General features: G+C 44.6%; 1 protein-coding gene across 2 annotated transcripts; it reads left to right on the top strand.

Moving 5' to 3' along the window:
- Nucleotides 1-26,353: 26,353 nt before the first annotated feature.
- SHOX (SHOX homeobox) lies at nucleotides 26,354-48,216 on the top strand. Of its 2 annotated transcripts, none has more exons than XM_083438067.1 (5): nucleotides 26,354-27,258; nucleotides 31,404-31,612; nucleotides 39,896-39,953; nucleotides 40,078-40,169; nucleotides 46,107-48,216. In XM_083438067.1, exons 1-5 carry the CDS (start codon nucleotides 26,913-26,915, stop codon nucleotides 46,350-46,352), a joined length of 951 nt encoding a protein of 316 aa, XP_083294193.1. In that variant the 5' UTR covers nucleotides 26,354-26,912; the 3' UTR covers nucleotides 46,353-48,216. The 2 variants fall into 2 exon arrangements, with proteins under 2 accessions (XP_083294193.1, XP_083294194.1); XM_083438068.1 differs by having other exon boundaries at nucleotides 26,355-27,258; nucleotides 40,078-40,166.
- Nucleotides 48,217-72,089: the final 23,873 nt, after the last annotated feature.

The raw sequence follows: 72,089 nt of genomic DNA, 5'->3' as shown, positions 1-72,089 counted from the left end.
TCTTTTTATACTTTTATAGAAGACTGTGTCATGTCTTATCTTTTATGAGGGAATAAGGGGGAAATACCAGGACAGTTATTATAGAGGCTTTAGCGAGCCTGAGCAAACGCATCCACTGTTTAAAAAGGGGAATGTTACTCTGCTAAATTGTGGAACTTGTTAACACAAGTTGGAAAGGATATAATCAAACAACACATCCTCTCCTGCATCCCTGAACATTCCCACAATTGAACTAACAGAACTGGACAACAGGGGCAAAGCAACTGCTTATATACATTTCTGAAGGCCTGGGCCACTCCCACTCCCAATGTGATTGGCTGTCTAAACTTCCAAGCTGCGAATCATAACTCAGAGTTTAAGGGCCAATGGCAGAGGCTCAAATCCTGAAATATTCTGAGATTGGATATCTTGTATCAAATCAGAACACAGGAGTTCAGAATCCTTAGTCCAGTTTCAAGCTCAGTTTGAGTTCCTCACCTAAAGCTTTATAAATCTATATATTGTAATATCACAAATGGAAATCAATAATTATGCCGCTCTTGATTAAGGGATTATTATTGTAACTAAATGTAACTGATATTAATTAAGATTGTGGAACACAGAGGATTGGCAATGCACCCAAACCACCATGCGGGGAGCCACTTTAACTAAAATCTATTAATTGGAAGTTGATTGGCATTTTGATAATTGTATAATTTGGGAAATAATTGTTATTGTTATAGTTAGGTTATTATTGGGGGTATATGGGAAAACTAATTACACACACACACACACACACATAACCTTGTTAGGCCCTAGAGGTTAGGATGAGAGAACAAAAGCATGCACAAAGGATGGTTAAGTGATAACAAATACAACATGGACTCCTCTTGCTTGGAGGCTCTGTGGAATTCAGGGCTTCCTGTCTGAGAGGTAACATGGTTGACTGGAGTTCCAGCAAGGTTTATGTTTCTGGTCTTTGGTCTTGGTTCCTGGCTCGTTCGCCAGTCCTGCCTTCTGGTCATTCTCCAGTTTGGATTCCCAGTTTGTAGCACCTGACACACTCCAGACCACCACACAGCGCTGGCAGATACTCTGCAAATGAGACAGACTTTATTTGCAGCTTTTGTGTGAACACTATGAACAGCCAGACATCGTCTTTGGATCCTAAGCACAGTAGCATTAACTTCCTCAGAATTGCCCTGCTGATCAAATGCCATGCTGTGTGTTCTCTGGTATATTGCATGCCTTCTAGAGGTGTCAAGGCCTGTGGGTGGGTGGGGAACCAGAAAAATTTGGGATGGGGGAACCATGTCCTCCGAAAGCCCTTTTTTTGTTTCTTTGTTTTCTGAAATATGGAAACATTTTAGTTTGTGACATGTGAAAGGGCAGAGAAGTTTGTTTCCATCCAGGCAAAACCTTCCATTTTTAGAAATCACAATAAATATAATGACAAAGAAGCAGAAGAAGCAGAAAGTGATAGTGATTGCTCAGAAAATAAGACTGATTAAATTTCATGTAGTGTTCATTGAATCTTTTTCCACCCTCTCTTTTTCCAGTTCTTTTTATGGAAATGAATGCGGCTTGACACTGTGGAGGACCGGAGGAGACATAATAATCTTCGGAATACATAATAATTCTCTTTGTTTTACTATAATCTTGATGGTTTCTCCTGTTTTTATTGTTTTGGACATGCTCATCGTAAACTGGCAAAACGAGAAAGGTGCTAGATTCCTTACAGTTCAGCAGCTTGTAGCTCTGAGGCAAATATATATATATATATAAATTTTTAAAAATTCAGTTTGCAATGATTGTCTGAGCAAACTGTGCTTTTAATAGACCCAGCATGATTTTGTGATATTTATTATCACAAACCAAGTTATACATAATACATTTTAGGTTCCCAAAGTAACAAAGTGGCTTTTGATCTGTAAAGGGCACTAAAAATCCAGCTGGAAAAAACAGCTCTTTTTTTATTATGAATGTCTGCTTTATATGCTTTTAATTTTGTTTTAAATGTATTTAAACTGGGTTTTTTTGCATACAAATGTGTGTTTTTAACTGTTTTTAACTATCTTTCCTGTACATCGTCTTGAGACAGTTATTTAGAAAGTGGTTAATAAATCAGTGATGATGATGATAAAATAAGTATTGTGTATTTTTCCACCCCCCCAATTTCTATTTTTTCCGGGGGGGGGGGGCAGGGGAAAATGGGTTTTCTCACATGATTTTACATCTCTAGTACACACACAGAAATCCTGCCCAGATAAACTTTCCCATTCAGTTCAATGGAGGGGCAATAGCATGTCTTTGCATGCAGGAAGCTACTGTCCCCAATAAACTGAATAGGTGATCCTTGTGTGTGCATCAGAGCTCTGTTCCAACCAAACCATACAGGATCAGGGTGATGTGTTTTTGGAACTGGGCATCAGTTTGGTCTTAATCACCTATCAGAGAGTGTTATCAATTATCACTTTAAAACAAATAAAACTACTTATTCTTCATAAACTTGCAAAACATATTGGCTGAATGAAAGATACAGACTCTTAAAAAATAAATTTAAAAAATGATAGCGTCATCAGCACTGAAACCCACAGTGGACCACTTAAATTATCATTTTGAATCCAAATCTGAAAGTGCTGATTTATTAATTAAACATGCCAATTAATCAATTAGTGTTTGCAGCCCACTGGAAGCACTTCTTTCTGAAAGGAAATTATATGAGCCTCATTCAGGTTTTATGTATTTTCAGTGTGTGTGTGTGTGTGTGTGTGTGTGTGTGTGTTTTAATTGTACTCTCCCAGTTCTGGACATCACTAAAGATATTAGTATCTGAAGCATTAATCACATTCTGCTGTATATTTAGAGGAATTCAGAGCTTGGCAAAGGCAAATTGCACATTTGGGTTAATACTCTCTGGGAATGAAGTACATTCCTGAAATCATTACTAGTCATAGCTTGTTAGGCTACGGAGTTCCCTGCCAGGGGAGAGCCCTCCTCTCTTGCAGGCGCCTGCTGTTTGGCAAGGAAGCGCTGTTGTTCCCAAGCTTTGATTAAGTTATATATTTGAAATCATTTGTTGCATATAGTTATCGTGCAGCAACCCACCCTGTGACCTTTGGGTGAAGGGTGGGGTATATATACTCCAAATAAATAAGGAAATGTGATTTTTGTTCCAGCAACTGCTGGACCTATTGGACTAAGGAGCAGTAGCGGATGGCACATTGCTTGTCACCTGACCTCTGGTTCATCATGTTACTGCTGCTTACCAGAAGATAGAGGGGGAGGGTTGACATGGTGCTGAAGTCAGTATGGTGCAAACACACCAGCGGGAGCACTAGATTGGCTCTGCTGGTGCATTTGCACTGCACTGACCTTGCCATTGTCTTGCCTGCCTACTTTACCTCCCAGTAAGGAGCAGCAAAAGGACAGACCAGAGGTCACAAGAGTGGTGGTGCTTCACCACATTGTTCAGTGCCGCCAAGGTTTTAAACATATTTTTTAGTGAATTAATTCCTTTATGCTTTTTTTAAAGCTGCTTTTATCTGTTGCAAATATGGCTCGTTTTAATGTATTTGCATATTTCTTTTATCATACATACATCTGTTGTCATTTTTGACTGTTGTAAGACACCTTGAGCACACTCCAAGACTGGGGTAGAAATCTTCATAATCTATGATATATTTGGAAAATGGTTTGTCCATTTTTCTCTCTAAAGGTGTAGCCACCTCTTGAGATACCGTCACCAAAATTGGCATGAGGGGGTGCCACTCTCCGTGGACCATTGTATGCCAGCCACCATTTTGAATAAAGATGGCAGACTGAAAGTAAGATGCCCACAAGATCCTCCCACACATTGTTTACATCAGTGTATATGCTGTGCCCCCCTGTACATCCATGGAGGGGGGGAGTGATCATGCGTAAAGCATATTCCTTTCCTATGTCTTCAGACATGGATGCTAAAAATCAGCCAACTTTCTACTCATCTAATGCTTAATCACTGGTCTAAATGGTGGTCCGATCCATAGTGCACCTATTGACTGTTGTGATTTAGCCACCCTGAGCTCCTTGGGTAGATAATAGGACAGAGATGCAAGGAACATGGTTCAATGTTAAAGCATCAGCTCTGCATGCAAAAGGTCCCAGACTCATCCTCTGGCATCTCCAGGTAGGATAGACTTCCTGTCTGAAATCCTCAAGGGTCACTGCCAGTTAATGTAGGCAATACTAAACTAGATAAACCAATCAACTGGCAGCGTCCTCTGCTCCCACTCCTATGTGTTGGGCCAAAAATATACAGAGCTGTTAGAGAACTGAATAGATCCTGACCGCCCATGTTATTTTGATTAGTTTCTAGAAGTTCTTTCCTAGGACGCATAAAAAAACTGGCTCAGGATCTCATTGGATGGTGAAGTAGGCCCCTGCCTATGAAAGCTTACATCTGATTGAATCTGGTAGCTTTTAAGATGTCATATGTTGTTTTTGGGGAGGAGAGAGGATACCAGACAGAGACTCAGTTGGCTGCCATTTTGGAACTTTGCCCACCATCCAATGGAGTGCTTGATGGAAGACTGCAATGTAAGCCATCACCCGACGCCATGTTTCAAGTATCATCCCCACACTCCACTGACCTTGTACCTATTTTATTTACCTAGTACTGAAAACAAAAATACGAGACTTCATTGAAATAATCATAAAACTATTTTTCCTATACTAACGACAGCTTTGGGGCACGTTTCTATGGAAACCGTTTTCCTTATGTGCTTCTCTATAGCTAAAGGTCTCAAATGGACCTTCTGTCTACTTATTGCCTGTATAAACTGCAGATTCTGTACAGTGATCTCTAACACAGATCAGCTGAGTCTCCTGAAATGTGTCAGAAAACATTATCAGGAGGCAAACAGCAGTTATTGCAGATTCCCATAAATTTATAGCTAATCAGGTCCTTAGTGGCAAGTTGGCAACTGAAATCTAAGCACTGTATGAGGAGGTTTATTATTATTATTATTAGAGGTCATTTTCCAATCCTAAGCTGCAAAGCAACGGTAACGATGAATTCACCTATTATACTAGATTTAAATGTATTTGTGCTGAATAATTTAAATAGGGCACATGGTCTTTCACCTGCAGTTTAACTGAAAATTAACTCAATCTTTGTGAATATAAGCCAAGTATAAATAAAGTCCAGTTCTGATCTTGAATTAAAAACACAGCCCATTATAGTTAATATTTGTTTATTGAAATGTGCAAATTAGGGCATTCAGAAAAAAGGATATGGAGGAATAAGGGCTCTAAATGTTAGCTATCTAGTTAGTGAAACATATTTATATATTTTTAAATAAGCAATTTCAATTTTCCCATATGTTTTGAATTGGGGTGGGGGTGGGGATGTGTCTCGCACATATTTTTAACCTGTTCAGATTATGCTCATTTGGTGTTAAGCAGTATAGGTGTTGTACTATACTTAATAATCTGGACTCCATCCAAAAAGGAAGAATGGTAGATTGATAACACATTTCCAAAATGTGGTTTTACTCATTATGGCTATTATGGTGTGTAACACAGGTCACCATCAGGCCATGTGTATATCTTGGGTGTCAACCAATGAAATATATTTCAGTTGATTCATTATCTCTCTTTTAACCAAATTAAAATTTAACCAATTAAATTTGCATGAATTTGCAAATGAGCAAAACCTGAACATGGATGTCTTTTGAAATAATGAAGGAAGCATAAGTTAATGTACATTTAAAACAAAGTTTATTTTCAATATTTCCTTGTCCATTCTATATTCCAGAGTAGCAGGGGAAACCCAACCAGATGGGTGGGGTATAAATAAGAATACATCATCATCATCATCATCATCATCATCATCATCATTATTGCACTAAACCACCAGAACCAAAATAGCCCTCAAGAATAAAGAAATGTAGCTTTAACCTGCAGACCCACCAGAGTTTTCCTCAGCTTAAGAAATTTTTATTGCTTAAGCCACTGGTTAAGATGCACACCTACTGGGAAATAACACATTTTGAACAGAGTTAATATTATTTCCAACTAGACATGATTATTATCATATATCAAATTTGTTGGGTACTTGCATAAGCAGACCCTCCAAGTGTCCTTATTTTTCAGGAACAGTCCCTTTAGAAGACATCTGAAAGCAGCCCTCTGTAGAGAAGCTTTTCAATGTTTCATGTTTTATTATATTTCTATATATGTTGGAAGCCGCCCTGAGTGACTGGGGCAACCCAGTCAGATGGATGGGGCATTATTATTATTATTATTATTATTATTATTATTATTAACATTCCTATGCTGGGGGGTATGAAATCTCCAGGGTTCTTCCTCTGAAGGGGAAAGGAGCCTGTAAGGTAGGGATGAGGAGCATGTGACCTTCTGGATGCTGATTGGCTCCAGCTCCCATCATCCCTAGCAGCCAGGGTTGAGGGGAGTACAACAGCTGGAGGCCCACAACCTCCCTATTCCAGCTGCAAATATACTTCCTATTGCACTTGAGGAAAAGGAGCATGAAACCATATGAAGGAACAGAGAAACCAGGGGTGGAATGCCCTACTCTACAGGACCCCACAGCCTGTTTCAAAGAAAAGAGGTGATAAGAAGCAGTTGACTTAACTGCTCCAGCTCACCTTGCACTCTTTTCACACCTAGCTTCTTAGCTTTCATGAGCTGCCTGAAAGGTCTAAGCTGGGTTTTTTTTCTGCTCCCTCTCTTTTTCGTACAGCAGGAGACCTTTAGCCTGTGTCCCTGGGGCTTTGCTCTCCAGCAGCTGCTGTCGCCCTAGCACAGCTGCCTGCGATGAATGTTTTTGGTTGGGTTCCCTTCTCAGCCTGGAAAGGATCTCAGGTTCTCAGGATTCCCGTCCTATTCCTCCAGTTGAGCGTTAATGGGGAAAGCAGGCCCTGAGCATCAGAAGAGGAGCTGGCACACTCCGTAGTCATGCTCCAGACCTGCTTAAAAGAGTCTCTCTCTCTCTCTTTCTCTCTCTCTGCGGCCGACAAGTCCACCCCTGACAGCTGCTAATCTTCTAATTAATAACACGGAGTGAGTGAATTACTCATTCTCCACAAGGAAGTCAGCACACTTGAGATCTCCAGGCAGCCGCCAGTGTTGCCAAGACATGGGGGGGGGGGATGAATTGACATCTGTGGGCCATTTGGCTAACCTTACAGCTTTTCACAGCTGCCTGCTTACAACAGTCCTGGGATCTCAGCTAGCCAATAGTTAAAGAAGTGTAGGAATCGCCAAAGCCTATAAGGAGGCCTTCCTTTCACCTGTATGGCACAGGTGGGGTGCACACTCAAACTGTCCTTTACCTGTGCAAGGTTTCTGCACTCCCACAAAGGTAAACTAGATTTGATCTTCTAACTAGCTAACTAGCAGGATTTATGTCATGCTTGTTCATCAAAACCTTTACGCAGTTTACATGAAATAGGAAATTAGCATTCCTGATAAAATAAGATATTAAAAAGTTTGCTTAACGTTTTTCAAAATAACCAGCAGTAGTTGTTTTTTAAGTATGCCTTATGAAATAAAATTATATATTAAAATGCACATCTTGTCTGGATGGGCTTTCTTGAACATAAAAGTTTTAAGCATACATTGAGAACCATACAGTGAAGGTGTCAGCCTGAAATCAGTGGGCAGGAAATTCCTATGTATAGGAGGGGAGTCAGCCAATTCACTATTTTTCCACATTCTGCAATGACTTTTGCTGTCACTCTTTGGAAGACAACTCATGGTGCTAGGTTGTCTGAGGAAGCTAATAAGTAAAACATTATATAACCATCTGCACCCTTTGGACGAACTACAAAAAGCTGTGGCGTTGCTGTGCACAAGAGACTATCATGATAAGTTTCTATTTTACTTTATCCCTACCATGGTCCCATTGAGTCCTTGTAGAATAGTACAGAATGCTATAGTTATGACTTAACTGTTACTGAGCTGATCCTTTATTAAAGACCAAAATGTTCCTACATCTATTTAATGGGAAATAGATAACCATTGCATGTGGAACTCCAGACAACCTAGTTCCAATAGCTTTCCACTCCCAAACCGGAAATCTGGGCTCCATACACTAGGGCAGGGGTAGGCAACCTAAGGCCCGTGGGCCGGATGTGGCCCAATCACCTTCTCATTCCGGCCCACGGACAGTCTGGGACTCCAAGTTGTATCTTGTGGGACTAGGATTTGCCCCATATCTACAAAATGGCTATCAGCCCTGAAAAGTATGTTGCAGATTCGGTTTGTTGTTGTTTAGTCGTTTAGTCGTGTCCGACTCTTTGTGACCCCATGGACCAGAGCACGCCAGGCACTTCTGTCTTCCACTGTTTCCCACAGTTTGGTCAGAACCCCTGCACTAGGGCATAATTCTTCTAATAGAAATATGGATAGTGTCATGATACACTAGGGCATAATTCTTCTAATGGAAATATGGATAGTGTCATGATACAGTTTAGTCACTAGGTGGCACTGCACTTAGTTGATTTGTTTAGAATCAGAAACTTCCTGTTGCTTGTTCTTGTTGGAGAAAGACAATAAAGTTCTTCTCTAGTGTCCTTGTGATTGGTGCACTTTCCAAGCCTTTCCTGACGTGGGGCTCCTCCTTAAGTGAATTTGAACCCAGATCTGGCCTCTCCGGTGCCTAGCACTGTCCACGCACACCTGCCCAGGATTCCATAGCAGGGCCGCCTGGAGGCCAGTTGATATTGAACCGTCTGGCGCGGGCACAACTGGCTTTAAAAGCTGTAGCTGCGTGAGAAGCAGCTGAAGCAAGACAACCAAGAGAAGTCTGCAATCCTAGACTCCATCAGTCCTGTGAAAGTGAAGGCTGTTCAGGATCGGGCTAGGAACATATTTAGAATGGGAGTGGGAATTTCGCTTGGTGCGGGGACGGGTGGGTTGAGCTCTCCAAAACAAAAAGTCCCCCCCCTCTCCAAAACAAAAAGTTTCTAGATCATCTGGAAGACTAATGAAGAGGCGTCAATCCTCAGTTTCACTGAACTTGGGTATTCCGAATCGATGTTAAGCCTCGAGAAGACCGTGGAAGCGATGAAGAATCCGGCGTGGGGGATTTTTTCCTTGCAGGAAGAGCGCAGCTCAAGGAGGTTTCAGACCCATTTGCAGTCGGCTTCATTCAGAGATGCTCCAACCCAGATGTAGCACCTGTCCATTTGAAACTAACGGGGCGAGTTGGGGCGCCTTTGTCTGAGGTCTCCTCGCTTTTAAGTTTTCTCAGAGCTTCGCATCTGACCAGGATCGGGGCCTCCAAGGACTTTGTATGGAGAACTATATCCCACACACTGTAGAAAGAAAAGATGAAGTGAAGAGAAGGCAGCGTGCAATTCTGTTCTAGGAGGACACTCTTATTTTCTTTCCTGAAGGAAAAAATGAAAACTAAAAGTCTCAACCCCTAGTGACACATTAGTCTAATATTTACACGATCCAGCCCCTCTGGAAGAAAGTCCGTTTTCTTTCAGCTTAGGAGCAAAGGGCAACATTCACTAAGATGCATCACTTCGGAAGGTTTTGCTTTTTGAAAAATAAGATCACTGAGGGCAGAACCTCTCACATGAGCGAAAACTTCAGCCCTAAATGCCACATAAATTCAATAAATAATAATAACACATTGCAGGGAACGTGTTTTGAGCTACGAAGTCCTGAAAGCTGCAACCCAATCCTCACTTACTTGCGAGTAAGTCCCCTTGAACTCATCGGGGCTTATTTACGAGTAGACAGATATAGGTTTGTACTGCCAGGACGAGATCCTATTAACTGAGTCTCAATGGGTTCAGAAAGGGACCTGAGGAGACAGATGGTGGCTCTTCCCTAACAGCAACACTTACTAGGGAGCAAGGCTCCTTGAGCATAGTGGGTGTCCATCTTACTTTAGAGCAAGCATTTATAGGATTGTGCCATAAGGGCCTGGTGGTCGGCGCTCTTAACTCTGCAGAGGATCGAGCTGCGGTTGTGTATCAGACCCAAGGTTCCTCTGATCCAGTAGCCTGTTCTCGCAGTGGCGCAAAAGATGCTTATGGGAAGTCCACAAGCTTGTGATTCCCTGCAGCAAAATGCCTCCAACAGCGGAGGAAGAACGCAGCCACCGCGGCCAATAGACGCCTCCCTTATGTCAACAGCTACCTTGGCATGATGGAAGCATTTCGTTGACAAACTCTGCCTATCCCTCTCCTCTCATTGTCAAAGAAACGTGGGCAGCGGAAGGAACCCAGGACGGCTTTTTGCGTTGCTGTTCCTCCTCCGTTTGCATTTGTTGCTGCTGCCCCCCATCCAACGTTGGAGACCTTTCCCTGACTCCTACCAAGTTGTGCTGATTTACTCCAAGGTGGGCTGGTCTACGGAGAAGGCAGAATTCTTCTCCAGGGTTCAAGATTCGGAAATCTAATTCCAGCGACACGGAGCTCTTCGTCAAGCAGAGGAGAAGGAGAAGAGGACGTCTCAGGTTCTATGTAGAATCATATCATTGTAGAGTGGGAAGGGACCACGAGGGTCCAACCCCTGCAATCTTTTGCTCCACGAGGGGATCTAACCCAGGACCCCGAGATTGAGAGCTTCGTGCTCTGCCGACTGAGCGGTTTAAAGCGAACCTGGCTACGAAGAGAATACTGTACTGTAATAACGGGATAATTCCCACGCGTACTTCTCAGGGCCAAGGGTCTCGGGACAACCTGCCCCTTGGGAGGTGGTCCTGAGACTGGGGACACTAAAGCCCCCCTTTACTCGCTATGTCCACAAGACTGAGCTCCTCTGTTTGAACTAGGGCTGGCTAACCTGCGCCTCTCCAGATGTTGTTGGACTGCAACTCCCATCATCCTTGGCCATTGGAGCTGATGGGAGTTGGGAGCTCTCCAACATCTGGAGAGGATTACAGCGAAATCCTACAGCGAAGTCCCCGCTGGCTTCACTAAATTGTATAGAACTGCAACTAGGCAAACCTACTATCACCCTTGCACCCTCACCCTCGCAATGGGGGTTAAGAATACTTGCCTATGCTGTAAGGTTTGTTGTAAGGTTTCCTTGAGATCTTATCTCTGGCCACTTCCCGGTTGAGAATTCCTTTTTCCTATCTATCCATACCCATTATGAGATCTTCCCCTTGACCAGTCCTTTTTCAAACCGTTCTGAGTGCCCAACCTTTGGGTCCTACCTTTTAAACGCGCTTGCCCAGACCTACGGCCCTCTGTGATCAATGAGACTTACCCACATGTAAATCTATGCAGGTTCGCAGCTCTACAGCGCAATAAAGGTAAAGGGACCCCTGACTGTTAGGTCCAGTCGTGGACGACTCTGGGGTTGCGGCGCTCATCTCGCTTTATTGGCCCAGGGAGCCAGTGTACAGCTTCAGGGTCATGTGGCCAGCAGGACTAAGCCGCTTCTGGCGAACCAGAGCAGTTACGGAAGCGCCGTTTACCTTCTCACCGGAGAGATACCTATTTATCTACTTGCACTTTGACGTGCTTTCGAACTGCTAGGTTGGCAGGAGCAGGGACAGAGCAACGGAAGCTCACCCCATCGCGGGGATTCGAACTGCCGACCTTCTGATCGGCAAGTCCTAGGCTCTGTGGTTTAACCCACAGCACCACCCACTCGGTACCAAATGTCCCTGTGCCCAGTGAAGCTTTGTCCCCCACCAGGGATTCAGCCTTGGGTGTGCTGTTGGAGAACTGACCGTGAGAATGCCTAGTTGTTTAAACATTCAATTCTGGGGAACTGGTGCCCCCAGAAACCACTAGGATTGCTGCTTCCAAGGAAGGCAGTCTAGCGGTTTTCTGGGACCCCGTTTCCCCCCTTCCAACTCAGAGATTCTTTGTTGTACTCCTGTTAGCCTGGCTCTTGGCGCTCGGGGTTTCCTTCCTTTGCTATAATCTCAGATCTAATAACCCACCTCCTATAATCCCTGACATAACCACCTCTCTGCCTCTCCAGAACAACGGAAATCCTTGTTTTAAAGCGAGAAAGAAAAGTGTGTGTGTGGAGGGGGGAGATCCTCAGCTCGCCTCCCAGTTCAAAACAGATTCGGGTAGAGTTTCCATTCCAGAACTGGGTTTGGTGACTTCTTCACCCCTCTCCCAATATTAAAAAAAGAGGACCACACTCTCTTCTGGTTCAAGTGGACTCCAAGTCATTAAAAGCTCTTTATTGCTTCGAATTAATTGCCGTTTAATTTCAAGGCCTTTTACAAGTGCTTTTTTTAAAAAGGCATTTTCCTGTTCTCTGATACTTTGCTGACGATGGGCCCCCGCTCGGCGAGGTTGCGGCTCATTCCAAGGGAAAGGGCCCGATCGCGAGAACGATCCTGAGGCCACAGTCGATAGGGAAGTCCCGCGTATAACGCGCTCCCGAGGGCATTCCCTTTGGTGTAAAGGCCTCCACATCGCAGCCCTATCAAATGTGCAACCCGTCTTCAGCGCCGCTCCTGACTGCGCCTTTGCGGACGCTAATGCGCACAGACCACGCATAAGAATGAGAGGCAACCGTCCACTCTTCCACCTCCTCGACTACCGCACAAAAAAAGCTCTCTCAGAGGGGTTACTAGTCCGTTGGAAACACGATGGTGGGTCTACATTTGTGGCTGTTGATCGGGGGGAGGGGGGCTTATTTGATCCTAGATTATGGAAAGGACCGACCGGGAGCTCGAGGGTTCCAGCTCGGTTTGCACCCTAGAAAACTGGAAATTTTCTCCCCGGGAAACCTAATGATTGGAGGTCAGCTGAAGTTTTTCATCTCTGCGCAAGTGTCTCTTCTCCAATCTGACTTCTCATGGTCTTGAGTTGAAAACAGGTGCTGTTTAACCCTCGGCTTGATTTTAAACTGGGTGGGTGACGTCAAGTAGTCTGGGTCTTCTGTTGTCGCCCCACGCTCCCTCAGCCCTCCCAACAAACCCATTTTACACGCCAAACCAACGAATCCCACTATACGAGCCTTAGCGTACGTCCCCTTTCCGAATTGGATCGGATTGGATCTGTGCGACAGTCTGGCTTCGCCCCAAAGAATTCTGGGAAATGTAGTTATATAGGATATACCCTAATTGCGCCCTGACTGGTAGGATTTCCTCCCTAGAATGCCGTCAGGGGTCAAAATTCCATAGAAATATCAACGTTCTAAAGGACTCCCGCCTCGTCCAATAAGGACTTCTGGAACCCGGCAGCGCCTACAGTTTTCTGCTTCTTCAGGGTAGAAGAGGCAACAAACACCCAGCGCTCAGGGAGGAAGATCTGGCCCTTAGCCTCGGGGTAGAGAATGTTCTCTTCAAATCGAGGGGCGGCGGGGCCTCGTGGCGAATGAACCAATGGATTCAAGTGGCAAGAAATGAGATTCCAGCTAAACATCAGGAAGAACTTGCTGGCAGCAAGAGCTGTTTAACCGTGGAACGACCTGCCTCAGAAGGTTGTGGGTTCCTCCTTGGAAGTTTTTAAGCAGAGGTTGGCTGGCCATCTTCCATGGATGCTTTAGTTGAGATTCCTGTATTGCAGGGGAATTGCACTAAATGACCCCTGGGGATACCTTTCAGCTCTACATTTCTTTCTAACTGGGAATTTTGGCCACCCACCTGCAATTCAAGAGGAGTTTTTCTTTCTCCACTTTCGGCTTGGCGTCCCTCACCCTTGCTACTTCTTGCTACTTGATCACTCAGGTCGCCTGGTGGAGTCGTCTGAGAGGCTCCCACAGAAAATCAGGGGCCTTCTTTCTCTGTGTGTAAGGAGTTGGGGGAGACCTCTCTTCTTGGTGGTTATTACGTTTTGGAAACACGCGTAAGAACCAGCTCATTTATTTGCTCATTTATTTGACTCATGTGGATCCCGTGGGTCCTTTAACCGTGAAACTCGGGGAGCTTTTCTTTGTGTGCGCCCGTTCTCATAATACATGTAGGGTCGCATCCAGGCCCTCATCAGATCCAGCTCTGCCTTGCTTCAGCACGGCGGGTTCTCCACAGGCCCTGCTGCTTTTTTCTCCGTGCCATCGATGAAGATTGCGCTGAAAAAGAATAAGAATAAATCTGCTGCCAACTTTCCTTTCAGAATACAAAACTGTGGCTGTGCCCGGAAGCAACGCGGTCAGTGGCTGTGTAAACCTTGGGTACCAGGACAAACAGCAAGGACAGGGCCTTTAGCTCCAACCACTTATTCCGTAACACGCGTTAATCACTCTGCTTAATTTTTGCGGGACGGGAATTGAAGAGGGGTTTAAAGGGTGTTCTCGTTTTTAAACAGGCGGCATGAAGATTTGTGTGTGAGCGGTGATTATTCCGGGTACATCAACTGTTTAGGAAGCTGGCTGTGATCTTGTATATAAGAACATATTATCAGACAAAATGATTCGCAGACTGGAATCCTGTCCGTATCAACTCAGAAGTAAGCCCCGCTTACGACCTCCCTCCCAGGTAAGTGTGTATAGGATCGCAGCCCTCTTTGTGACCTATCAGAAGTATAGAATGACAATGGATCATGTCTGAACTCCACTGGTTCATACATGATCCCCTTAGTGTAGTCCACCAAAGTGCGACTTGCTGGCTGCCAGTCTAGCCCCGAGGAAGGAAGTCCCACTGAATTCAATGTAACTCTTAGGCCCCATCTGCACTATATCTTTAAAACGCTTTGATACCACTTTAAAGCGCCATGGCTTCCTCCATGGAGACTTGAGGACTGTGGTTTGTTAAGGGCGCCGAGAGTAGTGTTAGGAGGCCACTATCCCCACAGAGCTACAGTTCCCAGAGAAAGAGGGATTGATTGTTGAACCACTCTGTGAGGGCTCTCTTAACAACCCTTAATAAACTATCGTTCCAAGGAATGAGACGGGAATGAGTGTTTAAAGTGGCATGAAACGGCTTTAGTACAGATGCAGCCTTACTCTCTGGCAAGTGTGCATAGGGTCACGACTTGAATGGGCAGTGGTGGAACTTGAACCCAAGACTCGCAACTGGGACTCCCATTTTTTTTCTTTCTGTTGAAAGGACCACTTTGGAGAAAGTGAGCATCTCTCCATGTGCTGTGTGCCAAAGGTGTGGGGGGGGGGGAGGGAGAGAAGCCAGCCTTCTTCATTCTCCATCCAGCCTCTTCTCTATTAGCATAGGCTCTCCTTCTCTCCGGCAAAGGCAGCTTAAGGACCGCTGCGCCAAGCCAGGCGGGCGTCTGGCTGGCGTCCAGCAGCCAGGTCGAGCTGTTCTTTTCGCCCTGGGCTTAGCCTGGGGCTAGAAGCCCCTGCCGAGGGTGGGAGGTGGAGGAGGGTTGGCGGGGAGAAGGAGCCGTCCCTAAGCCCTGGCTAGGAAGCCCGTGTTAGGGAGCCCGGGGCTGCAGCTGGGCTCCGGCTCCTCAATTAGATGGCCCAGGGGCCAGGCGAGCTCCCGGGCCTCCCTCCTGCATTGTCTGCCGTGGCCTAGGGAGATTGAAAGCAGATGGGCCGAGTGAGGGCAACTCACGGCCCCCTCCGCTCCTCACGTCCAGCTCGAATGGAAGACCACTCCGTCCCTGGGTGGGCAATTGAACTCATAGAATCATAGTGTTGGAAGGGACCTTAGGGGCCATCGAGTCCAACCCTCTGCAATGACCTATTGCGCCACTGGCTGGCGCAAGTCGCGTGTTGTTGAGAAATGGAGCAGGGTGGGGGGGAGGCATTTGTGCAGGATTCTTACCCAGGTGGGAAACAAGCTCCATGGAAATCCACGGGACTCAGGGACTGGTGGGGACGCGTGCACGCGCGCCCCTGGGTCATCTGCGCCACGCTCGCACGTGGGAGTGGTGGCAGAGTCGCGGTTCCGTGGCTTCCGTGACTCTTCCCACGCGGCCCTTACCGCAGTTCACACCTCTTCCCATCCGGCAGAGAGTCATGCCACGCCTCAGCAAATCGCGGGATACTTGTGCACGTGTGAACCTTTCGAACCCGTGTATTCGGGACAAAGCGCGCGAGTGAGAGCGAGGAGTACGGTGGCGATGGGCTTGGCGTCGTTACCGAAGCTAAGCACGTGGCTGCTGCAACCCTAAACAGATAACTGACCCGGGAAAGTGCCTTTGGTTTCCTAGTAAAACTGAGTTCAGTCTTTTGAGGAATCCAGTGTGCACTTGCAGTCCCACAGTTTCCAGTGCGCCGCTGACTTTCCCTGCGGTGATTTGAACTGGCCTCATTCAGGGTGAGTAAAATAGATTTATAAACTGGGGTTGAATTTCCGAATAAATGTAGTTGGTTGGGGCAGGACTACGCAAAGTTCGAGCAATGACACCGAAATCCTGAGGGGGGTCGGAGGAGTTCCTTTGAAACCAGTAGGGCCCGATCCAGACAGTACTAAGCACTTTTAGGCTGCAGTCCTACTACTCCCCCTCACCCAGGAGTAAGTCCCGGGGAACTCAACAGGGTTTCCTTCTGAATACAGTAGATTGGTATAGGGATTTCTCTGTCAATTCCTGAGAGTTGAAATGGAAAGCACGCCTTTCTCCCTCTCCCATTTAAAAACAAGTGCTTGTTTTTGGCTGGATCTTGTTCGAAATGACCCGAGGCGGTGCAGTATATTAGTCTTAAAGTAGATCTCATCCAAGAAGGGATTTTCGACTTGCCATTTTAAGCATAATTAGTTGCGAGTTAAAATTCCGCTGACATCACCCAGGCCTGTTTCTCCTGTCCGGACATAATTCCAAATGGGTGCTTTAGGATTGGATTCGAAGGGGTTTCCAGAGACACAAATGGGATTTACCTCCAAACAGAGGCAAAAAGGGCTGAAAAGGTGCTTTTCATCTTCCCAGTTATTAGAGGAGGCCGGCTCGGGGTGGGGTAGGGAGGGAGCCACCGGCACGGCGGAATTTAATCGCTTTCCTTGCAAGCAGCGGCGGTGTCTGGGTCTAATGGGAGGGTGTGTGTGTGTGTGTGTGTGTGCAAATACTCTCTATGCCCGCAGAAATCGCTTAGGCATACAAGCGTAGCTGGGCACCCCTGGGTGAATCGGGCCCTTTTAGCCGTGCCAGTTTCATACTGCCACTTTCTTTCCAGCTCCAAGGGGATCGTGTCTGCAAAGATTACTAAAGTGTGTGTATATAATTATTTTGTGTGTGTGTGTGCATTTTCTCGGATCCGGTATGTATTCTGTGTGTGCGCGCGCGGGTGCGTGTATATGTGTGCCCCCCTAGGACCGTCTCCTCGGCCTCATCTAATTCAGTAAGGAAATGACTTCCTTTCTAATACACTAATTTGTGTGTGCGCACGCAAAAGATATTAACATCTGGAAATGGCTATCAAATGGTGTGCAATCCCAGAGAGACGGCAAACTTCCACTGTATAATATTTCCACTAGCCGCCTTCGTGATCCCATAAATCGTCCTTGAGAATTGGTGGAAAGTAACAGTTCCTTGGAATGGAATGCTAGTTGGGGAAATAACTGAAAAAAAATGTTAACAATTTACAAGACTTTCTCTCTTCTCTTCTCTTCTCTTCTCTTCTCTTCTCTTCTCTTCTCTTCTCTTCTCCTTGCAAAATATTCCATTGAGCGCCGAAAAGCCATCGAAAGACAAATATGCCGAGTTCACTCAGTTATGAATCGTTATTGCGAGTTTGGAAAAAAGAAGAAGAAAGAAAGAGTCGCCCTTAACGATTTCTTCAAACACACGTTCCTCTCCTTCTGGACAGGCGCAGGAGTCTGCAGGCCACATCCGAGCCTCTCCAGTGCCCTCTCAGTCTCAGAGGCCAAAGATTTCCTCTCAGACTTCCTCGTATATAAAAGATGGGCTGGCTACTCTGGCCATTCTCTGTCATAGAAGCACTGAGTGAGGAGACCCGGAGTCTCCTCCATCCATCCCCCTATTGGTAGGAATCTCTCCAACAAAGGGTGGTTAGATCAGCTGAACCTCTTGAATCCTTAGTTAAGAAGGCTCCGGGCCTCCAAAAGGCATAGGCGACTGCCACCAAGTTTCCATGGTTTAAATATTACATCGAACCGCCTTGCTGTCAGGGTGGCAGGGATAATATGAAACAGCTTCCGGCTGCAGTAGAGCTGTTCCTGGCTTAGGTAGGTCAGTTTTCCCCCGTGTAATTTCTAAAATGAAGGTCCGGGGGGGGGGGTTTACATTTATCCGGGTGTCTTACTCTCCGTCCTGGAAATTCTCACCTCGAATCTCAGATCTGTGCGAGTGTCTTTGGGGATCAGAGAAAGGCACTCTACGTATGCCTCCAGACTGAGGCGCAAGGCATATAAAACAGGCTTTGGAGCTGAGCTCTGAGAAACTCCGTTCAAAAATTGGGATCAAATGGGCCGACTTCACAGGGTTGTTGTGAATGTGATGAATGCCTTACGGACACGCCCACACCCAAAGGGCTCGGGGGGGGGGTGTAGTATGATTGCTTTGCTTTCTTAACTGGAAATACGAAGCCGCCACTTCCCAGCACTGAATGAATCAAGAGATATTTACAGGCTAATTGTAACGAGATAAACAAACGAGCGGGTTCCTAGAAAGATAAGCTGCGTTTTAAAAACCACCCTAGATTAATAAATCGACCGAGTGCTCATTGTGATGAATGGATTACTCCCCCGGGTATTGGTTAAAACTAACTTCGATGGACTAGGAAGAAGTTGATCTTTCTGTCTTTCTTTCTCTTGGGTTCATTTCTCCCTTTTCTGTAAGCTGGAAGGGGAATGCACAACTCCAGATCACCATGCAGGCAAGTCCAGGATCCCGCCCAGCAGAAGGAGCAGAATGGCCCCCAAACAGATCTGGGCTGTCTATACACATTTTAGATAGGAAGCAAGAACGCGCGTTATCATCTACAGATGGGCCCCTTTCCCAAGACCAGGATGCCCAGAGCCTAAAACCGTCGTAACTCCGCTCCTTATTGCGCTCCGGCCTTTAACGTATAAGAATACGAGTACACCACACGTTCTGTTAATTACCGTAGAAATTAACCCTGAAGCTTCTGAACAAATCCTTTCTGCGCTGCTGTGGACTCAGAGAGAGCCTGAGCCTATTGCTAGTTTGAAGTAGAAAACCTCCGTCTTAAAAAACAACGTCAAAAGCCACTCAAGACATCTGGCTGGTTCCTAAAGAAGCAGGAGTGTGTGTGTGTGTGTGTGTGGCGAGGAGTTGGGGGAGGGGTACTATTTGTTCCTTTTCTTTTCTTTTTCAAATTGGGAAGCATTTGAAATCCCAAAGACTGTAATATAAATCTTTGGAAATTCAAATGCTTCCCACTTTAAAGGGGAAGGGCAGGGAAGCAGTCTTTCTCACGGAGATAGAGGCGCACACAAATCTGTGTGCAATCGGGGTGGGGGGATTTATCCTGAGAAAGTCCCGCTGAAATGACTGGGGTATATGCGCAAGAGCACCCCACAGCTCCCGTTCGGGTGCGCGCGAAAGACTCTCCTGCCTGTGTTCAGAATATAAAAAGCTGATTCATCCCACCGTATTTCCCTCCTGTGGCGACCATCAGGATGATCCCAAAATAAATCTTTAAATTGGGGGATGGGGTGGGTGGGGAGGAGGGATGTCACATGACGACCGCCACGCATTCCCTCGCCATAATCACGCCTTTTATTAAATTTTCTAGATGGGCAGTGTGGCTGGGGTGGATCAATCCAATCCATTCATAATCACCATTGAAGGCCCCTATTTGAATTAAAATCTATTAGCCCCTTTATGGGAGATGCGGCTATGGCTTAAATCAATAAAGAACATATGCAGAGAAGACGCGGGCTCTTTCTTTCTCTCTCTTTCTTTCTTTCTCTTTCTTTCTTTTTAACCTCTCCTATGAAATGTGTTAAGGAAGAAAAAAAAACCCTTCACTCTGAAATCTCTCGATCGATCCTTATAAATATTTAAAGGCTTCGGAGAGGAAAGAAAGAAAAAATAAAGGAAGGAAGAAGCCCATTTAATTATTCGCAGAAAAAGCGAAACGCATTAACACTGCATCCATTCGGATTAATAAAACAAATTGTCCCTAGACTGATGAGCAGCGAAAATGTGGGGAAAGACGAGAGAGAAACGGAATGGAAAGGCCAGGTTGATTGTTTTTTTCTGAGAAATATTATTTGTTCGTCTTCATGTAAGGTGGTCAAAAGACTCTCAGGGTCGGGGACTCTGATGGACAATGGCCAGAGCAGCTTTAAAGTGTGTGTGTGGGGGGGAGATGCCTTTGCTAAACGACATTTTAAAACTGGTTAGGGTCTAATGACGCCCAGGATTAAGATGCTAAAACAGCCGCTCACTCTCAACTTGGTCTTTACAGCTGATCTCGGGAGCTTGACCAGCATCACCGCCTTTACTCGTCGCCGGCATCCTTCGGCGTCGCTGTCTAGCTACTGGGAACCGCGCCCCCACGGCGCCGGGAGAGTCAGTCCGTCGCCCTCGGCCTAGGGGAAATGCCAGCTTGCCAATGCGAGAGCCACGTTCAGGAACTGTTTCCGGATTAGAGGCAGGGGGGAAAGAAGAGAAAATCTATCCAGTCGTCGCCAGAGAAAAGGATCAGAAAGACGAATTGAAGCTAAAGACAAATGGGGTAAAGAAAGAAAGAAAGAAAGAAAGAAAGAAAGAAAGAAAGAAAGAAAGAAAGAGAGAGAAATAAGTTCTCCTGCAAGACCTCTGGCGAAATGTTCTGTCTGAGGCTGCTGCGGACGAGGACTTCGTTATGTTACTCTCTCTACCCGATAACATTTCCCCAGGGCTTGGTAGGCCTCCCTGGGGCACGCGGATCTTAAGAGTTATGTTAGATTAGGGAACATAAAGACGCATTCAGATGCGCAATAAATATATACGATAAGCTTCTCCTCTGGGCATCTAGACGCAGCTCACATCCCTCGCTTCCGCGGGGAAAGGCCCGGGAGTCCCACATTCATATTCTATCATCTCCTCTCTCTCTCTCTCTCTCTCTCACACACACACACACCGCTCCCCCATCTATGTGAGCTAGCACGAGGAGAACTAGCCCATCGCCAGATGCCATGAAAAGAAAATGTGGTCTGCTGCGCCCTTACAGCTGCCCTGTTTGTCCTCCCACTTGACCGCTGCTCCGTGGAAATGTTCCGCTCTGACCCGGGGACCCTGAAATCGAAGCAAAGGTGCTTGTCTTTGGGTGAGGGAATCTCTGGAGTCCTTCAGTCGAGGCGGGCCTCCTGGGAAGGGAGGGTTGGAACAGAAACCAGAGGCAAAATCGAGGAGGTCCAGAGCCAGTCCCAAACAGCTGTGTGGGAAGAAGAGGGTGCGGTCTCCCCTTCTCATAAGAGAGTTTTGTTTTGTTTTGTTTTTAAGCCACAGAAAAGAAACCCAGTATTTTTAAAAAGCCATTTTCCTGTAAAACTAGGAGGAGGGAACGAGGGCACAGGAGACGAAGGATACACTTCATTAATCCGGATCAAGATGGATGGAAAAGGAAAAACTGGTGTTGGTGGGAGAAACCATTAGATTCGGATTTAATAAGGATACAGGCTGACACACTGGCGTAAAATTTCTCTCTCTCTCTCAGATACTCTCGTCTCCCTGGGCTTGTGAAAACGTTAGCAGTTGGCATGCGGATTCTGGTTTGTCAGTTCTGTTTCTCCCTGTGTGGGCACCCCTGGGCAGTGTGTCTCCTTGTCTGGCGGAGGCAGCGAAAGGTTTCCCAAAGGACTCATTCACTGGGACAAGCAGCGCTCCCACTCCCAGTCGTTTGAACGGGAGCGAGGGCTGCGCCGGGTCTGGATCCAGCCGCCAAGCAGGCAACTCGGAGAAAGTTCCCGAGTTCCACTCCGAGGAACAAAGTTGCAAACCCCAAACCATTTTTCAGATCGCTCCTTCCTGAAAAATCAAATGTCTGGCTTTTCATTCTCCATCTCCCCCCACCCCCTCTTCCCTTAGCCCTCCTTTCCCCGCTTCCACCATGGCCCGATTCATCAACTCCGAGCAGAGAACGAACCCTAATTTGTGTTGCAAATAGGCGAACCTATGTTTGCCACGGGACGCTCGTAAAAATGTCAGGGCGAGAAATATGGAAGCGGTTTTGCTTCCCCGGCTTGAGTTCAGTAGGGCCCTTATATGGAAGCAGCAATCCACCCCACTCCCTACCAAACGCCTCCATTCTTCCTGAACAGCTGGGAGTGGTATCGGCCCTGTCTGCTTCCCGGGGCCCTGGAAGTACCCAGTTGCCAGGCCCAGAGACCAAGGCTAGATCATATCAGCCTTCCAGAAGAAGGGAGCTTTGAAATCCGTCATCTGAGGAGGCAGATGTGAGAAGCATGCGGACGGCCACTTTAAGCGCGCGCGCAATCTCCGCCAAGCATCTGCACCTGATACGCGCCTCAAGTCTTCCTTGCTACGGGGAGGGCGAGACAGGCGACCACAGGCGCAGCTTGGGTGTCTACGAGGGCTTACTTCTGTGTAAGAAAGTGCAAGAGGGAGCTTGGAGAACATTGTTAGTAATGGGGATTACCGCCTCCGAAGTCACCAGCAACAACAATACAGTTTTTACAAATCGATCAAATGATGCTGGTGCTTTGAGATCCAAGGAAATTAACTTTCCTTCAGGGCTGCTGGAAATAGATTAAATAGTCACCCTATTTTGCCGGTATTACCATGAGATTTGCCAGAGAAATATCTCTGAGAAGTATCATCATCATCCAAACACTCTAGTGAACGTGGAAGAAACGTTAATTTGGAATTAAATTCCACCAATTTAAACGCAATTTTTTTCCTACAGCATTCACGATCTTTTACGCTACTAGAACGTGATAAGTATGAAGGAAAGTCTGTCTGCACTGTTCTATGCCAACGATTTCACACGGGTCTATTTTCCCCAGAAACTGGGATTGGTAGGAGAGGAGAGACACGTGGCGTGATCTTCACACTTGACAGTGTAGAGAAAACTCTTTAAGTGTTTTGCACAGAAGTGGTACTTAGGGATGGCAGGTGGGTGGGGCTTGGGGCACATGGCAAGAATCTTCCCCCCTGTGGGTGAAATCCTCCCACCTGGACCATTTCTGGCGGTGGTCTTTTCGGAGATAGCAAAAGAAAACAGAAGAGTAGCCCTCAAATAAAATAAACATAAGAAGAAAAGAAATGACCTTCAGATAGATAGGAAGAAGAAATGTTGGACAATAAAAATGGCGGGGCACCTGTTTCAAGGTCACTTCCTCTCCTCCCCTCTCTGCTTTTTTGGTACCTCCAGAGAACAAAAGTGGTTTGGAACTTTGGTGGTTTGCATTGATTTCAACAATCGCATCTCCCTTTTCATCCAGGCCATACCCCAGCTTTCCATCAAGTGCGTTACTCCAGATCTCCTAATGCAGATCAGTGACCTCCGACCCACCTGCCTTAACCGGCTTAAAAGCGGGAGCTTGTTTTGTTGTTGCCCCAACTCGCTTTCTCCGCTGGTACAACACTGTGGCAAAGTGAATTGTGTTGGGCGTCGCTTCTTACAGAGTTGTTGGCGGAATACAAACGAGACAACCACCAAATATGCCTTCCCCTGTGTCCCTTGGAGGAAGGGCCAGGTGGCAAATCTACGTGGCTGTATTTGTGACCAGGTTCAAGAAGGTGAGGTTAGGATCGGGCCCTGGGTTGCCCCCTCCTGGTCCGGAAGTGCCTCCCGCCATGGATGCTCCAGGAGCGCAGTTTCTGCGCGCGCGCGCCATTCTTCGCTTTCCACATTGATCCTCGATTTCCGTGGCTGATTCCCTCGCGTCTGATTGGTTTTTGCGCACAGGCTTGACGACCCCTTCCTTCTGATCTAGGAAAGCCCGCGCCCCCATTGCTTGTTGAACCAGCTCTCAGCTGGGCGTGGGGGTGGGGAGCAAGGCCCCTCGTAAACGTCAGGAGGCCCGTCGACTGCGCCGAGATCAAACGATCAATCCTAGTTCCTCCAGATAATTATTTTAAAATTCACGCCGGAATTGATCTCCTTTTAAAAAGCGCTTTTATTAATTGTTTCCTCTCCCTCTCCTCCTCTCTTCCTTGGTGGAGGTGGCTGAGGTTGCTGTTTATGCGCACCGGCGGATTAATTAAAAACAGCCTCCGGGGAGAGGTGGGGAAAGAGAGAGCGGGAGGGTGCGCGCGCGCGTTGTTTTAGGGTCCTGTTAATGATTTAGAGCCATCCGGAAAGTTTCTTGCTCCCCGATCCGAAACGCAGAAGGCGGAACGGAGTGGCATTTTGCACTTGCAACTCAAAGATGCACGACGCAGCGCGATCCTATGCGCGCTTACTTGGAAGTGTGCACGAGGGTCGCAGCTTCAGAAGGAAGGGGGGGGGGGAGGAGAGGGCCGTGCTAGACAGGAAACAATAATTCAATGCCCCAACAAGATTTGTTAAAATTGGAGACGAGGGAAAGGGGAGGCGACGCGGTGCACGCAGCTTCATTAATCAATTCTCCCCTTAAGGACGCCAGACCAGAAGAGGCGATTAGAACATTCTTGCCTGGTATTTGTGGCACGCTTTAGGTGGGGAAATCTGGTGTTTTTAAGGCACCAGAATGGACCGGATACACCCCGCTGGATCCTTTAACAATTGTCATCAGTCTGTGAAAGGCTAAATCCTTTGAGATTTGAGTTGTAATCGTACATTCTCCCCACCCCACCCCCCAGACTCACACAAAGGAGGAGGGGAAACAACCAACTAGAAATTCCCATCTATCGCTGCACATTTGCCAATATGTGCAAATAAACGTCATTTTATGGAGACGGGCGTTGATGCCGACAGTGGGGATGAAGATGCCAGCATCCCAGTGAGAAAATGCAATTTACTTTAGGGAATAAAAATCCCTTGGCATTTTACTTGCGAGTAAGAGCGCCAGGCGAATGTTCACTTGGAAATTAATGCCACTGAATTTAATATAATGACTTGTTTCCGGGTAAACACGTTTAGGATTTTCCCAATTCCAATTACGTTTACAGTACTAAGGAGCTGCGGGGTGGGTGGGTTTACTTCTGAGGAAACATGCATAACACCTAAGCTGCTTCTTTTTTTAAAATGAGTTTTCTTTTTAAAAGGAGTTCGCCCTAAGCACAACGGAAGTAAGAAGAGTCTGCAAGGTTGCAGTTGGAGAAAGCAACCGGATTCCTGCTTTTAGTCTGACAGCACGTGTTTGGATGTGTGTGTGTAATTCGAAATAAATAGTTTTAATCCTGTTCATAGGTACCAGCATTCCTTTTTTTGCAGATAGTCCCAATAAGAATCCCCCATGGCAAATTGGCACAACTGTCGATTCGATCGACAGACACACACAGAGAGACAGACTCATCCAGCATTTCATCTCGCCGGGCGAGAGAGCAGAGTTTAGAAATCTCAACATCTCCCGGCGCTTTGAAGTCTAAGGCTGCTGCCTGTCACCCACTTTCCACGCACTTTACAGTGGTGCCTCGGGTTACATACGCTTCAGGTTACAGACTCCGCTAACCCAGAAATAGTACCTCGGGTTAAGAACTTTGCTTCAGGATGAGAACAGAAATCGCGCAGCAACAGCAGGAGGCCCCATTAGCTAAAGTGGTGCTTCAGGTTAAGAACAGTTTCAGGTTAAGAACGGAGCTCCGGAACGAATTAAGTACTTAACCCGAGGTACCACTGTACTTGGGAACAAGTTCCACTGAACTCCCCAGTAGACTTCGGTGTAAGAAACCCACCCCATCTATTCTGGCGTAAGCCTTCCGCGGGCCCAAGCCTCCTCCACCGGACAGAGGGGCGGCGGGTGCTATGGCCCACGAAACCTTAGGCTACAGATCGCATTTGTTAGTCTTCACGGAGCTCCGGGGCTCTTCCGTGCCATTTGCTGCAAACACACACACAGACCCCCCCCCCGACGGGACAATCTCTCGAGCCACTGGGAGCCCCTCTCCCTACAAAGACACAAACACCCAAGGAGGGGGGGGGTCTTCCTAACCCTCCCTTAGCATTAGAGGAAGACCACGTTCCTGAGGAGAAAGAGACATTTGAACGAAAGATGCCCTCCCCCCCATAACAGGTTTCTACATTTAAAACATACACATCAAGAACGACAATGAAACAACCCGCCCCCCGGTCGCCCAAGAAAAACTCGTCTCCAATTGGCACGGATTTACCTTTTTATTGAACAACCAGAGTCCGCTCTTTTTGTTGTCATTTCCTCCCCCTTCCCGGTTGTCTAGCAAGAGTTGGCGGCCCAGCTTTTCTCCCCCCGCTCCTAGCGTGTCCATAATAAGCAGAAGATCTCCTGGTAGCCAGTCAGGTCTTCCTCGAGTCTCTCCCACCCCCGCCGCCGCCGCCCCCACGCCTTCCTTTCCGTTTGGTTCCTGCGAGCCATTGAAAAGAATGCGGAGAGATACCTGTTTGGGAGGAGGCTATGGGATGGAGTGGGGGAGGGAGGGTGGGGGAGAAAGAGGAGAGGGAAAGAGTTTCATTGGATTCCTCCCTCTCTCCCTCCCTCCCTCCCTCTCCCTGCTCTTTGCCACCCTTAAATCAAGGTGCGACGGGTGCCAAAGCGCGATGAAATGCAAAGAAAGCCAATTGCTGGCCCGAGGTGGGGGGAGATCGCTCCTCGGAGTCCTGCCTGCGACTCTGGAAGAGGCAGTAATTGCTGGAGACAGAGAGAGCTGGGGGGCTGGGCTGAGGTAGCCATGTATAAATAGTGTGATCTCCCCATTGAAAGGCATAAATAACAGCGGGAGGGATCTAAGCCCCGAGACAGCGCCCCGTCTCTGCTCTTCGACGTGGTCTTCCTCGCTGCTTGTCACGAGGAGGAGGATTTAAAACAAAACACGCGCACGCAACGCGCAACACCACCTTCAAGCAGCAGCAGCAGCAGCAGCAGCAGCCTGGACCGACGAGGCGGCCCCCTGGACCTCCTGAGTGCAGATCTCCACCCCACCAGCGCCACCACCACGACCCACGCCCAGATCCAGCCGCTGCAGCGCGGAGGACCTCTTCACTGTGGATCGCGAGCGTGCGCTTCTTCTCTCCCCCTCCCCCTCCCCAGCCACCGGGTCGCCATGGAAGAACTTACCGCGTTTGTCTCCAAATCTTTCGACCAGAAAAGCAAGGAGAGCAGCAGCGGAGGAGGAGGTGGTGGCGGCGGAGGTGGTGGTGGAGGAGGAGGCGGCGGCGGCGGCAGCAGCGGCGGAGGAGGCACCGGCCACAAGAAGGAGACTATCACGTACCGGGAAGTTTTGGAGAGTGGGCTGGCGCGCTCCCGGGAGCTGGGCGCCTCGGAAGCCGGCAGCCTGCAGGAGCTGGCCGAGAGCGGCGCGCACTGCCCGGTGCACCTCTTCAAGGAGCACGGAGACGGAGACAAGGACAAGCTCAAGGACTTCAACCACGCCAGCAGGACCTCGGAAGGTAAGGAGGGCACCGGACCCACCAGGCGAGGCGGTGTGGGGGTGTGTGGAGGGGGGCTCCGTCTCTCCACCTCCTCTCCCTGCCCCAGACACCAGCGCCAAAGGCCTCGAGGCTTTTTGGGTGGGGAGGAGCGGTTGGGCAGGGGGCGATCTAATAATAATAATAATAATAATAATAATAATAATAATAATACTCCACTTGTCTAGCCAAAGCAGGAACGGCCGCTGGGATCGTGAAGCACTTCTGGACTGGAAAGTAGAAGGAAAAGGGAGAGGAGGGAGAGAAACACCCAAACTTTCCCCTTAGCTTTTCTGGGAACAATAGGAGTGCGTGGAGATGGGGGGCGGGCGGGGAGGAAAAAGAAAGAAGCAGGTTTCGCATCGACGACCCGATTCGATCCGGAGCCATGGTATCCTTTGCCCGGTTGCCTGCCTGTGTTGCTGCCCGAAGGAGCTTGTTCTGGAACGAGCCTCCAACGTCGTGGCTACAATTCTGGCTTCTTTTTTTGTTTCTTTTCTTCCATTAAAAAGAGGCGTAAAGGAAGCCAAGCTCAGGGTAAACTGGTCAGAGGCCTGCGGGGAGGATCGAAGCAGAAAAGAAGGAAGGGAAGGAAGGAAAAGTGCTTTAGGATTTTGTACCGAGCCCGTGTCGATAGTTTCTCCGGGTGTCAGTTCCTTCCTTCCTTCCTTCCTTCCTTCCTTCCTTCCTTCCTTCCTTCCTTCCTTCCTTCCTTGCCCCTGATGTGTAAGGTAGAGTCCCTTCACCCCGGGCCAAAAGGTCGATAGCTCTTCCTGTCCCACTTCACTGTTGCCTATAGAAGGGAGCATTCTGAGGGTGAGGAAAAGTAAATTTTTAAGAAAGTTGATAATACGTTTTTCTGCGATTTAAGACAGGTTTCCTCCAGGGCAGACGCGATGGGATTAAATGCAGCAATCCCTTAGGTGTGAGAAGGGAAAACTTTAAATTAAAATTCAGCAGGGCTGCTCAGTCATGTTAATCTCCCTTCCTTAAAATATGTTTTACTCCGCCATTCGTTCTGCTCCTTCGCTTCGTAAAATAATAACGGTGTGTTGCATCGATAGTGTTTAGGAGATTTGGGCCACTTGTACCATAAACAGAACAAAACGAAACGAAACAGCATTCTGTCCTTTATAGAAAAGCTCTATCACTCAAATCTGCTCTCTCCTTTAATATCAATTCCACATATTATTAATAATTCTTTTTTATGTTCTAGTTGATTCGTTATAATCGGAAGGAGAGCTTAGACGCAGGGCTAAATAAATGAGAAATTAATTTCTGGGAAGCTTTAATAATTCCAATTTCATATATATATTAGAGAGAGAGAGAGAGAAGGGCCTTTCAGAATACATTTTTTAAAAATAGTAAGGCGTGAAATCCTTCGAGCTTCCTGAAATGCTGTCAGTTCTAATGCACGGTTATTGTTTTGGTAAACAATATACATATCTAATATTTTATATACATACCCGTTTATTGAAAACGTGCTTCATTCTAAGCAGTCACCTGAACACGCAACTCTGAAATGTCATAAAATATATTGTAATCTCTCTCTCTCACACACATCTCAAGTTTGTAATTGTTTTTCGGTTAAAAAAGAAAGTAATTCAAAAGGGTATCAACCTCAGGAAGAATCCATGGAGGAAGACTGGTTTCCAGCGTTACAACAAACATTGCAAGCGAAAAATCATTACCATATTTGTGAATGGTTGGAACGCTGGAACGTGTCTCCGTTAAAGGGAGTTGTAAGGGAGGCAACCCCTGGAACGTTCGTTGGGAGCACAAAATGTAGCAATCGTGGGCCGGAAGTAAGTTTCAGCGGAATCAGGGCAAGAGACTAATGAACAGTGTGTGTTGAGAGATCTTGCTCCTAGTGTCAAAAATCCGTTAGCTTCGCACCTGTGTTTGGTAGCTGTTGTGCAGAACAAAACCCTGTAGGTAACCATAACACTGTATTTAAATTAAAAATTTCCCCTCTTAATTCGCCGTATTTTTTAAAAGCCACGACAGTAAAAACCTCTGTGGCTGAGGATACATTTATATATAGTTTTATGTTCAATCTGAGGCTTGCCTGGGGATTCTTAGGCAATTCGGTGTGTCCCATCAGTTAAAATTATGCTTTAAACCAGATGCCCTGATTCTTAAACTTATTTTACTTGGAGGAATATAATACTGTAAAGCCTTTCGATGTCAGAAGATTTGCATGTAAGAGGTAGTAGGCTGGAACACAACACTGCTCCCTTAAAGTCAAACCAAAACAACAGAACTGGACAGCAGAGGTTTAACCGTGTCACTCCTGATCCCAACCCACTTTTCCTTGGGAGGCCAGTGATACTGGAACCGAGGGGATTTACTTCCAGGGAATGCGCTTGGAGACGGGCACGTCTGTGTAAACCAGCTGTCCGACAGGCTGCAGTCCTCCGCGTTGCCGCTGAACTTGCCAGTAAATAAGTAAATAATAAATAAACGGAGAGGAATGGCGCCCCATTGGGCCCAGCAAGGCTTCCTTCCCTAAGATGGGAAGAGGGTCCTTTGCATATGGCTGGAGAGCGCTCACGTCGAGGTTATTGCCGTTAGTGTGTCCTGAGCTCCCCAGGTAAAGGCGGCAAGAGGAAGTCCCTGCGCCAACCCCCGAATTTCCAATCCCTTTCAGAACAGGCGAGATGAAGTCCTCTCTCCCCCGCCCTCTGCCCAGTCCCTCGTTACATCTTCACGCGCTCCTGTTCTTTGCAAACGTGACGTTTTGCTGCGGGAGTGACGTGTTGGCTCCTCAGAAGGCCAGCCGTGGCTGCGGGGCAGAGAGGGCGTCCAGGCCACGCTCTTTCAGCCACCCAGAGCGCACCGGGGCCAGGCTGCTGCTGCTGCTGCTGCTGCTGCAACAGAGGCGCTATCTTTTCCTCTGGGTGCTTCCTTTTTTATCGATTTCTATCCCGAGGGAGGAATCTTCCCCCAAACGGACCGAACTTGAGGCTTGGTGGCTTTTATCTATACTATATTGGAAAGGCGATGGGTTATAAGAATATCGTCTTGTGCCATTTGTTTTTGTTTTTTAAGCACAGCCCACAAAAGGCAGCATTTAACCTGCTCTGGCCAAAGGTCATCCCGATTATGTCGCCCGAATCATTTCTAATGGTTACCTGGTCACAGGAAAGCTGGGTTCATATCGTGTGTGTGTCGGTTCCCACATTCCTAAAGCCTCTCAGTTGGGGACTATGGATTCTAATATCCTTTGGATTTATTTTAAAGCGCGCGTAATGGAGCGAAACAAACATGACGTTTTTCTGGTGCTTTTCTTATTGCTCAGTAGCTATTAGGGGGGGGGGGTCCCCCATGTCTTTAAAAAGCGTGTTTCCGATCCCCTTCCGCCATGTCTAGACTGCAAAATGAGGCCCCGATCCCCTCCCGGTGGAGGCGACTGGCCAGGAATAGTGGACACGTCTCAGAGCCTCTCTCATCTGAAAGTGGCCATTTCCTCTTTACGCTTGTTTCGCGTAAAATCTTTGCTACTCTTGGCTTGCGTGGGGTATTTGGATCTTTAACTTTCGTCAGGAGTCTTGTCAGTTCAGAAAACCTAGGCCACACTTCGTAGCCGCGACAACATATTGCCACCGAGGTATGATCCTGCAGTCTTCAAAAATAATATGATTAAGTTTGTATGCCCGGAGAGACGGGAGATGTCCCTTACAAGGGGCAGTTAGCAACCTTAGCTGGAGAATATGTGAGTCACACAAGGTCTCTCTAAGGACCATCACCTGTTCTGCGCCCAAATAAATAGAGAAATTTCTCGCTGCAACAGGAGAAATGCAAGGAGAGAAAAAATCTACCCTAGCTGCGTAGCAGTCAATTACGTTTGTGATCAGAGGAAGCTCTCCGTGCGCTCCGAAAATTTAGTAACGAATATTTCACTCAACCCCCCAAATGTGTCATCTGAGCATATGGGACGATGCCAACTTTTGCTTGCCTTTTTTGGGGGTGCTCACAGGGCGACCGTCCTTCGCCTTGGCTGGGGAAACTATGTGCCCAATTCTCCCGCCTCGAGGGCTTTAAGGAGGAAATTACGGAGGCTTCTATGATGCGCAACTTTGTTGTATTCGTTTCCTCTTCCCTACCCCCATCCCCCCCCCCGGCAGGGATCTATGAGTGCAAAGACAAGCGGGAAGAGGTGAAATCCGAAGACGAGGACGGCCAGACCAAGCTGAAGCAGAGGAGGAGTCGAACCAATTTCACACTGGAGCAGCTGAACGAGCTGGAGAGGCTCTTCGACGAGACGCACTATCCGGACGCCTTTATGAGGGAGGAGCTGAGCCAGAGGCTGGGGCTGTCGGAAGCCAGGGTTCAGGTAAGGCAGCCTTAGAAGAAGACCAGAGTCCTCCTCCTCCTCCTGGCCTTGTTTCGGATCTCTGTCTACCCCATTGAAATCCCCTCCTTGTTGTCACGCGCAGCACCCAGACACGTGTGACGGAGGGAGGGGGCCAGCAGCTATGGGGGGGGGGGGAATTCCAGCCACTGGCGCTGCTCTCGATTTCTCGCCCCTTTCGAATCTTCAGCAGACATGGAGCGTTCGAAACATCCCTGAGTGCCGCTCGCTAACCAATCAGAGGCCTGATTAGTAGCCCCAGCCAAGAACGAAAAACCTTTCCCTTTTCCCTTGAGGTTCTACTGCTCCTCTTTTATTTTTATTTTTAACAGGGAGAGGGTGGGAGCAACTTCGGAGAACAGTTGGTGTAGATCAAGCTAGGCTGGTTGGGTGCTCTGGGACTGGATTATCCAGAGCCGGGAGTGGGGTGGTGGTGGTGGGGGAAACGTGCCTCTATTTGACTTGCATAACAAGGGTATGAATTCATGGTGCCCCATCTGCTCCGTTTGTCGATCCCCTGGAAAACAGAACGTCTCCCAATCCTCGAGATGTTTGGGTTGTGGGGCCTGCCTGCTGGTCATGCGGCCAAGACATATGCTCTATACAAGAACAGATTGTTGCCTTTAAAAATGCATTTATTTTAAAAAAATTTTTAAAGGCCTTTAGCCTTGCTCACGAGAGAGGGGGGGGGGCTGGAAAAGAAGCAAACCAGAAAATAGATATAATTACAAAAGGATGGTGCAGGATGCGGCGACTGTCGCAGCATCGATCCCCCTCAAACAGAGGTTGTGCAAAAAGGAGGGAAGAAGGGGGTTGGGCTAGATGATCCTTGAGGTCCCTTCCAACTCTACAATTCTATGATTCCATGGAAGTGATCAACTTGTAGCATGGCTTTAGGGTCAAAGGCATGTGGGGAAGACTGAGCTCCAGCTGAGCTTTTATTCTGGCTGAACTCCCACAGCAACAAAAAACTATTTTAATGAACCACGCTTCCAGTTCCCCCAGTGTTTTTCCTCGGAGGTGATGGTGGGAGTCACACTAGGAAAGGGGAATCTCAGTCTAAATGCTTTAAGTCAGGGGTGGCTCGCCAGATGTTGACCCCGCCAGATGTTGCTGGACCAAATTTCCCATAATCCCTGACCACTTCCCAGGCTGGCTGGGACTTTGGGGAGTTAGAGCCCCACGACTCTAACAGAAGAGTTAGCTACCCCTACTTTTAGTATGAACGCCCCACTAATATTAGTGGGGTTGACTTCCACGTCCAGCGTTGAGCAGCATTTTTGTGCGCCTAGAACGCCTGCGTGTAATTCCTCTTTCCAGGGCAGGTCTGCCATTTAACTTTCAAAACGTTTCTTTGTAGGCTGTTTCCCCCTGAAACAGCTGGGAAAACTAGGCTCCTGAACAGTTCGGGTTTTAAATAAATACAACAATAAATGAAATATTCCCCAGGAACGGAATAGCGCTTACTGGTGTGTTCTTCTTGGAAAGGGGGGGGGGGGATACTGAGAGGGGGAGGGAGAGAGAAGTCGTGGCTCCCACCCCCCGCGCCGAAGATTGATCTAACCGCCCAAGATAAATGAATGAAAAGATTAAACTTTGGCTGAAGGGGACATCAACTTTTATGTCATCTTCCCAGCTCCTTCTAGGCGAGCCGGTATAATATCTTGCCAGAGCCTTGATGTAGCGTTTCTATAAAAATAAATTACTCGTAGTGTTTCTATAAAAATAAATTACTTGTAATTGAATTCCGCACTCTTTCTTTCAAGTAGTTTATTACCGGAGTAGCGCGGCACCTTAACAGGATATTCATAGTTACAGGAAAATTGGCGTTCCAAGTGCTTGCAGGTTTCATGAAATATTCCACCCTCTCACCTCCCCCTCCCCAGCAACTCTCTCTCTCTCTCTCTCTCTCTCTCTCTCTCTCTCTCTCTCTCTCTCTCATATTTCTGAAGGGGGCAAACATCCTTCAGACTCTCCCCACCTCCCAAAAATAAAGTCCAGAGAAAGCCGTTTTAGAGAACCCTTAATTAAAACATAATCAGGATTCGATCGGCTAAAAAGGACTCGGTCGGCATCTTATTAAAGGAGGAAGAGAAAAGGAAGGAGACCGAAGGGCGAAAGCAACAACAACCCAAAGATATTTTAATACTCTCCGAATTGCCTCCTAATCCCCGTCTGTAGCGCCTGTCCCTTGTTGTTAAAGGATCTAGTTTCAATTTAGTGTGGAAATGTGCTGTAAATAAATTGGAGCTCCTACGGTAGCTACTTCTTATTAACCTTTTATTTTTAGTGTTGTACCGGCAACTCATATCGCCCAGCTGTCAGGGTTATAATTGAAAGTTATGAGACCATAGTGAGGAGCAGGCAGTAATTCAATTACGAGCAAATATCTTCGGGTTTTTATGGCGCAAGGCTAAATTAAATGTCATTATTCACTGTCTCTAATGGAAATCAAAAGGAAATCAGATTAGAGCATTTGTGAAAGAAATCACTGAGTGATCCTTAATGAAGAAATAACTGTCTAAAACACTGTCCTGCGCTTTACTTAGCATATTCATGACTACTTGGAATTGATCGGGAATCACACCCGGGCTGATTTATGATGGCTGCGCGCGCGGGCTAATTCATCACTTTTATTCCTCATCACCTTTTTTCCAAAGCAAAAAAATAAAAAATAAAAAATGGGAAGGGACGCGTTTCCTTGCCCAGCTGGGCACAGCGGGTCTTTTTAAGAAGTGCATTTCAGGCTCCACTGGTAGGAGCCGGCAGCGTTTAACGCGGATTAGTCCTCCACATCACACGCCTCTCGCACGCTGCTCCTGACCGGGTGGTTAAAGCTGGGTAAAAGGACATTTTTGCCCCAGAATTTGCCACATATCTGCACCCGATGTGTGACTAAAAAATAAAAATAAAGTCTGCCTCCTTTAACAGGATAACAGACGACCAAACGACCCTTGGGGGTGGGGAAGGAACTCCCCCCGGAATTGGTATAAATTATATTATGACGAGTGGCGTAGAGATCGGAATTAGCGCAGAGGCAGGTCATGGGAGTCATTCCAAAATCATTAATGCTGGATAAAGAGCTACACACACACACACACACACAGAGAGAGAGAGAGAGAGAGAGAGAGAGAGAGAGAGAGAGAGAGAAGGGGATATAGAATGAAGAATAAATAACGAGGGGCATATTCATTTTTACTCATTGGTTAGTTATCTGTCAATACAGTTCAGCCACCCTCTGTCCTCAGACAGGATAGCTGAAGGTTTTCTGTTTACAACTTTTAAATGCACATTTCCTTCCCCGGCTTAATTAAGCAGAATTATTTAAAACTCTGATTTAGGGTGAATTCTTAATAATAATAATAATAATAATAATAATGACATACCATAAAAGATCCCCATTCTCAACGAACCATTCTCAATGAACCATTATATGAATGGTAGGTGGTTATATTAAGAAACTAATATTTTCGTTTCAAGTGGGGCGTTCGCAATGCTAACGGTCGGAACAAAACCTAGCTAGAACCCAAATATTTCGGCTGAATTTGACTAAAGCTGTAATTTCTCAGCACACTGGTGTTTCGCTGAAAGCAATGGCCCTTTCTCCCAAGGGAGGCGGAGAGATTGAGACTCCAAACGTTAGTCCGCTTGAAGTGGCTAAGTTTCCAGAGGTGTTCGAAAGAGTCTTAGAATTGTAAAATTGGAAGGGATCGCAAGGGTCATCTAGTCCAACTCCCTGCAATGCAGGAATCGTTTGCCCAACGTGGGGCTCGACTGCAGCACCCTGAGATCAAGAGTCTCACGACTGAGCTAAGAATGCCTTGCAGTGCAAGCCCACGGCACCCGGTAGTCCTAGACAGTGGTCTCCCATCCAAGTACTAACCAGGCCTGACCCTGCTTAGCTTCGGAGATCCCACGAGACTGGGCGTGTTGAGGGTCGTACGGCCGTCTATCTATTCCCAAAGGCTGTGCTGCGTGTTGCGCTCCTCACAGAACCAGGAAATCCAAGGGAGCCAGAGATCAGGACATTAAAAGGGAAAGGGGACATTTCCACTGGTAAAGAAAGCTCCCTTTCAAAAAGTTCAGGGATCGCTCAGAAATTGAGCAAACTCCCCCCCCCCCGTTCCCCCATCTTTTAATTTGAGACATCACCTAGTAGAGACCCGGATCAGGGAGGGGGAGGCGACGCCACTAGCGCACGTGTGAAGGCGGCCAATTCCTGTTGAAGAAACCCATTCCAGTACCCCTGGATAATTAATGTCTTTGGAAGCCTTTCTTTGCACTAATTACTCCGTTGTAAATGGCCATCATTAAGGCAATTGAAGAAAGCTCGGAGGCGAAATGTGATGTAGGAAGTGCAGTTAGTATTAATTAACCGTATGATCAACTTGGCAAGCTGAGGAACTTGGAGGGGGGGCGGGGCGAATGGGAGCGATGTTTGCTTAACTCCCAGATTTGATCTGTCTCAGCAGACAGAGGCTGACTAAAGTTTGATTTAGTAAGAGGAGGGGGGTGGAGACACTGAGCATTTGACGGTAGACGTAATCCTTTAAACATATTTGTAAAAAATCATCTCCTTCCCCTCTCCTGGGAGAAGGCTCCCATGCTGTTTGGTACGCCAGAGAGATCTAAGGACACCCCCGCTCCCTGCCTCAATTTATAATACACGGCAATTTCCGGAATTAGGGGAGGATTACTAGAATGGCATTTTTTTTTTTAAAAAAAAGAATAAAATCTGATGGCAGAATTAGAAATAATTCCTTCCACCCAAATTTGGAAAGTGTTTGATTGTCGCGTGGAAGTCAAGCCTATTTAAAAGTCAATCGTGGCTCTGAAAAACGGATTTATGGTGGGATCCATAACCCAGTCAAAAGACAAATGGAAAGGGGTAATTGAAATCTGTTGGATTAACCCCCTTTGAATAATCCTTCTGGATGATTTGCGTGGAATTAATTGATTTCCTCATAAACGGAATTTGCATTCGAAGTTGAATTGACTTTCAAGGGAGGGTTTGGGGGTCGTGGCTGTGCAGGGCGATCCTGAGCATAGTTTACTCGAAAGTAAGCCCGGCGGAATTCAACGAAATGCTGTGCCTTGCCTGTAACGAAACCGGCTCATGCCACAATATACTTTTTAATCTTCAAGGAAACTTTTACTGGTTTCGCTACTTTTCTAGAACTGCTTTCAGTCAAGTTCTTCTAGGATCGCAACCTTAATCGCTGGCAGCCTCTTCGGTTGCATGGTTGCTCGGGAGTAAATCCCAAGTAAATGAAGAGTCCCTCCACTGAACCGTGATGGGACTTTCTTCCGAGTAATCAGTGTTTGGGTGTGGATCCATGGCTGGCCATTTTAGTGGGCAATTCCAAGGTCAGCATGGAAGCATAAGACAAAGCCCTTATAAACCCTGGCAGAAATTCGGGAATAAAAGGGTTTAGCTGAAACTCACCTATTTTTCCTTAAATAGGGGGAAAAAGCGATGCCGCACGAGTCGACATAGGGGGAAACCCACTAAAACTGGTCCTTCTTTATGTATATGCGTTCAAAATTAACCTCGAGGAAATGCCACTGTCTGGCACACAGGGGGAAAGGAAGCCAAATTCAGCCAAATTGGAGGAATGCTGGACGTGAGAGAGCAAAGGGTGTGTGTGTGGATGTATGAGAGACGGATGTGAATTGTAAATCGGCCCTTGGTACTTGGTACTTTGGGTGTGGGTGTGTGGCGATCTGTCACATTTATGTCTCGTTCTTTAGTGTGTGAGCCGATAACCTCTTCCCCACGGGGAAATCGTCCTTAGTTGCCTGCCAGCCGAAACCTATACTTGTTCTCTCAGCAGTAAACCCTATTGACTTCCATGGGGCATGCTCCAAGGTCGGTGTGGGCATTGGATTGCGGCTTGGCTCTCTGTTCCTGAACGCCATCTGCCTGTTTTCCTGATTTCGAATAGGAGATGCCATCAAGAGGTTCTTTTTGCTTCCCTTCCCCGGATTAAAAGCTAGGCAAGCGGGCCGTCTTTGTTGCTGGACTAAACAGTTTCTTTCTTGGATAGCCCCTGAGGCATTTTGTTCATCTGCTAGTTCTACATAATGATTTGCCTCCTTTTAATATTCCGCCTTTCCCGGTGAAAGGGAAGCACAAGGCGGCTGACAACATAAAAGCATTACAAACACACACTTTTAGGGAAGAGAATGGTGCCCCTCCCATTTCAGACCGTATTTGATTGTTCTTCGGGAGTCCTCTCTATTTCTGGCTGGGTCCCTCCAGAGTGACTGCTGGTCTAAATCTAACCCTTTAGATCGGAACATAATCTTTGGTTTAAAGAAGTGCGCGCGCGGACCTGTACCATTCACGTTATATTTATGGGATACTGAACTACACGCATAGCTCTTAAAATACATTGGCTTGTTTGCGGTCTAAGCCTTGAATATATCCTTGCAAAATTCCTCCCCTACTTGGTGGGGGATCCAAATTGTCCCTCCTCCTGACTGATATCCGAAGCGCTATAAACTGAGCAGTTGTGCAAGCTTCGTCGTCGCGCCCCGGCTGCCGCACTTTAACCTGTAGGTGAGGGCTCATTTGCTTGACCGGTTCTCCATACAGTCTAGTGGTCTCTGGGAGCGGAACTTTGGGGATGTTTCATGGCTGTGTCTAGCGCCCCCACAGGCCAATCCATGTATTGCCTCTTATACCTTCGAAGGGTTGCTGCCCTTGGGGCTCCGCTGCGCCACACTGGCAGCCCCTTCCTCTGAATCCCTTGAGAAGGAGGAAGCAAAGTCTCCTTTTGACCAGGACTTTAAAAAAAAAAAAGGAAAAAGAGAGAGTACGCATGCGCGGGGAGGGAGCGGCTACACCCCCGCATCAACTTCGCAGTGCTTTGCGAATTTGGATTCGCAACCTTAGGAAGGAGGTCGCTGGTGGCTTGACTGCTCCTCTTAAAAGCGCATGTTTGCTTGACTTTGACACCAGCAATGCTTGGGCCGATCAAGATGCAAACTCTGCATTTTATAACAGGGGACGACTTTCTCCAAGCTGCGCATGGTTCCGTTGGTGGGGTTTTTTTTAGCAGAAGTGCGAATGAATCCCATTTCGCTTCTTGTCCGATTCTCTGTTCGCACTCGGATCTGACCTGCTCTGTTTGCACCTATAATTGTTGCAAGTGAAACTCGTCTCATCACTTACAGCCCACATTTTCTGATCTAGTGGCTGCTTTATGCTTTGTAATAGTAATAAGAATAATACAGAAAGTCACTGTTCTCAGGTCATTAGTTCAGTGTTTTTTTTAAAAAAAAAATACAATGGGTGTGTATGGGTGTGTGTGCAACAACAAAAACCTCTAAGAGGTTTACACAGTCCCCCATTCTAGTGCACAACTGTGGCAACCCCTACCAGTGTGGACGTCAGGATTGCTTGTCATTCCAACAGCGGGAAAGGAAATGCTGCAATTATACCATTTTAGTGGTATAGCACAGGCTATATAGGACGGGAGGGGAAACGCTTTCCTATTTTCTTATTTTGAAACACCTCAGGCTGCAATCCTATACACGCTTACCCGACAGGAAACGCCATTGAACCCAACGGGATTTACTTCTAACACGTATAAGGATCGCGCTGTGAGTCTCTTGAAACCTGCTTACCAATACCACGACCCTTGTCTTAAAAGGGCCTTTGACTAGTCCTGCTGTTTTGCGTCATGTATGCTGTTACCTGTATGCCAAATAAACAAGCATTTGTCAGAGAAAAAGTCACCAGATGAGCAGAGCGGAGGAAAGAGAGAAGTTTCAGTAGCGTGCATAACAAAACTGACACTTTGATTTTGGAATAAGAAGGCGGGGGGAAGCGAAGTATAAGGTTTTCATCTTTCCTTTGCCTCTCTGAGACTGTGGAACACAGGCTAGCTTCTGTCCTCTGACATTCGGACTCCATATTTTCGTGTGTTCTGAATATCCTCAAAAGCTTGTCCTTCTGTGGGTGGGTAGGAACTTACCTGTTTCTATATTGTTGGTCCTGTGAAAATCAATAAAACGTATCGACCAAAATAAAACCCCTTTATTGTACGAGCAATCAAAGCGACACAAAACAGGGAGCAAGCTTCCGAGCCCAACAGGATTCTTCATCAAACTGAATATTAAGCAAGGGCGTGTGTGGGTAAGGGTGGGGGGATGTCTGTATTGGTAAAAAAAGTTCGTTTTTATAAGCACCGGTGGCTGCCAGACGCTTCAGAACTGATGGTGACAAACCTCCCCTCCCCTCATTTTCTTTGATCGCAGGTTTGGTTCCAGAACCGAAGAGCCAAATGCCGGAAACAGGAGAACCAGATGCATAAAGGTGAGTTCGAGCTGGAAAGTGCTTCGGTGGGCTGGAGGAGGGGAGAGGGTTGGCGAGCGCTATCCGGACCCCCGAGGTTCCTTCCTCACCAAGACACGTGTCTCTCCCCACCCCCGCTTTGCAGGTGTGATCTTGGGGACGGCCAGCCACTTAGACGCCTGCCGAGTGGCCCCTTACGTCAACATGGGCGCCCTGAGGATGCCTTTCCAGCAGGTAGCTCGTTTTGATTCCTTTTGACCCGTTTCTCTCCCTGTACGTCCGAGGCGAATCGAGGTTCGGGAGGGGAGGGGCGCTGTAGAAAAGGACCCGCCTCTTTCGCGCGGGCTGTCAGACCGAAGGGGGCGGCGCTTATACGCCTCTCGCTGGGCAGAAGGCGTGGCCGGAGCGCAGGTCCGTCAGGAAGCCACGCCCCCTGACGTTCGGGCGTTTTTCAAGGCTGGGATGGGTCAGTGGCAAAGGTGTGCACTCTACGCGCCCACAGAGGCGCCCTGATCGACAAGCGTCCCCAGGTTTGGAACGAGGACTTGCTCACTGTGGCTTCCAAGTCTGGCTGCAATCCTGTTCACGCTCAATGTGGGAGTAAGCGCCCTTGAAACCAGTAGGACTTATTTCTGAGTGAACACTGTGTAGGATGGTACTGTAATGTGGAGTGTTGCATCATTTGGAAAAACAAAATTTCCGGCTACTTCTACTCATCCTCTTGGAAAGATGAGTACAGTGGTACCTCGGGTTACATACGCTTTAGGTTACAGACGCTTCAGGTTACAGAATCTGCTAACCCAGAAATAGTACCTCGGGTTAAGAACTTTGTTTCAGGATGAGAACAGAAATCATGCTCCGGCGGTGCGGCAGCAACAGGAGGCTCCAATAGCTAAAGTGGTGCTTCAGGTTAAGAACATTTTCAGGTTAAGAATGGACCTCCGGAACGAATTCAGTACTTAACCTGAGGTACCACTGTAGTTGATTTGCCTCAGCTACTGTTAGTAGAAACCAAACACGTTAATCCCTATACCGAACCACTTAAATTTCTGCCTTTCAAGTAGTCTTTAAAGGCACAACAGTTCTTACCTGTGGTGGGAAAAATGCTGAATGCAGAGGGGAAGAAAATAAATCCAGGTAATTGTAGCTTAACTCCCCCAAATACCTAAATGTAGAATTCCATTATTTTTGTTCCTCTCTCCTAAGTAGTCTTCCTAAAGCACACCTGCATTGCAGTCCTAGAAATGTTCACTCAGAAGTAATCATGTTGCTTTTAATGGGGACATCGTTCTTGGTAAGTGTATACAGGATCATAGCTTGATCTGTATCTTGCTTAAGGGACAGGTGGATCCACACCAGACATTTAAAACACATTCAGCACACTTATTCCCCCTCTGCACCCCTTGAATCCTGGGAACTGTTGCTCATTCCTCACAGAGCTACAGTTCCCAGCACCCGTAGCAAGCTGCTTTTCACTGAGATTGGGGAAAGCCATGTGCTACAAATGCATGGTGTGGAGTCAACATTCCTATGAAGTAGGTTAGGCTGAGAAACTGCTCTTTGTTCAAAGCTAATCTTTATCAAAGCAACAGAGAAAATACTGTAGTGCAAGCATGTTTCAGGACTCACACAATGAAACCACCTCCCAAACTTGCATGGCCATGAAGAAGTCTGTTTCACAGGCTCAGCCATCTTCTGATATGGGCAATAATAGAGACCTACCTTATTAGATTGATTTAAGTAATGAGTACTGAATGATGCATTAAATTAAATTCACTGTAAACCTGCTACTTGCAAGGGGATTTGCATGCAGGTCTTCAACCCTCCAGTCACTATGTCGCACTAGCACTGTATGGAATGCAAAAACCATGCTTTGCTCACTCTTTTTGCCCCATTAGTCTTCATAACTGGGAACTGAAAGTAGTTTCACACACAAGCCATAGGAAAAAGTCAGTAAGCAGCAGAGATGCCTTAGGTCTCTTCTATTTACATCCTCCTATATAATGAAGCACCCCTGTGATTCCCGGGCTTCTGGAAAGGTCCCATTTATTTCAAACAGGGTTTCAGAAAAGTGGGGCCTAGGTAGTTGATTTATTCTGCGGCAGCATTTATCTCTTGCAGAACTAGAGCAACGTCGCCCTTGGTGATTTCACACGCGAGGCTTAAATCAGGGTGGTCCAAGGAGAAGAAATCAAGACACATTTGGTTTCTGTTTTGAATTAGATCCTGCGTTGTTAACAGATTTAAGAAGGACACCAAGAGTTGTCAGCTTCTCACTCCTGAATGCTTGTGCCGTTTAACAGGGGCTTGTTCTGCAGCAAAGCAGCAGTGGTGGTGACTGTTTCTCTCCATGTTGTGAAGCGCTCCATCTTCTAATTTGCTGTAGATCCAGCTGCTGCTAAAAAGGCACACCTAGAAGAGCTGGGTGGAAATTTGGCGATCTTCTTAACCAAGAGAACTCGGGGTGTAGGGTTGTGGTGGTCACGTGTGAAAATTCCTCTTTAAGAGGTTGCCTCAAAGCTACTCGCATTGCCTCACTTTGCCTCAAAGCTACTTGCGTGGACTTTATCTTTTTTGAAAGCCACACAGAAATGCTGCCATTCAGACCAGTCTAGTGAATGTCTCCAATGCAAATGATAAGGGAAGAAAAGTAACAACCCAAAAACACTTACTTAGCGAGGCAGGATGTGAGGGGTAGGCAGGCAGGCGGGTCCTTGTTTCAGCCCCCCCCACGTGTGTCAGTGGGGCTTGGGTACTTCTCAGGCTGGAAATGTGTCAAGGAAACTGGTCGATTCCCTGAAAAAGCACCCTAGCCACTGAGACACAGAGAAATAGAACTTGTTCCACTTCGTTTCCTTAAAAAACACAGGCAGGAGGAAGAAAATATTGGGGAGATGATTCTTTACCTTTCTTTGCCTCCCAATGGCTGCCCAGATATGTGAAACCTTTGCTACTTTGTCAATTTCACCTTCATTAGCTCGAGGGTGAAACTGACTAGAAAAACAGCTCCATTTATTTTCGAAGTTAGACGTGTTAAGGGGAGCTGTGGCGTGAATAAGATGGCCATAGTTTTTGATGGATTTCTCCCACCCAAGGACAAGGGAGGAAGAGGAGAAAATAAGCAAGCCTGCAGACAAGGCCACATGGCAGGAGGCTTGCGGATGAGTAGCCAGTTCAGGAAGATCTGAGGCCCTTCTCTTGACTTTTCTCTTCCCTCTCTTAAATGTCTCTCGCCCTTTTACATACAGAGATGTACAGGCAGTATTCTGTCCAGGCATTAAAAGCCTCCACACTTCTGGGCAGTGGGAGTGGGAAAGCGTGGGGACTATTGACAAGCACTTGGCTCTTCTTGCTCAGTTTTATTCAAATGTTTGAATAGTCACATTCTCACTCACACCGGTTGTCAAAGAGATTGAATTTAATCACACACACATACAACAAATCTTCTCCACCTAAACCCTCTCAGGCCTTGATAAGTGTCTAGTCCCTAGTCCCTTATAAGTGTTTCAGACGGCAACAAATAAATATGCTTTAAAATAGCCATAAGTGTCCCTGAACCGTTGTTAAGTATTCTTAGAAAGTGGTCAAATAATAAAGAGATGAAGGGGATGTGATTCTGTTCACAGGCTGATCCTGTATACCTGGCATGCCTTATATGTGGTGTGATGGTTAGAGTGTTGGAGTAGGACTTGGGATATCAGCGTTCGAATTCCCACTCAGCTATGTAGCTCCCTGGCTGACTCACCACCTTTTAGCCTCACCTTACCTCACAGGGTTGTTGGGAGGATGAAATGGGGAGGAGGAGAACACTACCTTGAGATCCTTGGATGATAAAGGTAGTATATAAATGTAAATAATGATAATGATAATGAAGAAGAGAAGAGAAGAGTTTGGATTTGATATCCCGCCTTTCACTCCCTTTAAGGAGTCTCAAAGCAGCTAACATTCTCCTTTCCCTTCCTCCCCCACAACAAACACTCTGTGAGGTGAGTGGGGCTGAGAGACTTCAAAGAAGTGTGACTGGCCCAAGGTCACCCAGCAGCTTCATGTGGAGGAGCGGAGACGCGAACCCGGTTCCCCAGATTACGAGACTACCGGTCTTAACCACTACACCACACTAGCTCTAATGATAATAGAATTGGATCGGGCTAGCAACAGAGCCAAATTTCCCCATTCCAGCCCGCCCTATACTTTTTTAAAAAATCCAACAGCTTCAAAGATAAAAAGCTATACTATAAAATTATTTATAGCCACCTTAAAACAAATCTTACAAGGGGACTTATAAACCTTATAAACAAAGACCAGAGAAGTTATCTGGCACCTCAGGGCTATAATTCTGCATCAGATCTGGCAGCACGTGTTCCTGTTGAAAGTCCAGTGGTGTTTAGGACCAGTTCAAACTCACTTTTGCAGCTATTTAATTACACCGTCGCCTTTTTAACGTTATTATTGTTATTACTATTCAAAAGTCCTTCACTTGCTGGACGTGTGCCACAAGGACTGTAGCTGGAGACTGCAGTAACTGCAGATGTGTGTGGCTGCACTTTCTCTCCTCCACACCCTTGTGGGTATGGCTCTCCTTTTGTAGTTCCTCGAAGAAGGGAAAAATGTCGTGTGACCTCCCAGGAAGCATTAATTTTGCTTGATAAAAAACACCATGGGGTAGGGCCTTACATTATAATACCATGCCACAAGTGAGGACCTGAAACAAAATGTGCAGGTTTTACCAGAGTCTGTGGCTAAGGTGGTTGAAAAATTTGAGTTAGCAGAAAAGATAGGTGTCCCCTGCTCATAGCTGTCAACTTTTCCCTTTTCTTTCGAGGAATCCTATTCGGAATAAGGTAATTTCCCTTAAAAAAGGAGAAAAGTTGACAGCTATGCCCCTGCTATAACTTCATGCCCACTTTTTATCTGAAAAAAAACAACCAGTCTGCATGCAAGCCAATTGAACACAAGGCTTTTCTTTCAAACGAGTGCTTGGTGTGGCCTGGGAGAAGGTTTGAGAAGGCCATTCGTATAGTTCTACAACTGGCCTGATATATAACAGTGTCCTACATCGCAGGGCTGCTGTAAGTTACTCTTTCTCAGCACAGCCCTCCAATCTGCAACTGGGGGAAAAAGTGAACTACATTGCAGGTTTGCTCTATCCTGCTCTATCAGGTCTACCTGCAGTGTGGCAATAAAAAAAAAAAAAAAAGCAATGCAGGGTTCTGCAAACTCAACTTCTGCTGCTCTCCAATGTGCAATAGGGGTCTAATACCACTGGGCAAAGTGTCCAGAGCCTGATACACAGTATTCAGGGTGCACTACACTGCCATTACGAGCCGTTCTCTCCCAGCCAAGGGGAAGCTTGAATAGGTATCGCTATGTAGAGGAACCATGCTACAGAAAAGGAAAGAGTTTGTGTGTCTGGAAGATCCAGAAAAGGGGAATGCTGCAGTTCTAAGTCAATGGCAGTAAAATAATGAGTGGAATGTGGCAATTCAACAAGTTGAGGAATATCGTACAAAGAGTGGCAATGTGCAACAGTAGATTAATATGCTGAGACATAAGAAGTGCTCATGGTTAACCTTAACCTTAAGTGGTTTCTGATACAATATGCTGACCACAGAGTGAGAGCATCTTTCTGCTGCTGCAGATGACAATGGTTAGAAGCAAAAACAACATTGTGATATCCTGTCGACTTTATTGTGGTACAGTGGTACTTCGGGTTAAATATGCTTCAGGTTACATACGCTTCAGGTTACAGACTCTGCTAACCCAGAAATAGTGCTTCAGGTTAAGAACTTTGTTTCAGGATGAGAACAGAAATCGTGCTCTGGTGGCACGGCAGCAGCAGCAGGAGGAGGCCCCATTAGCTAAAGTGGTGCTTCAGGTTAAGAACAGTTTCAGGTTAAGTACGGCCCTCCGGAACGAATTAAGTACTTAACCCGAGGTACCACTGTATTAGCTTACAGACCTTTTAACCACCTAGCCCAGTTTACCAGGAATCCACATCTGCCTGTTACAGAAAGCCATTCTATTCCTACAGGCTGCAGACCTATCCTGGTGTGTGTCCCCTTGAAAACCCGGCCTATTTACAGATGCACAGAATGACACTCATTTGTTTACCCTCCTGGAAGCTCCTTTACTCATTGTCCCTTTTGCTTCTGTGTCCTTCTTTTGCTCCCTCAGGTCCAAGCTCAGCTGCAGCTGGAAGGCGTCACCCATGCCCACCCTCACCTCCACCCTCACCTGGCTGCACACGCCCCTTATCTGATGTTTCCCCCGCCCCCTTTTGGACTTCCCATTGCCTCCTTGGCAGATTCTGCCTCTGCGGCCGCAGTAGTAGCAGCGGCTGCAAAGAGCAACAGCAAGAATTCCAGCATCGCTGACTTGAGGCTCAAGGCTCGGAAACACGCCGAGGCCCTGGGGCTCTGACATTTCCTCCCCAGAAGCCATTTTGTTGCCAGGGATGGACAATAGTATCTTTCCTCTATCCAGTCTCCGAGCTTGGCTGCGATAAGGACAACTGGTACCTTTTTAAAGGCCCACAAGTACTTGTAGACAGGCTCAGCGCTGACCTGTTCCTTCTTTCCTCCCTTTCTCATCCTCTCCTTTTATTTTGTTCAAAGACTTCAGCAACTTGTTCAGTTGATCTGAGGACTGAAGGACCTACTGGCCTATTTTCTGTTTTAAATTTTTATTTCAAAAAGCACTTAGTGCTAATGATTGCAGTTAAACTGTTCTTCAGCCACCAGATGCATAAATACTAGGTTTGAAATCAGTCTGGATCTCAGTTATAAGTGTCAGTTTTGGAAAAAAAAATTGAGAAAACTTTGGAGGAAAGTAGATTTTTTTGGGGGGTGGGGAACAGAACCCTCTAATCACGTGGCATCCATGAATCTTGGGACAAATGGAAGTGGACCCTGGCCAAACTGAAGATGATCATGTCAGCCCAACACCATTTGCTGCTGCCAGTTTTGCTACGTCGTGCATGTGCCTAACTTTAAACTAACATTTGAAAATCACCAAGTATACTGAAACAAAAATGAAACAGAAAATAAGGAAAAAGCTTAACAACATCGTGGGGCTGGTCTCCATTAAGATGACATTTCTTCTTTGTTGCCAACGGTATTATTTCAATCTCATGAATCTCTTCCATCGCTATGGAGCTGCTGCTGCTGCAGAACTGGTTTGAATTTAAACGTGGAATTTCAGATCTGAGACAAGGCAGTGTTTTCTAAACAAAGCAGCAATAACACAATGGGGTGTCCAAATGACTACATCCTTCACAAGGAACAACAAGAACAACAACAACTGAGTGTGTGTGTGAGAAAGAGAGACACCCAAATTAGTTGGTGATCCAATGATGAACACATCTGTTTTACTGAGCACCACCTGAACATGCCGAAATGCTTGTACATTGTGAACAGGTTTACTTCACCGTTTTTATTTCCAGATGTCTGGATCTCTGCGGAAGGCCTGCTTGGTTTACAGGATCTAGAGGGGTTGATTCATCTGTCAAAGATGGACACTGTTTTTTTAAAAAACGCATAATACTGATGCAGCGTTAATTTTAGTGAAATGCAATTAAGTGCAGTAAAGTGCAATACTGTAAATATTATAGATTAAAAGGGGGGGCGGGGTGGGGAAATAGCCGCGCATTCTTTTTCTGTTAAAAACCAACTCTGCAGGAACTGTAACCTGGTCCTTTGTGTTCAGACCTGGGAATTGCCATTTGTTGCCAAAATGATAAAGTCTGGGCCTTCTACAGATTGGGAAAGAAATATGAATTGCATATATAAAAGAGAACCGCCATGATTATGAATCCAGTTCATGTGCCATATTTCTGGGAACTAAGCTCAAATGCCTGTATTAATTATTATAACTATAATTTTATTTTTATTTGGCAATTGTTTTAAAGTAAGGAAACAACAACCAAGTCAATGTCATGTAGAGGTGGACAAGTTCAGTGGTTTTTTTGGGGTGGGGGTGGGGAAATTGAAGCCAATTTTATACACCAAATGCAAGCTCATTGGAGCTTACCAGCTGGTATGAGCTGCTACTACGACTCATAGAAATTGAGGAGAACTCCTTGAAATTATATTACCAAAGTGTCTAAGTTTATTATACCCACGTTGCTCACTTACATGTAAATTCCTTTCAACCAATTTATTAACTGGTGCTTCTTCTGGAAACAAATACTGCTCTTGTCTACTTCTAAATCTGTTTTTGCATATGATATCCAAGTCTCATTGATGGAATCTTTGCATCTCAACAGCATAAAATCATTAAGTCTGTTCCATTGACCTTTCAGTGTATTTCTTTTTTGAAGCAACCCATTAATAGTTTGGGAGGTTTTTGTTGATATCCTCCCCCACCCCAGCGAAGTGTCCGTAGGACAGAATGTATTGTATTTCTTAAAAAGTCAATATTTTCATCTCTATCTCCCTCTCCCTCGCGCTCTCTTTTCTAACCAGCGTGCAATCTCGTTGTCAGGATGGTTCTCTTTTCTCAGTTTATTTATTCTTCGCAAAACAATTATATTTTGGATAAGTTTTCAGAGTTGAAACATTTTGGTCGACTTTCCTACCTCTTTGTGAAAGCCCAAGTACCTCTTTATGTCAAGGGTATGGTGGAAACCTGAAATTAAAAATAGCTGCAGCAGCCCTGCACACCAATGTATGCATAATCACATCAGGCATAGGCAAAGTCGGCCCTTCAGCTGTTTGGGGACTACAACTCCCATCATCCCTGACCACTGGTCCTGTTAGCTAGGGATGATGGGAGCTGTAGTCCCAAAACATCTGGAGGGCCAAGCTTGCCTCTGCCTGAATCACATGGAAGGAAGTGTGTTTATGTCAACACACTGCAATCTGAACACTAGTTTTATAGAGGCTATGCTACAACTGTGAATTGTACTCTTGTAAAGCTTTAGTGAAAGCTCTCTGACATCTTGAGTGCCCTGAAAAAACTAAAATTCCCAGGGCGCCTTGGAGAACAGTGATAATGGTTAAACTGGATTTATATTGGTAGTGTGGATCTGGCCTCAAATGAGGGTAGCTCTATGCTACAGCCAAAGGATGCAATCTGTGAGCGATGTGCTGTGTGGAAATCCCACTGAATGAAACCAATAGGAGGGAGGGACAATTGTGCTGTGTGCTCCTGAGCTATGGAAAAACTAGCTAGAAAGTGGTTTATGAAGCTGTAAAGGTAAAGGGACCCCTGACCATTAGGTCCAGTCGTGGCCGACTCTGGGGTTGCAGCACTCATCTCACTTTATTGGCCGAGGGAGCTGGCATACAGCTTCCGGGTCATGTGGCCAGCATGACTAAGCCACCTTTGGAGAACCAGGGCAGCACACGGAAACGCCGTTTACCTTCCCGCCGGAGCGGTACCTATTTATCTACCTGCACTTTGACGTGCTTTCGAACTGCTAGGTTGGCAATCGTCTGAGCTATTATGACTTGTCTCATGCGCAAAGTTGGATATGACAGATCTGTTCTGCTTTACTTGAAATCTGATCCCCCCTCAACAAGACTAAATAAAGTCTACGTGATACAATGCTTATTTAAAACATACACTATCTATGAAAGGGGCACTTGTTTTCAGAAGGAGGCACCCATCTCTCACACCCTGAGCATGCCTTTTTCAGTAGAAATGCATTTGACCTTGATTATATGTTTGATGGCCAGGAATGGGGAATTTGGGGTCCTCTGGATATTTCTGGACTACAGCTCCTTCCTTCCATCCCGGACCTGATCAAAGACCATGCTGTTTGGAATTTGGAATCCAACAGCATCTGGAGGGCAACAGGTTCCCCAACCTGCCATGGACTAACAGGATGTTCAGATGGCCATATTTAATGGGACTCATTTGGCATTTGAAAATGGGGCTCAGTGGGGAGATTTTTCAAAGCACAGAAGGCACTAACGAAAATTGGCGGGAGTAGTGTTGACCTGCCATTTTGTGCCTTTGAAATTTCTTAACAGCAGCATTTCCCAAACTTGGGTCTCTAGATGTTTTTGGACTACAATTCACATCATCCCTAGCTAGCAGGACCCATGGTCAGGGATGATGGGAGTTGTAATCCAACAACAGATGGAGACCCAAGTTTGGGAAATCTGCTTTATAAATAAGGCCTGCATTTTAACAGGTGAAGTTTATTGTTGCCCTTGTTCCTGGTAGCTGCATCTCCTGATGCATCAATGAACTTACTATAACACAATTTCTTTTCTATTTGGTAAACCTTATATTCTCTTACACTGGGGGATCTGTACTGTGACACACCCACCAACACACCACACACACCTGTGCCAGATCATCTGTTTCGTGCAGTTTAACATTCCTGTACACTTTCTTTGTATTGAACATGGCTGGAGACAGTGTATTGCATTAAGTGTGAGGTTATATTTTTTACTAGGGATGCGGGTGGCACTGTGGGTTAAACCACAGAGCCTAGGACTTGCCGATCAGAAGGTTGGCAGTTCGAATCCCCGCAATGGGGTGAGCTCCCGTTGCTCGGTCCCTGCTTCTGCCAACCTAGCAGTTCAAAAGCACGTCAAAGTGCAAGTAGATAAATAGGTACTGCTCCAGCGGGAAGGTAAACGGCGTTTCCGTGCACTGCTCTGGTTCGCCAGAGGCGGCTTAGTCATGCTGGCCACATGACCCGGAAGCTGTACGCCGGCTCCCTCGGCAAATAAAGCGAGATGAGCACCGCAACCCCAGAGTTGGTCACGACGACCTAATGGTCAGGGGTCTCTTTACCTTTACCTATATTTATTACTAAAACTAGACTGGGCCAGTAGTAACCCTCTGTCCAGAAGATAAAGGGTTGATTCACACGCCGATCATACACAATGAAACTTCACATTATGGCGACAATCTGGTGCACACAAGTCCCATTGACCATTAATGACCTTATGTGCATATAACTTTGTACTGAACTCTCATTTTGTTTAGGATCAGACTGCAGAACTACTATCCGTACTCTTCAGAAAGGGATGTTTCACATGAAATATTTTTTCAACTTGGAACTAACTTCAGTTGAGGAATATATATATATATGTTATCATATATAAAGTGGGTTATTTATGCTTATTTTGCCACAAGTGCACATACCACTTTCCAATCCATGTGCTTGTGATGCAATACACACTCTCACATCACCTCATATTTGGTGGTATATGTGTTGCCTGCTAACACAGAGGACACCTCAGTGTTGGAAAAAATGGCACATCTCAAATGGCTCTTGGTTATTTCAACAGATGGTCTGGAGAGATTTCTTTTTTCTTCCAGGGAAGAGGTAAACATCTTGTATAGATGCTGATTAAGAAAGATGCACTTCTGAAGAATGAATGGGATAGAAAGGTCCATCTCGGTCTAAGAAGAAATAGTATTCAGAACAACATGGAATAATAATGGCAAATGCTGTCCTTACAAAGGCTGGAGAGAGATGGCATGTGAATACACACTCATCTGAGCACTGCCTCTACTCACAAGTTTTGCTCGATTTACTTACGTTTCAAAAACATGTAAAACCTATTTGATGCAGAAACAACTGGAACAAAAGAAATGAATGGATGGCCCCTCCCCATTCAGTTTTTATTTATTTTTGTCTGCTATCAGCCACCTAAATGATGAATCTCGCATTTTGTAGATGACAGTTCTGATTCAGATTTTCCTGTCTCATCAGATGGACCGTCAGAGTTTAAATTGATGAATGGTTCTGGCACTAAATAATCCTGCATACAGCCCCCTTTCTGAGTGACCATGCCTTTATAAGCAGGAATATATAATATACCTCTTGATTGTTAAGTGTCACCAAGAAAGGCGATATGTCAGCCCTGATGGAAAGTGGAACGATTATCTGAGCTGTTGTAGGCCTGATTCACATTATTGAAGAATTTTGCCTGATGACTGAATAGTTTTTAATTCTTTTTACTGTGTTGCAGAATTTCAGAGCTACTATGCTAGCAGCGATGGAATAGTTTGAATACTGTCACATCCAGGAGTAAGAAATCACAAATAATATGAATTTTGCTCATCTTCTTGGGCCTGTATCACCTCGTAATTCATAAGAGGAAATTACTGTTTGAAAAGGCTCTCATGTCCAAAGTTTCTTTGACTTCAAAAGCTAACACAGTCTAATTTTATGATATCTCAGCTTCTCATATGCAATGAACCTTTTCATTGAGGGCACTTCTACATTGTAAGGTGGTTCAGGTCCATGGAAGGACTATACCACATGCTTCTCTCTATGCTTAAAGTGGCTTGGTGACAGAAATAATTAAAAGGTGGTCTTCAACTTAGCTCAAGGCATAAGATGAAGAACATTGCTCTATAACAGTGTTTCTCAAGCTTGGGTCCCCAACTGTTGTTGGACTACAACTCCCACCATCCCTGACCACTAGTCCTGCTAGCTAGGGATGATAGGAGTTGTAGTCCAGCAACAGCTGGGGACCCAAGTTTGAGGAACACTGCTCTAGAACCTAATGCTACCAAGGTTTAGGTAGTTACACTTGTGAAGGCTTTACTGACCAACCCATAGAGTGTGATACTCACAAACTGAGAACAATAGGCTTGGACTCACCTAATTTATTTTGGGGTAATCTAGAAACATGCTGAAAACTCTTGCTTCTAGTTGACTCAGAATCAAGCCTGTTCAATCAGAACCCATTTACTTCAAGCATGAAGGTAACACCCTGGGAATCATGTTTAGGCAGGGCCCTCCCCGCATAAGTAATTTTGTGACCCAGGTGAGCTAGATCCAGGTCAGAGTTGGTGCAGGGCTAATAATGGGCCATAAACTGAGTTCCTGGACACCTTTTCTAAGTGGCATCAAATGCTACAAACAACATTTGATGTAATGACTGTTAATGTGCACATTCTATTGTTGTGATCCCAGAGAAGTTTTCTTGCCCTAAACCAGACGTCTGTTCACTATTCTGCATGTGGATGCACAAGACATTGCCCAGGTTAGGATCCAAAAGAGTGAATTGGCAACTGCACACATAGAAACCGATCTTGGATGTAGATATTTTTTTCTCAATGAGCTGCAGAATTTCATGCAAAGTGGTTGATGTGAAATGGTTGTAGGTCGTGGTGCATGCATGCTGCTCCCTCCGTATGGTGTCTGGTGGATTACTGAATCAGGGCAACAAATGTACCAAATGTACATGAGCTCAGGCTACAACCATGATGGGTAAACCTTCAATATTCTTTGTAACTGGAACTCATTTAATTGGTTTAGTGCAGGCTGTTGAGATTTGAGGTTTTGTCATGAAAGCCTGCACTTTCTTAGTGACGCTATTTAGAAAGGATAATAGAGCGATGTTATCTCATCATTATCCTTATGTGAAATAACAGCACAAACTAATCAGATTATTTTAATGAAGGAAAATATAATTCTAGAAGCGGAAGATTTACCACTTCTGATGAAATATGGATGAAACAGCCCAATCTATGTTTACTTGGAAGAAAGTCAAACTCTGTTCATTGAAACTTTTTCCCAGGCAGGTGTGAAAATAGAATCGCTGCCTAAAAGCCTTGCACATTCTTAATAAACACTTTCCAATTTAATTCTTTAAAAAAATGACCTTTGAATTGCTAGATGTTTCCAATGCTCAAAGTACAGTATCAAGACAGCTGCTTCCATTTCTGTAAATGTTATATTATTTGTATTGTATTACCCTCTTAACATGCCATGATTATAGATTATCATCAGGAATTCAAATGCCAAGCGGCAATGTGTTGACAGAGCTGGACCTCTGGTTGAATATATCAAAATAACGGATATCTTGAAATATTGTGTAAAAAATCAGAGAGGTTTGAGTAGAACCAGTGATTCCAAGCAACTATTAGCTGGGTTTATGGAAGTCATGTAAGTGTATCTTTCTAAAAGCATAATTATTCAGTCAAAATGAGCTACTTTGTTTCATCGATTTGAGTTTAAGTACATGCTCAAGTATCTTATCAAATTTATGGGATTCAGCAGTGCTAAACTACAGCTGCCTTGAGTGCTAACTTCTTCTTTTTTTACTATCTGTTTTGAATTAACCTGTCTGTAACATTATGCTGTGTTGGTAATCTGTCTCTTAAAAAGTCTTACCTCAAATATAAACCAATGATCCATGATATAGCCATTGCTTTGTGGTAGGGGATCCCTCAAACAGAGCCCATGCAGAATGGTCAGCTGTTTGCTATCTCTTTTCAGTACTTTTGCTGCTGAATTCAATGGGATGCCTGCAGAAAGAAAGAGAACAGGGCAAATGACACCCTCTGTATCTGGGTATAGGCGTATAAGTTGATATAATAATAATAATGCAGTATATTTGCTACTGTATTGTTTGTCCAAAATCACCCAAATAGTTAAGGTGGAGTTCAGAAGACTGAATATTAAAACAATCTAGATGCATTTGATTGATCATAGAATCATAGAATCATAGAGTTGGAAGAGACCACAAGGGCCATTGAGTCCAACCCCCTGCCAAGCAGGAAACACCATCAGAGCACTCCTGACATATGGTTGTCAAGCCTCTGCTTAAAGACCTCGAAAGAAGGAGACTCCACCACACTCCTTGGCAGCAAATTCCACTGTCGAACAGCTCTTACTGTCAGGAAGTTCTTCCTAATGTTTAGGTGGAATCTTCTTTCTTGTAGTTTGGATCCATTGCTCCGTGTCCGCTTCTCTGGAGCAGCAGAAAACAACCTTTCTCCCTCCTCTATGTGACATCCTTTTATATATTTGAACATGGCTATCATATCACCCCTTAACCTCCTCTTCTCCAGGCTAAACATGCCCAGCTCCCTTAGCCGTTCCTCATAAGGCATCGTTTCCAGGCCTTTGACCATTTTGGTTGCCCTCCTCTGGACACTTCCAGTTTGTCAGTGTCCTTCTTGATGATATGTTGCATTTATCAATAATCGTCCAAGGAATGTAGAAAATATCAAGACTGAATTGGGAAATATTTATTGAACAGCAGTATTTCCATGAATTACAATATGTGTGAATTACAGCACACGCAGGCTGATTTATTTGTTTCTTTGTTTTGGTATAAGTGGATGCTTTATTTATTGTTTTATCTTTTAACATTCTAAATGTATAATATGTTAATTAATGGTGAGTGTATATTTCATAACGCTTTTGCATTTAAAAAAGAAATACTTTGAAGAAGTTGCTTTTGCTGAATTACAGGCAGTCAATATGATTTACAATATCCTTGCATTGTATTGATTCTGTATACACGGTCTGAATTTACAGACATTTCAGGGATTCCTGTAACAGAAGAAACAACCCTATCTAGAACCAGCTGGTCTTAAATTATGTAAGTCTCTGGTATTGTGGAATTAAAAAGAAAACAGATACCTTTTATAATTTTAGGTATGTCAGCATGCTCCTGCATAAATCCATCAGATACTCTGAGCTCCAGTTCCAGATTGTATTATGTCGAATCACATGCTATGAATGTACACCTTGTAAAAGTGAGATATGAATAAACTTATAAATATTTGTAATTCCGTGTTAAAAAGACACTCAAAAAGAAGCGGTGCCAAAGGAAATATTTCATAGACAGAGCAATTGTTTCTTATTTTTCATCTTTACATTTGTAAAAGCAAATAAGATGCAGCTTATGATGCAATATAAAATATATAACCTGCCATGACTCCGAGTACCAGTTCCAATGGAGAAATTAAACATTTAAGTGTGGCAGGATAGCTTAAATTATTGTCAACACCAATTAACATGTTGGATCCTTTTCAATTCCATGCTTAAAAAAGAAATCTAGTCTAGTGCTAGGGAAAAAAAGACTTTTGTTTCCATTCTCCTTTTTTGCAACAAAACTTACTGGAGAGGAAAATGTTCTACGCTTTGTTTACTGTATCTAAATCCTGTTGACTTCACTTCTTGTACTAAGGCTCTAATCAGACACAAACACACAACTCACATAGTGTATCCCTCTGGTATAATCACACATGACTACAGAGTGCATATGAATATTGGAACCACATGGAAAGAGTCTTTCTCATCCAGCACTAAAGTATAGTCACATAGCGCTATACTTTTTCCACTGGTGAAATGTTTTGCACTAGGTGGGATGTTGTTGCATAAGGAAATACAAAAGCAGCCTTCTGTTAATTTTCTTACTCAACATAGTACCATCTGTTGTACAATGAGCTTCCACTAGCACAACTGTTGCACTGGATTCCGCAACTTAAAACTCAGAGAATGTTGGATACAGATTCATCTTTTTCCTACCATGCAGGTGCCATGTTTATTTTTTATTTTTTTTGCCTCTGGCATATAAATGTTCTTGCTGGCAGATTATTTATTTAAAAAATGCTTGTAAACTGCAATTTCATACAAAACACCAGACAACGTTATGCACACAATAAAAACACACACAAACATTTAACATGGCTCACTTGCTCGTATTTAATTCTTGTCCCACATAAGCTGGGGATGAATGCAGGAATGCAGTCAACAACTCCTGTCCGGGCAACTCATTGCAGGAGATGGCAACCATGGGAGACAGTTTGCATTTCAGAGAAGTTTGGATGTCATGACTGAGATTTATGTCAAAGAATCCTTGATAAATATCCAAGGAATCTCATAGCTGCTAAGAACACTGTTTGAAAATGGTGTGCCTTAGAATGGAATCATGTTATGTTTTGTATTAGTTTTGTGGGATGTGTTTTAATACGTAGGAGAGGATATATTAATTGCAGTTTATCTCCCCAGACCCCCATGTGTGGGGGTTGAACATACACTGAGCAGAGTTTTAAAGTCCCATCCTTAGCAGAAAAACAGAAAGCATATTGGAATAGGCCATGAAGCCTTCTTTTAATTACTGGTAAGTCCAGCTGTGAAGCAAGCTGGCTCCCCCTTTTCTTACTTTGCATAACAAAGAATCAGACAACAGACTGAAAAGTAAGTTTAAAATATGGTTTACTTACTCATAGTCTTTGTATTGGTTCTCAGCCACAGCACCAGTAAAAGCTATGCAGATAACTATATGTGCCTGGGCATGAGCATTGGAGGCATGTCTGCCCCCATTGCTGGTCATAGGAAGAAAGGGGGCGGGTAGGAGCAGGATATACTTATTTGATTCCTCCCACTCAGGAGAGGAGGGGAAATGACATCACACAGAGCCCTCTCTACCCATTTCTATGGGCTGAGTCTCTGCATATCAGCAATACAACTCTGTGGTGGTTAGCCCCTAAATTTACTAAATAGCAAGAATATGCATTGTTGGATTTGACTGCAATCTTCCACAAACTTTAGCATGCTTTCTGGGAGTGGGAGAGAGTTCTTTACTCTCCCTATATGACCCTTTAGCTCTCCCAAATGTGTGCCCTTTCAAAAGTACCGTATTTAGTTTTACAATGTGTGTCAAATCGAAAGCATTGTATGAACTTGCCAGCGTCAGCAATCACATTTAACTTGGTTGAAATGTATCCCTTTGCTCTCTGTTGTTCTTCTGAAAACTCCAGAGGTTAACAACACAAATGAAAAGGTCAGGGATGGAGAAACTGTGGCGTGCCAGATGTTCTTTTGACTCCAACTTCCATTAGACCCAGCCAACATGGCCAGTATAAGAGATGATGGGAATTGTAGTCCCACGTCTTGAAAACTGTAGTTTCCCTACAGTTATTGAGGGTGCTTTTAACCAGAGAATGGGCTTGGAATCAAAGGAAGCTGCCATACAGAGTTAGAAACTTGACCCATTTAGTTTGAGATGGTCAGCACTGACTAGCAGTGGGTCTCTAGCATTATTTCAGGCAGTCTTTCCTGGTCTACCTGGAGAGACAAGGAATTGAATCTGGGACCTTTTGCATGCAAAGTATATACCAAAGAGCTCCAGTTCTCCCTGTCTTAATAACTAATTAATAATTTGATTAGCATTTACAGCAGGGTTGGGACACAATATGAGACTCCTGTTGTTATTGGACTACAACTCCCTTCATACCTGACCATTAGGCCTGCTGGCAGAGGCTGATGGGCTCCAACAACATCTTGAAGGCCACAGTTTCCCTACCACTGTTTTACAGTATTTGAAAGCAGGTGGTTTCCCGACCCTGGGAAATGTAACGAGAACCCTTTCTTTTGACTCAATAACATTTATGAATAATTCCTCATGCGAAGAATCTCAAACACACCTCCTGAATTAAGTGAAGCACGAAAGCAGCTTACAATCATGCCATCAGCAATACGCACTCTTTGGCTTGAGAGAGAGCGAGCCGATTAATCCCAAGTTAATAAATAAATGCTGATGAACTGATTAATGCTTCCAGTCTGTTGCAATGGATATAGCTCAGAGAATATTAACTACATTTAAGTCCCACTGAAAATCCATTGGACTCCCATTCTTTTTCAAAGAATCACAGAATTGTAGAATTGGAAGCGATCCCATGGGCCATCTAGTCCAATCCCCTACAATGCAGGAATCTCAGATAAAGTATCCATGATGCTTTAGGAAATAATAATAATCTGGACATGTCACTACTTTCAGTGCAACTGACTTGACAAGCAGTGCAATCCCATGCAGGTCTACTCAGAAGGAAGTCCTTCCATGTTTGATGAGACTTACTCCCAGATAACTGTGTATAAGATTACACCCTAAGGAGGAAAGTCTTAAATCCGTATCTCCATGATTTTATATGGACTTTGGTGAGATTTTTCATTACCTGTTAGTTCTTGCATTTTATGTGATCTTTTACTCAAGATAAAATTGACTTCTGGAAATCTAGTGGGAGTTTAGTGCTTCCACAAGTTTCGTGGGGAAAACATGCCTGGAAAAAGTTGGGGAGTACCAATATAGCCAATGATGTTTGCTGTTGTGTCACGCCATGCCCATGATGTGAATGAAATTTAGTACAACATGGTGGGATATGGATCAAATAGCCACGGTCTCATAATGCAACAAGTACTGGAGTGTAAAAGGAAGGCAGGAAATTGGGACAGAAGTACCAGCACTGTAACCCATAAAACTAATGCAATAAACCCCATGGCTGAATGCAGCCATGACAAAGAAGATGATTGATCAGAACTCCTGATGTCTTCCTCAGTAACCCAACATGGATCAGGCATGGCGCTTGGGGTGAGGGCAAGGGTTTTTAGCCATTTCCCCATGTTGCTTCTCCAGTTTAATTCCCCCAAGACTTCTATTTACTGTGAAGGTGAAGGAAAACAGAATATGGGTACCAGAAATGGATTGTGCCCTTGGTAAACATGGTCTTAATGGATGATGAATAAAGAGCATGACTTCAGCTACAAATAATTCAATATACAATCCAGTTAAGAACAAGTATTTATCAATGATGTAAACTGAATGTATGGGTGAAAAACTGTATAGGACTGCAGTCTAAATGAACAACCACACAAACAAATAATTCATGTAAGTTTGATTAATAAAATCTAGCAATTTTCTATTAATCTTCATTCAATGTATGGAAAAGAGTAATTCCATTGATTTTAATGGGTAAAGCAAAAGCAAAATGCTGCTTAGGCTTTGTTGTGTAAGAAAGTTTTAATCTGAAAAACGGCTTCACTTCTCTGTTGCTCTTTGAATTAAGCATGCATTGTCAAATGTCACTTTCCCCATTTTGTTTCCTGAAGCTGTTCTGTTTTGAGGCTTTTTATCCCTGTGATTTCGTCTATGCATGGTTTCTGCTCTAGCTGAGAATTTATTTCCCATTCCAAAAACGTATGGGCTGACCCACTGCCATGAGCAATTTGGGGAGGTGTCTCTAGTTTTTCCTTGTAGATTTATTTATTTTTTTGAATTCAATTAAGTACAAATAAACACGACAACAGAATAGAGTTCTTATATGCTGTCAGTGGGGAAAAGCGGCATTGTTTTCTTTCTTGAAAAATTTCTCTCTTTGATTTGCTTGCCATTCATACAGGAGCTATAATAATAGACCACCACAGTTAAGGCCAAACAACTTTGACAGGTTTCTTTTTAAAGAACACAGGTTGCTTCTGAACAATAGAAAATGAGCAATGTGTGTGGGATGGCAAGGGGAGAAGAGGTGGGCAGGCAGGTGGGAATGAATTTCTGATTCCTATTGAAGACTGCTTCTTTAAAGGCAACAAGAACAACAACATTTATATATCTCTTAATGCCAAAACAGGCATTTAAGCAGCTTACAAGTATAAAAACCAAAGCACCCAAACAAAGCTTCCCCTGTAATCATTTCCCCATCAGACTGGTGACTGGGAGTGGCCGCCAAGATAATATAACACTGGTCCTGAACGACCTACATTGGTTCCCAGTATGTTTCTAAGCACAATTCAAAGTGTTGGTGTTGACCTTTAAAGTCCTAAACTGCTTTGGCCCAGTATACCTGAAGGAGCGTCTCCACCCCATCGTCTAGCCCGGACACCGAGGTCCAGCTCCAAGGGCCTTGTGGTGGTTCCCTCTTTGCGAGAAGTGAGGTTACAGGGTACCAGGCAGAGGGCCTTCTTGGTAGTGGCTCCCGCCCTGTGGAATGCCCTCCCATCAGATGTCAAGGAAATATACAACTATCTGACTTTTTGAAAACATCTGAAGGCAGCCCTGTTTTGGGAAGTTTTTAATGTTTGATGTTTTCTCGTGTTTTTAATATTCTGTTGGGAGTTGCCCAGAGTGGCTGGGGAAACTCAGCTAGAATTATTATTATTATTATTATTATTATTATTATTATTATTATTTTGGCTGGATTCTGAGCCCTTCACATTTCCCCTTAAATCCTCACCACTGCAGTCTGAGACAGAGGCTTGATCTGCTCTGTAACATCTATCTGTCTGTCTGTTGTTGTTAACTGGATTTCTTACACACCCTTTACCATAAGGTCCCAAAGTAGGTTTCATCAATATAAGCATACAAGTTTGAAATCAGTTAAATCAATCAGAAGAATAGGATGGGCCTTTATCTATATATCAGGTGTCAAGTTAAAGAGGTGTGGCTTCAGCATGTGATGAAAGTTATACACAGTGAGGCCTACAAGATCCCTGACTTTGGTGACGCCTCTTATAAAGGCTGGCATGGCCCAACAATGTAGTAGTAATTTGCATTATTAACTTCTGAAAAATGAAATATGAGAAAGTGGGCCACAACATGGCAAGCAATTTTACTGCATATGCTGCATCCCTTTAAAGGGGATTTGTGCAAGACTTCCTTTGCAATAATTGGAGGTGTGGGCAACCTGTGTTACTCCAGATATTGATGGACTACAGCCCCCATAATCCACAACCATGGGCCATGGTGGCTGGGGATGATGGAGGCTGGAGTCCACACCACTTGGAGGACCACAGGTTGACCTCTCTCTCTCTCTCTCATTGAGACCAATGGGACTCAATGCCTCATTAATTAATTAATTGTTTTTTTAATACCGCCGTTCATCCAAGGATCACAGGGCTGTTTACAATATAAAAAACACAAAAATGCACTTCCGGGGCAGCCACCGGCCAAGCAAGCCGACTTTTCCAACTCTCTCAACTCCATGAGGAAATTTAATGGGGACTGTGAAGGCCAATAGTCCATCCCACACCTCTATTGCTTTAGAAGAAATGATGAATATCACCAGTCACTAATGACTCATTATGATCATTTGGAAGCAGTGATTATCCCAGAGACATTTAATGCCAGGCGATACATTGCTTACACTTTCACAACCATATCTAGTGGCCTCACGTCCTCTAAGATTACTATGAAACCCAATGCCTTCATTCTGTTAACACTGTCAGGGGTTGAAAGGATGAGTGCTCTTTGGTTATTTGTATACAGGTAAAGGGTTGACAGAGAAATAAAGTTTATTTCAGAAACTCACTGTAACTATGGCAACCCACCTGCATTGTATTTTAAATAACAAACACAAGCAGCCGCTCGGTTGGAAAAGGATAGATTCTTCAATTATTGATTTATGCACACCACAAATTTGGCAAATCCTTTTTCAAACGCCATTTGCCTTTTTGCCAGTGAAGAACAGCACAAGGCTAAATCTCATATGAGAATCTGCTTATTTCTTAGATTAGCACCAATACTTAGAGAACATGAGTATTCCAATCCAACAACACCATGTCAAAGTTTGTTCTGAGTGATCACAAAGTCTTATTTCCAAAGTGGTTTAAAAGAAAAAAAGGCTGGGGGGGGGGGAAAGTGATGCTCCCCCCCATTTCATGTCCAGTTGCTTCCATATGATCTGTTTATTGGGCATTCAACTTGATTTGATTACAAGGATGACATTGGCTATTTAAATGAGCATTCATTCTGATTTTTTAATTTTATTGCAGGGATCTTAGGAGATATTCTCCCATCACATTCCTTATCACAAAAAGTCCAGTCTCTGTGGGAAGGGTAAGCAAGTTTCTTGAGCGAGAGCTTCAGACTGCTTTAACTGCAGAACCTGAATTTTCAGGAATGTGATTGAATCCTACTCGAAAATAGCGACAGTCTGAAAGGGCCCACAGTCTGTCTCTCTTTTGCGGTCTGAAATCCATTCAGTCTGTTGTCAAAAAACCCAAAAAACCCTAAAAGACTTCCAAGTAAACATTCAGAATGGGAAATGGGAAACAGGTGGAATGGACAGTAATTTAAATAAACGCTTACAAAAATCCTAAACATTTTTGTTGGGAGATAACTAGTCGGGGGGGGGGGGGATCATGTTAACACTAAGAGCAACTGCTTTATTTAGGAATGCTTTATTCCTATCATTTAAAGTTTCTTTTTCTATATATAACATGAGCAGATATCCCTGGCTGTCCTTCCACATTCAGATTCTATCTGCCTCGTGTTGTGATTTTTCTTCCCCTTCTGGGTGAGGGGCAATGATTTGTTTCTAAAACCGGAGTATGAAACATGATCAAGAGGCTCCCAGGTTTGTTTAGGTTATGGAGAACCTAAGATGTGTACTAATGAACTTGATACTGACTAATGAATATGGAAGCCTTAATGCAGCAAGGTGTTGAAACAGAGCAAATGGCATGAGCGAAACGACAGCCTTTGAACACTAATTGAAACGGCAAAGCATAAAGAGGTGATATCATTGCCACTCTAGGCTTTTAGGAGAAAACAAACACCAGTCCAGAGGGCCCACCTGACGCCTGTGAATCACTTAAGCATATTTAGTGGGGCTTAAGTGGGACTAAAGGGATCCAAATGGCTGTTGTAGGAGTCCGAATGTGGGCGAAATTAACTCGTACAGAATTATGGAATGTAACATTTATGCATTGATATGAATGGTTGATGCGGTGGTGGTGGTGGTAAGCCAAGCGTTTGATCTCCAGCATCTTTGCAAAGCCAACTTCCCCCAGTGCTAAAGCTCAAATCAAGAGAGGGGCTCAATGTCTGGAGGAAAAAAACAACAAGCTGCTATGTAGAAATGGTCTAACGAGGCTATTGGAAGCTGTTAAGCAGCGTCCCAGAAGTATGGAACAATTAATGTAAATATTTCTAGTCCATCAAAACAGAAAAGGTAATTGAAAATTCGCAAGATGTCATACTTTCGCATATGAAATACTTTTCCAAAACAAGGAAACGTAGACGTTGAGATTACATATTTCGGTATAGAGTGGCGTCAAGCATGTATATATATATTTGGCTGGTTCTCTTTCCTTTGGTTTGTGTTGTGTTTTCTGGGTTTTCCCCCACAAGACACGGCCCAAGAATTATCAGAAACAATCCATAACTCGTCCCAGGTGGATTTGAGTTCTGCATGCAGGTTTTGTTCCAAGAACATCAGTACCTTATTCGTAATGTGTTTCTAGTGCTGTACACAGCCCCGAGATCTTTTGATGAAGGGTGGTATATAAATTGAAATAACAACAACAACAACAACAACAATAGGGTTGAAGAAAGTTTGCCACCCCTTACTTAAAAGGGTCAGGTAGCAGCTGGAGAGAAACAATGGGCTAAATGGCCAAGCATGTAAGGCCGCTTCCTAGGCTCCTAGGATTCGACTCCAGGTTTTCTATGCTTGCAAGTACTCAACTGTAATTGATGGCTAAATTAATCATATTAATCCATTTAATCAATTAACCGATTATTCCATTTGAGCCAGGCACAGCTAATAGACTGGAAAAATCTATTGCTAGCCAAATATGTAGGCTCAGGGGAAGAAGAGGAAGCCCACACATGTTAAGCTTGTGGCGCCCCTCGGAATGTCTCATCCAGAGATTATTATCTTTTCTTTTTGAGGTAAGGTTATAAATATACTTTAAACACAGTGTTTAAAATGGTAAACAGATCTACACTCAGATCTACAGCCTATCCCTCAGCTCCAACGGACTGTGGAATTGCATGTGGAATCTCCCATTGATGCGTGAATCTGAGAAGAGAATTTTGCCTTAGGGCTCAGTTTTCCTCTAAGATTGACATATGTATATAATCAAAAAAATGGAATAATTGAGGCTTCTGTGGCACTATCAGCATGCAAAGTTCTTTCTTTCTTTCATCATTTTTTTTGTCTTCCCCACCCTCTGGAAAAGGTTGGTCCAATGTTTTATGCTAATGCGGCATTCTTTCCTACCAAATTGGTATGTTTTATATAAAAACACTGTCTTATTCACAGCCCAATAATTTATGCCATCAAATATATGCATAATATAAGTAGTAACCCCTCCCTTCTGAATGTATGTGTGCATGTGTAATATTCAAATCATAGCATTTTAAATCTCCTCAAAATCTACCCTCCTTCCTATATAACAGCTTTTCAAAAATATCTCATTTCAAAACATTTGGCTAATTGGAAGTTGTCTGGCTGTACGTCATTTTCATAATAATATCAAAGATCAAAATGCAAACTCATTTGTATCACTCCTCAGAGGATTTCAGACCTATATAGAAGTGACGAAGTGAGTGGACTGCAATGAGTCATAAGAAGTTTACCCTCCCAGCTGTAATTGCTCTCATTTTGATGTAGCCTTTTCATGAGCCTTTTCAATCACACCGTAGAGTCTTAGGACTGGACACTAAACCAAACCCATTAACCTCCTTAGTCTTCCACAGAGCAAGACCTGAATCCCTGTCTTCCCTCTTTGAATATGCATTTCTCAAACAGGTCCTGGCCTTGCTTCTCTTTCTCCTTGCTCTCACTGCCTATTCACCACCCCTTTCTGAACTTGCAAACACTAAAGAGTTAGGAAATAGAACAAGCACCCTTCACTTAGTTACCTTGTGCTCTCTCTCAATGTTGTGGCGCAGACTGAGCCCAAATAGAGAGGACAAGTGAACAGGGAGCCACTGGCGTAATGTGTTGCCCTGGGCACAGACTTGTCAGGGGCACAAAATTTAAACACCCGGTTCTGCCTTAATACAGCTGCGTGCTTCTGTCACTGGGCTCCCTTGAAAACTGCTTCTCCATGCAAACCAGGAAGTGACCTCTCCAGACAATGGAGCGACTCGTCTTTTCTTATTTCTATGGCTGCGATCTCCTGGGGTGACATGGAGACCGTTAGGCAGCTGAATGTGCATGTGTACTCCATCCATTTCACCCCTGCCACCTACCTCTCCACGTGGCCCCGGACACTGGCAACCTCTGCTACACCACTGCAGGGAGCAGCATCACTGGCAGGAAGGATTCATAGGAAGAATCCTGTTGCATCAGGCCAAAGGCCCGCCAAATCAAATACCATGTTCTCAAAGTGCCCCGAATTCCCCATCATTCAGTTTCATTGGATAACCCCAAGTTCTCGTATTATGAGAGAGCTGGGGAAAAAAAAAATCTCCCTATCCACTTTCACCACAGCATGCACCATTTTATACACCTTTACTCACATTTCCTGTAAACTAAAAGCCACAAATGTTGTGACTGTGCCTCATGGGGAAGTTGCTCCAACCCTTAGAACATTTTGTCCTCTTTTTTGAAACCTTTTCCTGTGCCACAATATTCTTTTTGGGGTAAGCAGAACTGTACACAGTATTCTGAGTGACGTGGCACCATCGATTTGTATGATGGCATTATAATATTAGCAGTTTTATTTTCAACCCCTTTCTGAATAATCTCTAATTATTCAACTTATTATTTACTCTCAAGGAGAGGTGCTTGTGGTATTTTCTGTCTGAGGCACCAAAATAACTCAAGAGCCTTGGGTACTGTGCATCTTAGCTGGGGGTGGGTTTTTCCTGTTGTCATTTTCTGTTCTACCTCAGGCAATGAAATGTCTTGAGCCAGTCCTGACACAAGACTGGCGTTAGCAAATTCCACAGTGAACACACTTTATTATATTGGCAGGACCAAACTTAATCTCAGTGATAGAAACACATTAAAGTGCAAGTCCTGAGCTGTAGAGCAACAAAAGTGTGGCCCAAATCCCCTCTTGAGGCTCAAAAAATAATCTTCCATTCCAAAACAACGTATGAACAGCAGCTCATCATGTAGCAGGTATTCCAACATATATTTTCATTAAAACTTCATAAACCGAAGACACAGAGCTGGAAAGGTTTAAATCAGCCAGGGATAGCAAAGGAGATCCAACTTTCCAATTGTGAAAAGTTCCTTCAGGTCAGATGCAAAGTAGGTCATTGACTTGACGATCTTAGAACACTTTATCGTTAAATTGACTAGTTAAGAGTTAGGGCTGCTTTTAATAATACTTTCACTGCACTGTAATAGATATCCAAGTTCAAAACATGCGTGTCTACATCATGAATGGCACACACATGTTCAAACTGCTGTTTTCTCAGAAACACAAATATTATTGAGTCTGGTCTTTTTCTGATCATTCTTGAGTATTTTGCTATGAAATGCAGTGATTTAAAAGTGCATGTGCTGGTTCCAATATAAACAGTGTACATGCATTTTATATTCTGTCTTTTGCACTGACAATAGATTGTAGGATCAGAAGCAACTCTTACAGAACAGAGAACAAACTAATACCTTTCAAATGGAACTAAAATTTCACCCAATTGAAATAAATCCAGGAAGAATGTTAGCTAATCTATTCTAAAGTACTTATATAAAAATAAAAATAAAATAATTTTTTATATCTCCCTTCATCCATAGATCTCATGGCAGTTCACAGCTTAAAAATACAAGATGAAAACACAAAACACATTTTGAGACTGTTCTGGTGTGATGCCCTTTGAGCTTCTAAGTTTGGACCCTATTGTTTTATATAAACCTGAATAGCATTGCATTAGCTTGAATGATAGATTACAGGTGAATATGTGTGTTTAAAGGAATGCCAATATTTAACTAAGTCTTATCCCAGTATTCTTCATCAGGCTATAACTTTACCTAACTCCACAAGCACACAAATTCTCAAGAAAAATCAGACCGTTTCCTCACAGTCTAAAGATAATAAAACTGTGTGGACTGGTATCCATTTTTCTTATTTACCAGTGTTAACAGACAGTAATTTCAATTCTTCAGATCCTTTTTACTGTCCATTCTCTCTACCTCATCCTCATTTGGCTTTTCTCCTCTCTTGGGACTCAACCTTGTCAAAGGTCCAGTTTGTTCATATTTCAGACTGCTGGTCAAGGTAATGTTGCGAAGTGCTGATAGATGGCCAAATTAAGCTGCATTGCTACAGGCTTCCCAATCCATTGTATTTAATTAAAAATTATTAGAAAGCTCCACACACTCAAAATTGTTGTTGGAATGATTGTAATGCAAATATTATAATATTGGTTTTTTAGCGGCAGTGAAAAGTGGGGTGGGGTGGGGGTGGGGCAGCCATTGAGATGAGACAAATTACCTTACAGCTTTCATTTTCCAACAGCAGAGGTGTTGCATCTTCTGTTTGGTATTGAAAACCATTAGTTCTATTGACTATATAGTTACACTGATTCAGACCTACATGAGAATAATTAGGGATTTCAGACATGGGGGTGATTCATGAGATTCTGTTCCAAGCACATGACTGGAACAGCAGTGTGACATGGCATTTATTAGGGTGCACCATTATAGATTGGAGGTGGGGGATCACATGTCTGAATATATTAAAAACTCTTTGTACATAGAAAACTGATTTGACAGGGAGAAACCTAGGCTTGAAGTGAGTTCATAAAAACACCCAACAGTTAAATTCCTGCATCTCAAGTCACAGTAGGAGTATGCCTATTAATAAAGTTTAAGCTGCTTTATGGAGCTTTACTAACTATTTGTAACCATTATTGACCCCTCCTCAACCTATAAATGCTTCCAGGGATAGGGAAACAGAGGCCCTTTGGATGTTGTTGGACTCCAACTCCCACCAGCCCCAGCCAGCATGATTAGTTGTCAGGGATGATGGGAGTTGTAGTCCGACAACATCTGCCAGGCCATAGGTTCCCCATCCTTGCACTGAAAGTTCTTTTTATATCGTTGCTAAGGACATTTTTAATTAGGTTGCGGTAGAAGAAAATTATAGTTTATTTCAACTGGCATTGCCTTTTATGTTGCGTCATTTGCATTTATTATCTCTTCATGATGCTGCTTTTAATGCTGAGTTTTTAAAAGAGGGAATCACAGCTGATCTATTTCTTTTGTATATGGATTACAAAATACATAAAAGGGGATTAAAAGAGAATAAAAAACGACTGTACCACAGGTTATTATTTTTTGTCAGCGGTTGCCTTGTCCACAACTCAACCCAATGATAATGCTTCTGTTTGAGTTTTCTGTTAATTCCTGGATTGTCTATACCAAGTGATGCTTATTCATTGTAGAACTGAAGAAAAATGTGACATGAAGAAATGGATAGTCAATGAGTTAGCTAATCAACCCTGCATAAATGAAGCCAATGATTACACTCCCAATGAAGAGAAGAATATTGGTCGCTGTAATAAACAGCTTGAGTTTATGGATTTCCTATCGCTGGCTATGAAAAAGGAAGACCCATGTTCACACAGAGTGAATGGGTGTCTTCCCGCTTTTGCAGGAAATCCATGCTTGGATTTCACTGGGAAAACTGGGTCCTACGTACCATAAATCCAAATGTTCTGGTTGTGATTCAGCAGATAAATTTGTATTCCCCGTACTGTATCAGTAATCCAGTTTTTTCAGTGAAATGTGAACCAGTCGTTCTCAGCGCTGTCATTTGACACACCAAACTGAACTCCAACCACTGGAATTAGCATTAAGTTTAGGTCTTTAACGAAGAACATTAATTTAGGAGCTAAACATATATTTTCCATGGAAGGGCCATAGCTCAGTGGTCAAGTATCTGCCTTGCATGTAGAAGGTCCCAAATCCAATCCTCAGCATCTCCAGGTTGGTCTCAGAATATCCCCTACCTGAATCCCTGAGGAGCCACTGATGGTCAGTGAACTAAATGGGCCAATGATCTGACTTGGTATATATTTCCCTATTTGCCTAATGCCTCTGATCTAGCCTGCCCATCTTAAATCCCAGTCCTTTGATTGAAGTGGCATATCAGATATATTGCAACCCTATTCTCCAGACCAGATAATTTGTGTCACTTACGCAAACACGTCAAGTAAGGGCAATTAGGCATTCCCTGTGTAGATTGTCTTATATGATTCTGAGTTTGGAGAAATCAGCAAAAAAGAAGAAGTTGCCTTTAGTAGTTTCTGTGGTTTGCAGCATGATTTGGAATACTCAGCTCACTGACAAATAAATGAGGTGGCATAGGGGAAAAACACTTAGCTTTATACAATACATCTGAGAGAACTGAAATGAAACCCAGGTGCATTGAACGTTCTGTCACCACTGTGGCGCAGGCAGCGTCCTGCTTCATCAATGATCCACTCTGTCCCTCTTCTTGCCAGCAAAAGAACGGGATGTGAAAAAAGAAGAAAACCCTGCCAAATGTGGTTAGATGGACTTTCTATTTTTGTGTTGAGATACAGCAACACCATATGGAATTTACTCCCAAGTAAATGTGTTTAGGATTGTGGTGTTTTAATCCAGTTGATCTGTGATTAATGTGACTTTGTCTCTGATTTTAAGAGAAGTGTGTAACTGAAGACCACAGGGGACATCTCTTATATATTTTGTCCCACTGAGGGCAGACTGAGATGGTGGCATGGTGGCCCTAATGGACCAGCCTCCACCATTTAATGTTACCATCCAGTGCTGTGCCTCCTGCTCTCTTCCTTCCTTTCTAGGTCACTTTACATATTTTCTTCTCCATCTGCTAAAACAAGTGGGACATTATTGTTGCCTCATAGTACATAGAAGCAGATTGAAAGCAAGCAATGGGATCTGGGAAGGAAAGGTCCTGCAGCTGCTCCTGGTGCCTTGGTACCATTAAATATACGGGTATTGCCCTTGCTGGTACTTTTCCTGGGAAAATCAGAGGCTCACTAAGTCAGGTTCCTATTGGAAGACTGGACAAATGCTAGAACATCAGCAGTGGCAAAGTTTTTATTGGTTGTTGCAAGAACCAATGATCCCTATCTTTAGGTCTGAACAAAATGCTTGTTTAACCTGGAGGTAGGCTGTCTGAATTGTGCATTGCTTTGTAACGATTTTTTGGGTCTCTGGACCGTAATAAAGATTGATTGATTGATTTACAGGTAGGCAGGATAGGCCCTGTTCTGTTGCAACCAGCATCAGGTGACAACAGGATGGTAGATGAAGGCAGGAACTGTTGTCTGTATAGTGCGCCAAGGCTTTTTAAAGCAAAAGTGGGGAACTTATTTCAGTCTTTCTGAGGACCAGATTCCATGGTGGGCAACCTTCTGGCAGCTGTATGTCAGCAGGGGGCAGGGCCAGAGGCAAAAGTGGGTGGACCCAAAGCTGCGACTCTTACCTTTCTTCAGTAGGATATATTTCGGCCATATAGAATTCAGAGGTTTCTGCATGTACACAGACACACACCATGCATCTCTCCATCCATGTGAGCAAGAGGCATCATCACAGGTCCAGGACACAATCTAGCTAGGCAAAGACAATCAAGGGAAGGGCTGGTGAAAGGTGCAGCTTGAGCAGAGGGAACATGGCTTGACTTGCATAGTTACTTATCTCCTTGATTCGGGGTTAACATAACTCCATACCCTCCAACATTTCTCCAATGTAAACAGGGATGTCCTAAGGAAAAGCAGGACATTCCGGAATCAAATCAGAAACCATGACGGCTTCTGTAAATCTGGGCCTGTGGAGGGTCCGTGATTTTAAACATAACTTGACAGTGTTCTGTGGAATGGGTTTGTAATCTGGATGTCTAAAATCGCCCTCCCCCCAAGTACTTTTTGCCCGGCCTTTTGTTAGTGTTGTATTTAAAATTCAGGAGTAGCCTGTTTATTTATATGTGTTGCTGTTAATCCAAACTGCCTGCTAAAGTAATCCCTTGTTAAAGTGAAATCAAATCAGTGATTTGAGATTACATAGCTAAAACAATAGCCCAGCCAGACATTGCACACATCTGTTTCGCTTTTCCGAACTTGCTTTGGAGTTTTCCTCTCACATTCTTTCACAGCAAAAAGTGCCACCAATTAGCTAGACTTTTCTTTTCTTTTCATTTTCCACTTTTGACCGAAGTCCTTTTGTTTTCTCAATCCTGGGTCGCCAATCACCGTGGAAACGTTCACACTTCTGATGTGTTTGTTTTCCTTTGCACTTAAGTATCCATTTTAAATGGGATAAAAATTTCACGCTTATTACTGGTTAATATGTTGTTATACTCCATTACCCAAATTTGGACCAGAGGTAATGCTGATGTGGGAAATGCCAAAATAATAAATTCTTGGAGATGAGATCTTAGACAGATATGGGGGCCCAAAGTAGGCTTTGATTTACTCATAGTCTGCAGGAAATGAAGCATTACTATGAATGTGGAACATCGAGATCCTTAGTGAGGATAACCTTATTTCCAGCTTTACCTGCTGCTTTGATTTAAAACGTTTTCACATCATCTCGTTTTTTATGAGCTTTCATGCATTTAGGTGTTTCCCCCCCTTGCCCTTTTCTGAAGTGTTTTCATTCCTCAGGGAATGAAGCCACATTGCTTTTCTCAGTTGGGTTGCCTCCACCCCCCTTGATCTTTTAAATAACAAAAGTGAAATATTTCCCTTGATGGCCCAATTCAGAAAGAGAGACATCCATGCAGAAGCAGATTCTGCACGTGGAAACTCTTATGTTCTGCTGGTGAGCCTCCCAGAGGCAACTCATTGGCTACTGTGGGGAACAGGATTCAGGACCTGGTAGGCCTCTGGTCTGATCCAACAGGCCTCTTCTTCAACCTGTGACTCTGTCAGGCCTTGAAACAAATCTGGATGAGCATCTAATGAAAGGCTGACCAAATAA

Source organism: Podarcis tiliguerta (genome assembly GCF_965153285.1).
Source record: "Podarcis tiliguerta genome assembly, chromosome: 4".
Classification (NCBI taxonomy): domain Eukaryota; kingdom Metazoa; phylum Chordata; class Lepidosauria; order Squamata; family Lacertidae; genus Podarcis; species Podarcis tiliguerta.
This window is presented reverse-complemented; position numbering and strand designations above follow the sequence as displayed.

Excerpts from the sequence above, each read along its gene's own strand:
- SHOX (XM_083438067.1), top strand. The coding sequence starts at position 26,913 with ATGGAAGAACTTACCGCGTTTGTCTCCAAATCTTTCGACCAGAAAAGC. Across the intron at positions 31,613-39,895 it reads TGTCGGAAGCCAGGGTTCAG|GTTTGGTTCCAGAACCGAAG; the intron begins GTAAGGCAGCCT and ends CTTTGATCGCAG. Across the intron at positions 40,170-46,106 it reads GGATGCCTTTCCAGCAGGTA|GTCCAAGCTCAGCTGCAGCT; the intron begins GCTCGTTTTGAT and ends TTGCTCCCTCAG.